Here is a 60,948-nt window from a genome sequence, read left to right on the forward strand (position 1 = left end):
GATCCCTCAGTTCTAGGGAGAAACACTAAACACTTGAAGTTGTTGCAAGTCAGCCAACAAGTCAAATACAAGTAGGGCATCTTGGAATAATAGATTTTGCTCTCTTGCCACATCCCACTCAAATGAGTTTCATCTGGGCTCTTTTTGACGCCTTCCCACAGTACTACTCAGGTGATATGCAATGCCTGTTAGGCAGTTGTAGAAATGTCAGATATTTGTCCTTATATTTTTCAAACATGAAATCCAAATGAATGCATGGAAAAATAGCATCTGTGGAGGGGATGAGACTGATACAAAATTAAGCTCTTCTCTTGCCTGCAGTCCCCCTCTCATTTGCTAGGGAGCATGGAATGAGAACAAAATGAGTCAGAAACTTCTGATTTTTAATCTGTTTGCTTTGGGCAAAGCAAAGTCACTTAACCTGTCTTCTACATAGCTTATCTCACTTTGGCAGATATCTCGCTTCCGCATAGTTATGAGGCATAGTCACTGTAAAGCTTTCAAGATGGTGAGTGTTATACAGTTGGGTTAGGAACTTTCTCCTTTACAGATATTCTGATTAAGGGAAGGCGCAAACTCCATACCTGCCTTGGGCTGAAGGGGGAGCTTTTATCTCTTTGATTCCAGTGGTGGTTTCTGAATGGTCTTACTTTCCCCATGACCCCTGCCATGGAGTTGGAGCTTAATTTGTTACAAAGCTGCTCTTTACCATCAAAAAGCACTTAAAGTTTCATGTGTGGGGGTGGAGCTGCACTTTTCAAACAGCAGCATCGCACTGTGGGAGCTGGGGTTTGGTCTCCTTGCTAGGATTCTGAGACTGCGTATGTGTGTGGCCATGATCCAACTACCTTGCATAATATTTTAAATGTGGATTTGTAAGGGCATAATTACAGCCCACAATGAAAAACATTTCAGGATGTTTATGCTAGAAGAGGGGTTATAAAGCATTGAAGAGAAACCAGTTAAACGTGCATGTCCATTTACTGACGGAGGAGGCAGAGAAGCTGAACATCTTTTCCATCCTACCTACTAAAAGTATCTTTTTTACATTCCTTCTATGAAGTGCTATATTGCATCCCTTCACTGAGTCCCCATCTCTTACTCCATCTAATTCAAACTCATTGTTTTACTAATCTTGCACCTCATATCATTTGTGCTCTCATGTCCCCTTTCTCACTAGGTTTGTTTTTCCCCATCTTCTTATTGTACTGCTCCTTTTGCTTCCAGTTTTTGGCTTCATGTCTCTGTCATGCTACTTGCCTAGGCCTGGATCAGTCACCAAGCTCCCTCTCTCTCTCTTTCCCTTTCAGTCTAATTCTCCAGCAATTTCTTCTCAGATGTCCCTAAGATCCCTGCAATGTCTTGTCTTGTTGTAGAGGGTGAAGTCCACTGGCGAAGGGCATGTGCCGTAAAGCATCATGTGAATTTGGGATTCTAGATGATTTATATTTTCCAACCTTTGCAAGCAGCCATCTGTTTAATCATACTAAATCCTCACCTGTAACTAGAAGCTGCTTTCCACTCATGCCATGGTATCACTGGGGGTTGGAATTGGTGTTACTCTTGTTCCTGCCCAATTTACCATGGCTTTGCACTGCTCAGTGGGTCAGCTACCCCTAGCATTGCTACCATGAAGCACTCAAAAAGCTTGCAATGTGATTTTTAAACCAAAGACTTTAAAAACACATTTAAAAAAAAAACAACCTTCTGCTTTTTAAGCCTTTAGAGCATGCTCTGGATTCCGCTTTCAACTTTGTCCATAACCAGGATGGTTAGAAACTTTTAAAACTACGTGATTGAGTCTCACACATTTACCTGGACTTCAGCTGGAGCTGTAAGAAAAACACTGTCAGGTGAATGGTGATAAAGCTAGCCCTGCTGGCAGGCTCCATCTTAATGTAGAATCCTAGAATGTCAGGGTCGGAAGGGACGTCATCTAGTCTAACCTCCTGCTCAAAGGGGGACTAATCCCCAGAACAGATTTTTACCCCCGTTCCCTAAATGGCCCCCTCAAGGATTGAACTCTCAAGCTTAGGTTTAGTAGGCCAATGCTTAAACTACTGAACCTGCATGGAGCTCTGGGAGGGAGCCTGTAACCCAGGACGCCTGGGTTCTGGTCTCAGCTATGGGGCCCGGCTCGAGTAGGGTGTGAGGGGTTGTACCCGTGGGGTAGTGGTGGGAGCGCGGAGCGACCAGGCTTCCTAAGGGCGCTGCGCCTTTAAATGCTCTGGGGAGCGGGACTTGCAGACACAACATTTCCAGGTTGCAAAATGGTCTGTTAAATTCAACCAATTAAAAAAACAACAACCTGCTCTGCGCATCCACTAGCCAATCAGAGAACGGTCGCGGGGTAGATTAGGATTGAGGGGAAATAAGATTAACGGTGTGTCTAGCCAATCACTTTATGCGAGGTCAGCCAATGAGCGAGGCGTTTCTGGAAGGAGGTGGTACTTGGGACGCATGATTGACAAGGAGGGAACCTAATCAGAAGGTAAAGGGTCTGGTCAGGTTTGGCCCATGTTACTTTGCTAGGGGACGGTGCGAGTGTTTGCTAGGTAGAGACGGACAGCTCATGAAGCCAATCAGAATTGTGAGGCTCGCGCGGCCACACGAACGGGGAAAGAGCTCTCAGGGAGGGCGGGACTGGTTTCCTGGAACGGAGATTGGCGTTTCCTTTAACCAATGAGAATGGCAGATGGGTGCGTGCTGCCCAATGGGGTGGCTATAGGCGGGGCGCGGCGAAGCCGGGGTCCGGGCGCTGGCAGGGGCCAGGCTGGTTAGTGGCGATGGGGCTGCGGGAGGTTGCGCTGTGGGGGACCCTCCTGCTGCTGCTGCCGCCGGGACCCGACCGGCTGGAGGGGGCCCGTGGCGGGCCGCTGCGGAGGCGGCGGGCGGCGGAGCTGGGCTGCGGGGAGCTGCGCGGGTTCGAGCCCATCCTGGGCAACAACACCTACCAGGTGCGGGGCCGGGACCCGGGGCGGACAGACAGACCCCGGCTGCGGGGGTGGGACAGACCGACCGACAGATCCCCTTCCCCCTTGCCGCCGATGATGGTCTTGCCGTGCCCAGAATAGGGGGTATTGCCCTATGCCAGCCATGCCTGCCTGGTCTTGGGGGGGCTCCCAAGCTGCCTTAGTCTTTGCCTCCTAGCAGAGCCCCAAGGACAGCAATTCACCTTCCCCCTCTTGCAGGGAGGGACCCCTTGTCTTGGGCCCCGGGAGTGCTAAAGCTGGCCCTCCCACCTTGTTTTCTAGCACTAATTGCCAGTGTCTTCAAGAAATCTCTGCATACAATAGGTATTGGGGCGGGGGGCGGCTGGTCTTTGCCTGCAGTGCACAGCCAGGAGCCGAGGGGGTTAAGTCTGTATAGAGCAGGTTCCTGCCACGTGAGTGTCTATTATGGCAAATGTCAATGTGACCTTTGGTAAGTCACTTCCTAGGTTGGTGCCTCCGTTTCCCCATCTACTGAATGGGGATAATGGAACCCATTTTGCCTGGAGTTATTTAGAGAGGTATCTTTAATGTCCGAGCACTCGGTTTACCTGCATGTGTCAGCGAAGGGCAGAATCTTAATGGCTAGTCTGTGCGCTATTGCAGGCCCACAGAGAACCCTTTAACGTTGTGTTAAACACCTCGGTGTGCCTTCACCTGAACAGTATTGTAACTTCTCCCTGACTTTCAAAGTGAGATTGAAAACTGGTCACTCTGCTGATGCTCCCGTGAGATTGTCAAGCGTCCGAGGCTCTGAGTCTTGTTGCACTTTGGTGCATCTTTGGAACTCTGCAGCAGGTGTTGAATGATGTGTCTCTAAAAAAACCCTCCCCAGTCATCTGTTAGCCACAGTTCACTGACTTGGTAGCGTGCAGTGGCTCCAAAGATTGCACCTGTATGTGTACTGCAGGAACCTGTGCTCCACTGACAATGAGCATAGGGGCATATAATCAAAACTGTAACAGGCCTTTAACTATAGCAGGGCAATTCAGTGCTGCTGTTGCATTAATAATCTGCTGTAGAAAATCCTATTATTTGGTTCCTTCTGTATCTCTCCTGTCTCTCCCTATTCCCTTTATGGCTTTAGCAGATGTTTGTTTCACTCTTGTTGTTTTTCTTTGTGGTTTAATTCTGTACCTAAGATGTATGTACCGTTTTGGGGATCCCCTGAGAGGCAGAACTGTGTCTGGCAGGCTTATCCCCCTTTCCTCTGGGGAGGGGTCTCTTAGCTGGGTAGAGTCTGAGTTAACATTTGTGGCAGTGGCTTCTCTTTCTGCATTTTTATATTTTAAACTTTTAAGTAATAGCTGAGATGCTATTCCCACAGAAGATGTGGTGTGCCAGCACTTCACCTGAACGCAGTAGCTTCTTACTACAGTGATTGAAAGAATGAGGTGGAAGATTAAGGAGATGCTGCCAGGTTTGGTAGACCTAAAATCTAATGTCCTGGTTATTTCCCATTTGCAAGGACAGCTTAAACTTCAGTCACCTACCCCCACAAAAGCTAAATGGGTTAGTCCTCTCTCTCCTAGTACAGGCCTCCCCAAAACACCGCCCCCCCCCAGCCACCTTACCAGTTGCTTACTAGCCAGGGGCTGGTAGAAAAAAGGAGATCTTAACCCCAGAAAGATCTAGGGGTACTGCACTGGAAGCCCCAGCTGCCTTCTGCTTTTGTGTAAATACTCTGTTTTATTGTTACCGCATGCTCCCAACTCACCCCCATCCTGCTTGCTTGTGGCATCCTGCCTGACACCTAGATTGTAACTCTGTGGGGGAGGGAGTGTCGTCGTAGTTACATGTCTGTCCAGCACTTAGCACAATGGAATCCTGGTCTTTGATGGGGGTTCCTGGTTGCTACTATAATATAGCAACTGGGAAGGGTCCTGGGATTCTTATTATTGTACTATCACCCCCCCCCACACACACACACACACACACCTGTCTCAAATAGGTGAGCTTCCTGGCTGCTTGGAAGGGCAGAGGTTTCCTCTACTCATCCCACAGAGCCTCTGGGCTGCAGCAAGCCGGGGAGGGAGTGTGACTATTATTCCCCTTCTCCCCCAGGAGCAGCTCTAGTGTCTGCCTCTGCTTTTAGCTTTCCAAATTAGCAGGTGCTGGGAGAAAGAGACAGATTCTAAGGCTAGAATTGATGATCCTGGTCAGTTTTGCCTACTGGCCACAGCATTCTCAGTGCTATTGTTAATCTCAACTGCTCTTGTTAATTTCATGCTGTTGCTTGGCAAAGCTATGAGCAGAAGCAGAGGCACTGTCTGCAGACTTGGGAACATAGGCACTGCATTGATTTACATGGAATTCATATTTGGGAAGGTTTTCTTTGCAATCATAAGGACCAAAACCTTAGATTCTGTAGCGAAGCCTATCACTCACTAGTAAACTGACTTGCCTTGGGTAATTGGGTTTTAAGCCCATTTCATAGAGTCATAGAATATATGGGTTGGAAGGGACCTCAGGAGGTCATCTAGTCCAACCCCCTGCTCAAAGCAGGACCAATCCCCAGACAGATTTTTGCCCCAGATCCCTAAGTGGCCCCCTCAAGGATTGAACTCTCAACCCCGGGTTTAGCAGGCTAAATGCTCAAACCACTGAGTTATCCCTCCCCCCCCATGTCTATCAGCCTCTTCTGTACCTGATGTAGGATCAAAAGTTGGGATTCATTTGCTTACTCTTCCTGACATGTTGGAGGTATTTAGTCCCAGTGTAATGTTACATCGTTTGTGGGTGCTTTATCCTGCCTTTGTGGTGGATGGGCCCTATGGTATAATAGTATTCTGCAGTGTATCTGCTGTCATCCTATTGTGTATGGAGCTGAGACTTAAAAACCTTCTCTGGCTTCCTTCCAGGGATCGCAAAGCCCTTTACTAACACTGAGTTTAGCATCCCAACCTCCCTGTAACACAGGCAGTTTTGTCCCATTTTATAGTTGAGAAACTGAGGCTTAGAGAGGGCTAGTGTCTTGCCCAAAGCCAGTATATGACAGAGCTGAGAACAGAGCCCATATATCCTGATTCCTGTTTCTTTGCCTTAACCCACAATCCCATCCCCTCTCTCCTTCAGCGCATAGCTTCTGTGGGCATGTAAAAAGCACTTAATGTCTAAAAGAAACAGGCTGTGTCAGAAATCAGCATTGGGGAATAACATGGTGTCTCAGCACAGAGAAGAATATGAGCATTTGTTTGCTAGGACTGGCAGTGTTTTGTCCTAGACATCTGCGATAGAACAGATCGTGTCTGCTGGAGACAAGAGAGCAAGCCATAGCTCTTACATTTTTATTATGGGCCTCTGGACTCCTGAAGAGGGAGTGAAATCTGGTATCATCTTACACAGCTCTCAGCCTCTGTTTTTGTTTAAAGAACAGGAGTACTTGTGGCACCTTAGAGACTAACAAATTTATTAGAGCATAAGCTTTCGTGGGCTACAACCCACTTCTTCGGCATTGGGGGTAGGTAGGATGGGGGCTGGAGACTGGGGGAGGGGGCGTTGGGGGTAGGTAGGACGGGGGCTGGAGACTGGGGGAGGGGGCATTGGGGGTAGGTAGGACGGGGGCTGGAGACTGGGGGAGGGGGCGTTGGGGGTAGGTAGGACGGGGGCTGGAGACTGGGAGCGAGGGAAAGGATGGGGGGGCTTTGGGAGGGAGCTGTGTAGGTAGGGGATCTGAAGGAGCTAGGGCGGGAGGGTCTGAGTGTATGGGGGTATTGGGAGAAGGTGTGGGGTGAGGAAGACCCCACTGGCTCTCAGCAGGCAATGCAGAGCCAGGCAGGATTTTGCTCTGGCGGTTCTCAAAGTGGGCCAGGACCCCATTTTAATGGGGTCGCCAGGGCTGGCTTAGACTTGCTGTGGCCTGGGGCCAAAGCTGAATGCATCCGAAGAAGTGGGTTGTAGCCCACGAAAGCTTATGCTCTAATAAATTTGTTAGTCTCTAAGGTGCCACAAGTACTCCTGTTCTTTTTGCGGATACAGACTAACACGGCTGCTACTCTGAAACCTGTTTTTGTTTAGTTTGCTCTCCCCCAGCCCTTGAAGGTCCTCTCCTCCCAGTGTCTCTGCTTTATGCTTGAGAGGCCCAACATCTCAGCTATGACTGTGTGTGTGTCTGTGGGGAATATAGTCTGTTCCCCATTCCCCATGGAGGGGAAAGGATCTGTCAATCTTCAGTCCAGGGAGGCCTGGCTGGAGCAACTGAAGTGCTGCTCCCTAGTTGGCCAAGTCAGATGACACGAGACACTCCTTCCATCCCCTCCTTGCGCAGGCCAGCTAAGGTAACTTCCCAAACCCTCTGCAGATTGCTGCCTGGCTGCTCTGTCTCACAGCAACGCTTCTTCCTGGGATTCTCGCTATACTGGGATGTCAGTTCCAAAGCTTCCAAGCAGCCGTAGGGGTGAGGAGAGGGCCAGTGGGTTTAATTCTGTTGGTTGCTGGGGTTTCCTTCTCTGATCAGATGCTGAAACATGTGCCCACACGTGGCTGCCTCCTGAAGGGTTTGAAAACTTCCTAGCTCAGGAGTACACCTGCAAATCCAGGGTGGGGGTGAGGCTAGCATCAGCCAGTGTGCTGTCCTGCCTTAGCTGCCAAGTTAATGCATAGCACCTGCCAGCTGGCTTGTGGAATAATAGCAACTCCTCCCCCCTTTGCAGGCGTTTCCTCTGGGTTAAACATGCCATATGGGCAGACCTGTTTGGGTCTGAAGTGTTTTGTTGCCTTCTATGTAAGAGGCAGTGTGGCCTAGGGGGCTACGCATGGGACTGCGAGGCAGCAGCTCTGGGGTTTCCATCCTAGCTCGGACACTACACTGGTTTATGCCTTGTGTAAGCCAACTGAAAGTGTTGCAAAAAAACCCCACTGCTTGCAATGCTTCTACCTTACAACACTTCCATGTCTAAACACAACAGTATTTGGGGGCAGTAAGGGAGTGACGCTTGAGCTTCTCTGAAAGCTGTGGCCCGGACATCATAGAAGGGAGCTGTGCCGCATGCTGATGCATCGCAATGGTTTTGTCAGAAACCATGTGGCTGTGGGGACAAGTGAGATGGCCAGTCGCTTCATGCCATCGCTGTCCCTGGAGCAACACTGGGTAAAGCTGCTTAGCCTCTGCGCCTCAGTTTCTCTACTGTAAAATGGGAGGCTACCTCTACCATTAGGGAGGGATATGGAAAAATCATTGATGCTTGACGAGCAATTTGAAAATAGAAAGTGTTAAACAGCTGGGGAATGTTAAACTAGAGGGGAAGTTCTCAAAGCGATTTGCCCTGGATTTGGGAAGCTTTCTGCCTGCAATCTCTTACCTACTCGGTGGCATTTTGGGTTGCTCGTTGGCAGCCTGGCAAACAGCTTTTCTCTGAAATAAAACGATTCTTCCCCTCTAAACAGGGTGAGGTCCCAGTTCAATGTGAAGAAAAGGGACTTGCTGGCAGCAGAAGTGGGCCCTGCTCCAGCTCTGCTCATGCTTGAGGACATTTCATTTATTCTGTGTTCAGAGCAGCAATCGCCCAAGCGTTTCCCAGCAGAGCCTGCATTTCCGGTTTATAGAGACCGTGTTGACCAGCGGCACGAATACTGCTCTGACGGTGGGAAAGTGGGAGAACTCTCTGCTGTCCTGCTTGGTCCCTGCTGCACTGTCAGCCTTTTGCACTCTTGTCCGAGCTTGAGCCATGCAGGGCTGGGTGGCGTTTTCTGCCCCACTGCCTCTAGGTTTGGGAAGACACGATCTGTGATGAGAGGCTGGGAAAGTCAAGTTCTGAACTCCTCTGGTTTCCAGTGAGGGATGTTGTTTTGCATGATCAAGGGCTGCAGATGCAACCAGCCACGCTTGCTGTGTAATTAAGCTGAAGAGGTGGCTTTGCTGAGTGCCGGACCTCTCCAATGGCAAGGGACAGGGCACCTGGATAAGGAAAGGCTTAAAATAAAATTCCTAGCATTCCGCCTTCTCCTTATCGACCTGCCAAATGGAATTTAAACAGGCGGTAATGAATACCCAGCAGGGATGTAGTGCTCCCATTCTGACGCTTCCAGAGTGCTTTGTAGAAATTGCGTTGGCTGCTTCTGGGGTGAAGCCCAGCAGCTGCCAAACAGCCACGCTGCTCCACAGTTTGGGAAAGCAATGGAGAACCTTGTATCTAACAATGTAGTGGGTGCTGGGATTGGATGAGAACACTGAGGTTAAAGATTCTACTCTTGAGGAAAAGAACTTGGAGGTCTCTCGTGACCATAGGTAGTCTGGCCCTTGCATTTAGATCTTTCCAGAGAGGAAGGATGGTCCAGTGGTTAGGGCTCTGGCCTAGGACTTGAGAGACCTGGGTCCGATTCCCAGCTCTGCCACAGACTCCCTGTGTGAGCTGGGGCAAGTCACTTAGCCTCACTTTGTGCTCAGTTCCTCATCTGTGCAATGGGGATGATAATCACTGAGGAAGATTGGAAGGTGCCCAGATAATGGCAGTGGTGCCATCTAGGTACCTTGGATATCATATCAGAAAAATGGCTCCTATAGCATCTGGATTTTCATCAAGGATGTTTCTTATCCAACTACAGCACAATCTGAGCCTGTGGGGTAGATGTGGGCTGTGGTTAGACGGACAGGGTCCTCTAGATTCAGACTGATCCAGTAGGTCAGCCTGGTGAGTTTCGTTGGCTGTTGGCAGGTCTTGGGCATTACTATCCCCTGTATTACTGTACTGGATATACTCTACTGCCCCCCGTCCTGTATTTTGCATTTCAGGAGCTGGGTGGCTTGTTTATGTGTAGGGAAACATCATGTCTCCCAGGTGACTGGGTGGAAAGCTGCTTCTCGCTCTAGATGTATTGCACAGTCTCCTGTTAGCACATGTGGCGTGGGCGTGCTGGGGTATATGTCAGAACGTGGCTGTGCAGCTTTCAAAAAACCCTTAAACCTTGGCAGAGCGCTGAGTAATGGTGATGCCAGACTGCAGAAGCTGGGAACAGATGCTAATCTCAGTGTCTCAGAATCCCGGTGTGCTGACAGCTGCATTTCAAAGCATGATCCCTGTCAGGATAAGATACCGGGTCAGGAAGGACAGAAGAGGGGCTCTTCCCTTCCAAAAAGCAAATCTTAGCTCAGTCATTGGAGATTTGAGACCCCTGTGCTCTCTGCCAGATCTACCTTCCTGCTGCGCTGATGGAAGGGGCCTGATGTGTCAAAGGCTCTTAATAAAAAGCCGCGGTGACATAAGTGACCCATACTTCGCACGGTTTGGTTCACCATAGGGGTGACTTTTTTTCCTCTGCCCTTCCCAGGGAAGGGGTCAAGGTCCCTCCTGTTCAGCCACTGCTCCAGGATTTGATGGCATTGGTACATGCTGAACCTGAACCCAGCCTAGCTCTCCACATGGTGTGATTTGTTGCCTCCTGTCCGGTGCCTCCTGCGCTAATACGCACTGTCTGCTCGTGCTCAGGTGTATTGCAAAGGCCTCCGATGCCTGCTGGGCTTTTCTCTCCTACCACAAATGAGGATTTAAAGTCTTTGCACCGCTGATCGTTTACTGGAGGAAGTGAGCACTGTCAAGGCACAGAGCGGAGAGAACCTGACAGGTCTCGTCCCTGCCTAGCGTTTAGTGCTAGATGGATGCTCTCTAGTTGATCCCCAAGTTCCTATCCGCCTTGGAATCTGTGACAGAGTGAGCCACGTGAGGGCTTGTCTACACTGGCACTTTACAGCGCTGCAACTTTCTCGCTCGGGTGTGTGAAAAAACACCCCCCTGAGCGCATCAAGTTTCAGCACTGTAAAGCGCCCGTGTAAACAGTGCCCCAGCGCTGGGAGCTGCGTCCCTTGTGGAGGTGGGTTTTTAGAGCGCTGGGAGAGCTCTCTCCCAGCACTGTGCCGTTAAAGTGCTGCCAATGTAGACTAGCCCTGAGTTCCCCTGTTCCCTCAGCTGTGATCTGAGGGAAGGGATGCTTGGGCTGCATGTGTGCGGCATACAATCCCCCTCCTCGGACGGGATGAGTACACATGGCTGCTCTATGCCAGCTGGCCCTGTGGGAGCAGCCGGGACCCGTGCTGGGTGCTTACCATTGTCCCAGCTTGTCTCCCGGGAAAGAAACAAGGGAAAGGTTGGCTGGTGGTGGGGGATGGGTGGGAAGGAGTGAAAACTGGGTTAATGCTTTCTTAATATGGATACTTGGCATTTCTGTAGTGCTGGTCACTGAAGGATCTCAAAGCAGCTTGAACGTCAGTGACTATCTCTCCTTTTGAGACCCTTTCTAGAGACTGGGGAGAGCTGGAAATAGGGCCCAGGAGTCCTTATTCCCAGTCCCATTCTCCAGCCTGCACAGGGATGTGGTAGGGGCACAGGAAGTGGTGCTGCGGTCCGAAGGGGCACTCTAATACTGGAGCTTTCCTGGACTGCTCCCTCGGCTGTTCCTGAGGATAGCTCCATTTTCACTGGCGGCTTTTCCCCTTGGCCCAGCCTCCTCGTCCAGTAGGGGAGCTGTCGGACACAAGTCGTTAACCTTTCCTGTGACAAGTGGAAGCAATGGGCATTCTCACGGCTTTGGAAAATGTCCCTATTTCACTAGATGTCGTATTTGACGTTGTGGGTTGTGAAGATGCACAGCACATCTGGGCCTTTATTTTTAGCTATGCTCTTATGAACATAACAGGGTCAAGTCATCTCTAATAAGATGTGAAATATTAAACACAAGGGCATTTTTCATACTAGTTTTGCCAGAGATTCTCTTCAAGCTTCTACACACGAAATTGTTCCCCGCACACGTGGCATGCTTAGCCAGAGCATGCTGCTGATGCCTCCTAAGCAGCAAGGCTCAGGCTCCTGTCATCACTGTAATCTCCTTCTCTAAGCACTGTTGATAATAGAAGAGCTGATCAAATGGACACTTCTGCTTTTTTTAAAAAAGCACAACAAAGCCTGTCTGTCTGTCTGTAACCCCTGTGTGTCCTGGTCAGTTCCCAACTGATGTGGCTAGCTCCTAGCTCAGCGGTTTGCAAACGTTAGCAACCCGAAGACCCACATTTTGATTTCAAAATTTTCATGGACTCCCAAGTCAGCTTCTGTTTTTCCCCAGGGGTGCTCAACCCCCACTCAGCCCCAGGCCCCACCCCTTCCCCCAAGGCCCCACCTCTTCCCACTCCTGCTCCACCCCTGCCACTCCTCTTCCCTGCCTCTGCCCTCCCCTGAGCACGCCCTGTCCCTACTCCACCTGTTCCCTCCCAGTGCGTCCTGCACACTGCGGAACAGCTGTCCAGCAGCGTGCAGGAGGCGCTGGGAGGGAAGGGAAGGAGTTGATCAGTAGGGCTGGCGGCCCCGGACATGACTCGCAGACCCCCAGAGGTCCACGGACCCTAGTTTGAGAACTGCTGTCCTAGCTCCCTAAAGCCTTCCTCTAATTGCAGTTGGATTGCACTACCTTTTATGCCTTGACCTCTGCCGTTTCTCTGGTGCTGTTGTGTGAGCTCTGCATGGCTGGGGCTGTTTGTGTGGTGCTTAGCAAAATGAGATGCTGATGTTGGTTGAGTTCTCCAGATGCTACCGTAATGCAAATAATAAAAAAACAGCTGCCATGTTCCATCCCAAAGGTGGCTGCATTTCAGTGCCCTGGGAAGAGATCTCTTCATGCCCCTTACCTGTACACTGTCATGTTGAGGCTTAGCTGTTAAACACTCTGTGATCACTTATAAAGTGCAAAGTAGCTTTCCTTCTGCCTCCCTGAGGGATAGTCAGTGCTGAGGGGAAATGCATTTGAGTTGCCAGCATCTGTGCTAAGGAGCTATGTGAGTAAGCAAGTTTTGACTGCTTAAGAGGAGTGTCTATTCTGCTTCTAGTCAAGCAAGCCCTGAATCCGCCCACTAGCCTTCTAGCATGGTGATGTTCCTGGGTATGCCAGCCTCTCTCATGCAGACAGCTCCTCCTGCATTTAGACAGCAAACTCTGTTGCCACCTTTGTGCTGCTGCAGATGCCACTCCTAGAGTTCCTAGTTCAGCACCTGCACCCCTGCTGTGGGCCCAAACGTCATCTCATAGGAGGTGGGAGGGCTGCTATCCACAGAGCCCCTTCTAGCTGTAAGAACTTATTGCAATGTACCTGTGATTAAATGCTAAGCCCATCTTTTCCATTTCTGCATGAAGAGGAGCTGTTAAAATCATCCTTTATCAACAGAGACTGAGCAGCGGGGGCTACACTACCATGAAGCTTGGCTACTTATGGACTGGTAGGCCAAAAGCACGAGGTCTTTTACACTGCTGTATAGCAGCGTGGCCTCCTGTCTGTCACGTGGCTGATTTGATGGCCTCATAGCATGAGGCCTGGCGAGATTAAAGCACAACTTAGTTCCTAGAGAAGCAGAATCTTCCCGATCTCGCTTGGCTGAAGTGGAGGTGGGTTTAGAAAACCTGTTGGGATTGTTGGGTGAGTGTGCCATGGGAGTGACTCAGTGCTCTCAGCAGAATTGTTCCCCATCTTGCGTCAAAGCAGAATCTTTATGTAACTGTTCCTTCCTGGGAGGAGGGGAGCGAGGAGGTGGATTTGCCTGGGGTTGGGGATGGCTAGGACAGTAATGCAAAGTCAGCCTCCGTGTTTGGAGGTGGCTGGTAGCGGGCAGTTTTTTGCCAACCATTTGTAAATTTCCCCCGTGGGTTTCCTCACACTCGAAGCCCCTGTGTTGTCTGGATTACATTCACTTTGGCATGTCTGTAACCTCCGCTGGTATCCCCCATCCCATCTGTCATGCAAGCAGCTAATTTACATTTTTTCCATTTTTCAAATGAGATGCTAATAGGTGTCTCTCAGATGAATCTGATAATGCTGCACTGACTCCCGGGGGGAGGGGCACAGCTGCCCTGACTTCTCTTCCCCTTTCTGCAGCTCACAGGTTCTGCTCTTTGTCTGCACTGTACCATACCCACCACTCTGACACCGATGTGTCGCTGTATGCCATGTATGTCATTTCCTCTTTCCTTCCTTTGCTTGGAAAGTCCCTCTGCCTCCCCCTCTCATCCAGAACTTTCCTCCTTCACCTGCCTCGTGCGGCTGGTGTAGGCTGCTGCCAATCCCTGGCTGTGGCAAGTCCCACCTGTGTCTCCATGCCTCTCTCCTTGTCTGCTGAAAATCCCTCCCCTGTCTCCCAAAGTTCCAGATCCCTGCACTCAAGCACATCATCAGCCACTTCCTGCACACTCCAAACAGTGAGACTGCATCAAACTCCACACTTGTTTTTGGGTCCACTTCAGAGTCACCCAGGCTAGTGACTCTCCAAGGGCTCGCTCCAGCCCACTTCTTGGATTTTCTGTCTACTCCTCTCCTTGTTTGTATAGCATCAGCTCTCTCTGGTCCTTCATGCCATCCTCATTGTTGGTGCAAGAGCCTTCTCCACGGCCTCCCTGTCTTCTTTCGTCTTCCTTCTGATCTCCCCAGGAGCCTGCCTTTTGCACAGGTCTGGCATAGCTCAGTAACCGTGTTGGCACTGCCCCGCCCCTGCACTACTGAGGCCGCAAGGTGCCCATGGCTGTGAAGAAACAGCATTCTGCACTCTCCCCCAGGTATTCCCTGGGTCTCTGCTCCCCTCCAGTGAAGGTAACTGGACACTTGAGGTTGAAACTGGTAGTGCTTCTCCTGACGCAGTCAAGGTATTCAGGGCCTCTCACAACAGAGCATTACAAGGTCCCAGGTGTATTTCCATGGTGACTGTCTGGCCATCTCCCAGGTCTTGCCTGTAGAATGCTGGGATTCCTGTTCTCAGATGCACAGGTATATCGGAGTCACCGCTCTGGGAGGGGGAAAGGTTTCTCTGCCTGCAACCCAGATCTCGGTTTATGTCCTATCCAGCTCAGCCATTGATCTAGGTTTTTATGGCGTAAGTGCTGGCTGAGCTGTAACATGAAGAGCCTCAAAATGTAGTGAGATTGTGAACAGATTATGAGGCAACCTTTGAGACTGCAGGGCAGGGCACTGATGGCGTTCATTGTTCTGCTCAGGGGACTATTTGCATTGCCAGGTTCCTCCTTGGCACTAACATGGTGCTAGCTAGCCAAATCCCAGCATCGCTGCTCTGCTGGCTTCGTCTCTCTGGTGTCCCTCTGGGCTCTTCAGGCCAGGTCCAGTTTGTCTCCTTGCTTAATGGGAGCGTTCTGTGCACCTTTTGCTGTGGTCCTGCCTGGCACGCAGCAGGAGCTGTGGAAAGTATCATCTGGAGACAGATGCCTTTGCAGGGTGGCAGGGCTGCGCTGTTTACTCTAGTGCTCGTGATAAAGTGCACAGCCCAGTTTTACTGCTCTGCAAGGCCAAACGAACGCACCAGAGTGTTTGTCGGCATGGTGCTGCTCTTACGGGTGACTAGTTATGTCCAACAGGAGAAGAGTCCAGCTCTGCTTAACTTTCACCCATTACTGGCCCTCTGGGTGGGGATCCTTCTCGATGCCAACTGGCTGCTGGGGAGCTCCCTGATACGAGAGGCGTTGTTAACTCATGAGGGTGTGAGATCTGGGAGCAGTCTGTGCTGCTCACTCTTGTGTTCTCCCAGGACTGGATTAGAAACCGTCGCAGGCCTCGTGATGATGCTTGTGGGGCTCTGGCTCCAGGTTTAGCAATGAAGCCCCATTAGGTGAAGGTGACCACACCGGGCAAGCATCTGCACTTCAGCAGAACCAAAAGTGAAATCAGCTTCCCCTAGCAGAGCTGCTGTCATGCACGTGTGTTCAAGGGCAGACACAAGGGGAACCTGACTACGCTTTTTCCGTATTACAATAACTGGCTGATGAGTATCAAGTGCTAAGGGGAAAGGCCCCAGGCCCCCGCAAAGCTTTGGGGTAGAGACAAGATGGCTCTGTAGTTCAAACGTGAGCATGTCAGCCCCTTGGAGAGGTGGTCAGTGGGGGTTGAACTTAGCACCTTTGACCCACAAAGCTTGAGTTCTGCTTTGCTCTGCCTGCCCAGCACAAGCTGCCCAGCGTTCCCTGAACTACCAAAGGGGCAAGGTGGTATTGAGAGAGAGGACTCGGGACACCTGCCCATGAGATCTGCCAAGGAGACAAACTCTGTGTTGTCACACGTAGGGTGTGTGGCAAGAATCCATTGGGCATTTCAGCAACATCCCACGTAAGGGGATGTGTGGGGGTCAGTGAAGGAAGCCACCTGAGGGAGCATGAAGCTGGGGACACAGGGGTGTCTCCTGGCTTTACTGATTCAGCAATAGACTGCACAGGAAATCCCTAGCGACCTATGGTGAGAGTGGGGGAAATGCCAGTGGGCCAGACAAATCTTGGCAGGCAGCTGGGTGGTTATTACTGCCTTGGGATGGTGTGTGTAACCGGGAGGTACTCCATCATGCAGATCAAATTCCTCCTGATCCTCTCCCCTCTGGTGACAGAAGGTAGAGGGGCTTGTTGCCTGATCTGGAGTGTGGGGCGCAGAAGTTTGGATGTGACTCCAATCTTTTTCCTTGCAGTATGTCTTTGATGACTTCAGCGGCACTGTATCACTCTCCTGGGTTGGAGACAGCACTGGAGTAAGTAGTGCATTTGATCTGAACTGGCTTTAAAAGGTAACCCTTCTAAATGACGGGGCAGCGATGGGGGTGGGCAAGCCGGAGAGGCAGCTGGGAAGCACAACTTCGCTTCCTGGAAGCAGTGTTCACCTTGAGCACAAGCATTCCTGAGTATTGGACACTCCCAGTGTTCTGCGCGCCCAGACATTTAATCCTGCCTGAGAAGGTCCCCAGTGGGGGCTGGTCTAACACTCCAGCTAGATCACTGTAGAAGCCACTATAGTTAAAATGGCACGAATCTACATAACCTACAGCAGGGGTGCAGTTATGCTGGTAGAACAGTGCTTAAACTGGTATCGCTTATTTAGGTCCAGTTCCCGGAATGAGCTACGCCGATAGAACACCTTTATCCTGATGTGTCTGTGCCACCCCGGAGGGTTGCATTGCTTTTAACGATCTGTTTCCAAGCGAATTTGTTAAATCAGTACAAACCTGCATGTAGACCAGCCCGAGATCCCTTCTGCAGAGGCTGCTGGAGGCCACGGCTGCCATCATGCCAGCAGGGTCCGCTGCCCATTGGCTGCTGTATCTAGCTCTGTCTTGCTCCGGGGGGCCCAGCATTTAAATACATAGAAATAAAAATAAACATTTTAAAATTAACAACCCCCCCATCTAAACTCTACCACACACACACCCCTACCCTCTGGGGAGAGGAGAAACCGCAGGCAGCAGACATTGGTGGAAGATACCCAGGGGTGATGGCAGCACAAGGGTTGATACAGATTAGAATGGGAGCATTGCATTGTATGACCCTGACGGGCTGGGGGAGCTGCACCCTTTTGCTCTGGTAAGAAATGACCAGCAGGCCAATGGGGCTCATTCCTTTTGAACTAGGGATGGAGGGTTTACGCTGCCCCATTGTTAGCCTTGGGGGTGGGGCAGGGATAGGTGCTGCCTCTTCCTTCATCTGCTGCACTGAGAGACGGCCCGTGGCCCATTGGTGCTAAATCCATCTTGAAGTCCCAGCATCTCCGAGAGCCCAGCTTCCAAAATAGATGCCTTATTTGCAGTGTGAATTGGAAGTTGAAGCTAGACAAATTCAGACTGGAAATAAGGTGTAAATTTGTAATGGTGAGAGAACAACTGACCGAGGGGCATGGTGGATTCTCCGTCACTGCCCATCTTTAAATCCAGATGGGAAGTTTGTCTAAAAGATGGGCTCTAGGAATGATTGTGGGGCAGGTCTCTGGCCTGGGCTATGCAGGAGGTCAGACTGGATGATCACAGTGGTCCTAAGTTCCCCAGGGCTGTGCAGGTGCGCAGCCACAGGGGCCTATACTGGAGAGGAGAGAGGTAGGGGGCGTGCAGGGCTGCGGCGGGGAGAGGCGCCTCTCCCCCAGCCATGTTCTGCTGCGGCAAGAGAGGGCTGGGGGGAGTCCTCTCTTCCCCAGGGCAGCCTGCACCCCAAACCCCTCATCATAGAATCATAGAATATCAGGGTTGGAAGGGACCTCAGGAGGTCATCTAGTCCAACCCCCTGCTCAAAGCAGGACCAATTCCCAACTAAATCATCCCAGCCAGGGCTTTGTCAAGCCGGGCCTTAAAAACCTCCAAGGAAGGAGACTCCACCACCTCCCTAGGTAACGCATTCCAGTGCTTCACCACCCTCCTAGTGAAATAGTGTTTCCTAATATCCAACCTAGATCTCCCCCACTGCAACTTGAGACCATTGCTCCTTGTTCTGTCATCTGCCACCATTGAGAACAGCCGAGTTCCATCCTCTTTGGAACCCGCCTTCAGGTAGTTGTAGGCTGCTATCAAATCCCCCCTCATTCTTCTCTTCTGGAGACTAAACAATCCCAGTTCCCTCAGCCTCTCCTCACAAGTCATGCGCTCCAGACCCCTAATCATTTTTGTTGCCCTCCGCTGGACTCTTTCCAATTTTTCCACATCCTTCTTGTAGTGTGGGGCCCAAAACTGGACACAGTACTCCAGATGAGGCCTCACCAATGTCAAATAAAGGGGAACGATCACGTCCCTCGATCTGCTGGCAATGCCCCTACTTATACAGCCCAAAATGCCGTTAGCCTTCTTGGCAACAAGAGCACACTGTTGACTCATATCCAGCTTCTCATCCACTGTGACCCCTAGGTCCTTTTCTCCAGAACTGCTACCTAGCCATTCGGTCCCTAGTCTGTAGCTGTGCATGGGATTCTTCCGTCCTAAGTGCAGGACTCTGCACTTGTCCTTGTTGAACCTCATCAGGTTTCTTTTGGCCCAATCCTCTAATTTGTCTAGGTCCCTCTGTATCCGATCCCTACCCTCTAGTGTATCTACCACGCCTCCTAGTTTAGTGTCATCGGCAAACTTGCTGAGAGTGCAGTCCACACCATTCTCCAGATCATTAATAAAGATATTAAACAAAACCGGCCCCAGGACCGACCCTTGGGGCACTCCGCTTGAAACTGGCTGCCAACTAGACATGGAGCCATTGATCACTACCCGTTGAGCCCGACGATCTAGCCAGCTTTCTATCCACCTTACAGTCCATTCATCCAGCCCATACTTCTTTAACTTGGCAGCAAGAATACTGTGGGAGACCGTATCAAAAGCTTTGCTAAAGTCAAGGAATAACACATCCACTGCTTTCCCCTCATCCACAGAGCCAGTTATCTCCTCATAGAAGGCAATTAGGTTAGTCAGGCACGACTTCCCCTTGGTGAATCCATGCTGACTGTTCCTGATCACTTTCCTCTCCTCTAAGTGTTTCATAATTGATTCCTTGAGGACCTGCTCCATGATTTTTCCAGGGACTGAGGTGAGGCTGACTGGCCTGTAGTTCCCCGGATCCTCCTTCTTCCCTTTTTTAAAGATGGGCACTACATTAGCCTTTTTCCAGTCATCCGGGACCTCCCCTGATCGCCATGAGTTTTCAAAAATAATGGCTAATGGCTCTGCAATCTCATCCGCCAACTCCTTTAGCACCCTCGGATGCAGCGCATCCGGCCCCATGGACTTGTGCACGTCCAGTTTTTCTAAATAGTCCCGAACCACTTCTTTCTTCACAGAGGGCTGGTCACAGTCTCCCCATATTGTGCTGCCCAGTGCAGCAGTCTGGGAGCTGACCTTGTTTGTGAAGACAGAGGCAAAAAAATCATTGAGTACATTAGCTTTTTCCACATCCTCTGTCACTAGGTTGCCTCCCTCATTCAGTAAGGGGCCCACACTTTCCTTGACTTTCTTCTTGTTGCTAACATACCTGAAGAAACCCTTCTTGTTACTCTTAACATCTCTAGCTAGCTGCAACTCCAAGTGTGATTTGGCCTTCCTGATTTCACTCCTGCATGCCTGAGCAATATTTTTATACTCCTCCCTGGTCATTTGTCCAATCTTCCACTTCTTGTAAGCTTCTTTTTTGTGTTTAAGATCAGCAAGGATTTCACTGTTTAGCCAAGCTGGTCGCCTGCCATATTTACTATTCTTTCTACACATTGGGGTGGTTTGTTCCTGCAACCGCAATAAGGATTCTTTAAAATACAGCCAGCTCTCCTGGACCCCTTTGCCCTTCATGTTATTCTCCCAGGGGATCCTGCCCATCTGTTCCCTGAGGGAGTCAAAGTCTGCTTTTCTGAAGTCCAGGGTACGTATTCTGCTGCTCTCCTTTCTTCCTTGTGTCAGGATCCTGAACTCGACCATCTCATGGTCACTGCCTCCCAGGTTCCCATCCACTTTTGCTTCCCCTACTAATTCTTCCCTGTTTGTGAGCAGCAGGTCAAGAAAAGCTCTGCCCCTAGTTGGTTCCTCCAGCACTTGCACCAGGAAATTGTCCCCTACACTTTCCAAAAACTTCCTGGATTGTCTATGCACCGCTATATTGCTCTCCCAGCAGATATCAGGGTGATTAAAGTCTTCCATGAGAACCAGGGCCTGCGATCTAGCAACTTCTGCTAGTTGCCAGAAGAAAGCCTAGTCCACCTCATCCCCCTGGTCTGGTGGTCTATAGCAGACTCCGACCACGACATCACCCTTGTTGCTCACACTTCTCAACTTTATCCAGAGACACTCAGGTTTTTCTGCAGTTTCATACCGGAGCTCTGAGCAGTCATACTCCTCTCTTACATACAACGCAACTCCCCCACCTTTTCTGCCCTGCCTGTCCTTCCTGAACAGTTTATATCCATCCATGATAGTACTCCAGTCATGTGAGTTATCCCACCAAGTCTCTGTTATTCCAATCGCATCATAGTTCCCTGACTGTGCCAGGACTTCCAGTTCTCCCTGCTTGTTTCCCAGGCTTCTTGCATTTGTGTATAGGCACTTAAGATAACTCATAGATTGTCCCTCTTTCTCAGTATGAGACAGGAGTCCTCCCCTCTTGTGCTCTCCTGCTCGTGCTTCCTCCCAGGATCCCATTTCCCCACTTACCTCAGGGCTTTGGTCTCCTTCCCCCGGTGAACCTAGTTTAAAGCCCACCTCACTAGGTTAGCCAGCTGCTGGCGAAGATGCTCTTCCCTCTCTTCGTTAGGTGGAGCCCGTCCCTGCCCAGCACTCCTCCTTCTTGGAACACCATCCCATGGTCGAAGAATCCAAAGCCTTCTCTCCGACACCACCTGCACAGGGGAGGATGGACGAGAACACCACTTGCGCCTCAAACTCCTTTATCCTTCTTCCCAGAGCCACGTAGTCTGCAGTGATCCGCTCAAGGTCATTCTTGGCAGTATCATTGGTGCCCACGTGGAGAAGCAGGAAGGGGTAGCGATCTGAGGGCTTGATGAGTCTCGGCAGTCTCTCCGTCACATCGTGTATCCTAGCTCCTGGCAAGCAGCAGACCTCTCGGTTTTCCCGGTCGGGGCGGCAGATAGATGACTCAGTCCCCCTGAGGAGGGAGTCCCCGACCACCACCACCCTCCTCCTCCTCTTGGGAGTGGTGGTCGTGGAACCCCCATCCCTAGGACAGTGCATCTTTTGCCTTCCAATCGGTGGAGTCTCCTTCTGCTCCCTTCCCTCAGATGGGTCATCTAGTCCACTCTCCGCATTAGTACCTGTAGAGAGAACATGGAAACGATTGCTCACCTGTATCTCCATTGCTGGTACATGGACGCTCCTCTTTCTTCTTCTGGAGGTCACATGCTGCCAAACTTCTTCACCATCCTTCTGTTCCTGCTGCGCCTGCTCTGAATCTTCAGAACATTGTGGCCGTAGAAGCATCTCCTGACGTCTGTCCAGGAAATCTTCATTTTCCCTTATGCAACGCAGAGTCGATACTCGTTTCTCCAGACCTCGAACCTTCTCTTCCAATATGGAGACCAGCTTGCACTTGGTACAGACAAAGTTGCTTCTGTCCTGTTGCATCCCTGGCCCCAGCCCAGAGCCTGCACACCCCAACCCTCTGCCCCAGCCCTGAGCCCCAGAGCCCACACCCCCAGCCAGAGCCCTCACTTCCCCACACCCCAACTCTCTGCCCTAGCCCTGAGCCCCCTCCCGTACCCCAAACCCCTCATCCCTGGCCCCAGCCCAGAGCCTGCACACCCCAACCCTCTGCTTCAGCCCTGAGCCCCAGAGCCTGCACCCCCAGCCAGAGCCCTCACTTCCCCACACCCCAATTTTCTGCCCTATCCCCGGCCCCACCCCAGAGCCTGCATCCCCAGCTGGAGCCCTCACCCATTCCCGCACCCCAACCCTCTGAGCCCCAGAGCCTGCACTTCCAGCCAGAGCCCTCACCCCTTCCCGCATCCCAACCCTCTGCCCCAGCCCTGAGCCCCGGAGCCCATACCCCCAGCCAGAGCCCTCACCTCCTGCACCCCAACCCTCTGCCCCAGAGCCCGCACCCCCAGCAGGAGCCCTCACTCCCCCACATCCCAGCCCTTTGCCCCAGCCTTGAGCCCCCTCCCATACCCCAAACCCCTCGGCCCCACCTCCGCCACTCATCACCTCCATATTGGTGCACAGAACAAAATTCATTCTGCACATGGATGTAAAAAATTAGCGGGAACATTGCAGTGGTCCCTTCAGGCTTTGGGATCTATGGATGCTCCTGGCATTTGAGGAATGGGATGGTGCTGAGCCGTGCTCTTGTGTGACTGATGCCCATTAGAAGTGTCTGAACATGGAGCAAGTGAGCTGCTGCTAGGAAACCTTCACAGCCAGGACTGCTCGCTGAGCAACTGCCGTCGGAGGGTTTGTCTGTAGAGCTATCGCAAGGCGGCTGCTCCTCCAACCCCTGGAATTGACCCTCTAAATTACAGCTCCAGGCAGGGCAGGGCTCTGCTGTCTTTATCAGGCAGGGCAACCTACACTCCCGTGGGCTCCTGCAGGAAAGAACTGCTGAGGCAGCCAACCTCCCTCACCCTCATCAGACGGCCACTGCGTCCCGGACAAGGCTGGTTCTCGCAGAGCAGCTTGGAGGCTCAAGCCCCTATCTGAAGTTCTTGGCTCAAGCCCTGGCAGAGTTGGCTCAGCTCCTCAGCCACCCCTACGTGTGGGCCTGCTGGGCGAGACCTTACATCCCAAGGTCTTGTCTGGGCTGTGAACATCAAAGATCCCTTGGCTCTTCTCATGGGAGGAATGGTTTGTCCTCTTCTCATGGGAGGAATGTGCTGTCCATAGCTTGGTGCCTTCCACCCTAGAAGTGGCTGCATGTTGGGAGGTGAAGGTGCCGTGTAACCCTATAAGACCATCCTGAGATACTAGCTCATGGCATTTGCTGCCTTAAAGACATTGGCATTGGCTGTTTCTTGAGGAAAGGTGGGTTGAGCCAATAACCTGCCCCTGGATTTGGCTGGAGGCCAGATGACTGTCTGATAGCCTGTGATTTGGGGGTACCTCCCCAGCAGACTCGTTTCCTGCCCTGGCAAATACAAACCTTTTTGGCCAGCGAGTCCCTGTCTTGTTAAAGCCGTTCTCCCTGGGAGAAGCCACATGAGAGGGGTAAGAGTGGGGTGGAGGGTTGGTCAAAGCACTAACTGACTGTCCTGAGGTGGGTATTTAAGGGGTTGTCAAACCCCTTCTCAGGGTCAGTAAATCCAGTGGAGGGGGTGAGCTGAGGGCTGCACTCGCAGGCTGCCTGGGGGAGGAGCTGCTAGTGAGCGCTCCCCAAGATTGACGCTCTGGTCTTCTCTTTGGCCAGGTTATTCTCGTCCTGACCACATTCAAGTTACCGCTGCTGTTCGTGAGTTTCAAGCAGTCCAAACTCTACAGGAGGTGAGGCCCCCAGTGCCTGATGCATGCAGCTGATTTGATTAACTCAGTGAATTGGTGAGCTGCATTGTCTGGCTATCTGACCTGATGCCGCAGCTCGCTCTCTCGCTCGCGGGAGGCCAGCCGTAAGCGTGGCGTACCCACTGGGGGAGGAGTTGGAGGGAGGCTGAGCTGCCAGGAGGCTCAGGCAGCCTCCTGGGGTGTGGTAGGGGAGGCAGGGCTTCTAAACTGGTCACCCCAGCTGACGAGTGCTGGGCTGCCGTACAGGAATGGGAGATGCCTCGAGTGGGGATAATTGCCAAGGGCTTGGGCGTATCTTGCCTCTTCCTCTGATGTGCCTGGGAGAGTGTGAGGAATGCAAAGAAACTCTGCCCAGCCCAGTGGGGTGGGCGTGCTGCAGGGGGACAAGAACAGCTCTGGGCTGCTCTGGGAATCTGGGTGTTCAGTTGCTGAGACCGTTTTCATGCCAGTGAGGAGCAAGCACTCGGTGAACCTGGCGCATGGTGCCTGGTCACTCATTTCCCTCTACCAAATCATGCCCTGGTTCCGCATGGGCACGCGTGACCAGTACCCACAGCTTCCCAGACTCCTCTGCACTGATGCAAAGGATTGTGGGGCTCATTGGAGACTGGAATATCCTCAGTCCTGGGTAAACACCTTTTTTGGGGGGGAGGAGCCTTGTAGGCCGGAGTTGAGCAATACGGGACTGGCTTGGTGGTCTTGTGACTCCCTTTTGGGCCAGTCCTGGGTGATTGGAACTCTTGCAGGTTGGCTCCTCCCTAGCGTGAGTGTTGGAAAAGCAGCCACTTGCCATGGAATACTTCCGTTCTTTGTCTGCCATCTGCACTGAGCAGCTGCTCTGAGGTGCCCAGCGCATTCCTTCTTTGAGGCTCTCTAATCCCAGCAGTTGTCCCTGAAGCATCCGTGACACCTTGTCCCCTGTGCTGCATCCCATCTCCTAGACCAGGGACTCTCAACCTTTCTCTGTCTGAGGCTTCCCTGACGTGCTATAAAAACTCCACGGCCCACCTGTGCCTCAACAACTGGTTTTCTGCATATAAAAGCAAGGCCAGCATTAGAGGGTAACAAGCAGGGCAATTGCCCAGGGCCCCATGCCACAGGAGCCCCCGCGAAGCTATGTTGCTCAGACTTCTGCTTCCGCCCTGGGTGGTGGGGCTCAGGGCCCCAGGCTTCAGGCCCATGTGGTGGGACTTCGGCTTTCTGCCCTGGGCCCCAGTGAGTCTAACACTGGTGCCACTTGGCAGACCCCCTGAAACCTGCTCACAGCCCCCCAGGAGGCCCCAGACCCCTGCTTGAGAACCACTGCTCTAGAAGAGTCATTATCTACTTTCTTCCCTCTCAGCGAGGACTATGGAAAAACTTTCATAGACATCACAAAGCTCATTAACCACACCTTCATCCGGACGGAGCTTGGGATGGCCATCGGCCCAGAGAACTCGGGGAAGGTAGGAGACAGCTGCTGATGTGCTCTTGGACAGCATGCACTCCCTGGAACTGCTCCTGAGTCAGGGATGGAGCTGGCCTTCATGAGGGCTGCATTCATGCTGCATAGCAATGCACTTCTGTTCATTGAAATGCACCTCTCCACATGGCAGTGCTGACTGGTGTTCAGAGGAGGGGTGGTGGTGTGCTCCTGGGTACTGCTCCCAACACTCCACTTACCTGCTGGGAGACTGAGGGGAAGTCACGTCACAGCTCTGTGCCTCGGTTTCCCTGTCTGTAGAACGGGGATAGTGCCTATCTCTCTGGGCTTAGCCAGAGCCTGTGAAGCCCTTGGAGCCCCACTGCCAGGAAGTGCAGGTTCTGATCCCATTGCCGGGAAATGGGGGCTGAGTGAGCCACACAAAGCCCATTTGTATTGGAGCAGGTCAGCACAGCCGGTGCAGGGGATGTGGCCAAGGCTGACTGTTGCGGTGAAGGCATGTGCACCCTCGCTGACCTGGTCTCCCTCTTGCTCCTTGTCTAGGTGATTCTGACGGGGGACATGCCTGTGCCTGGAGGGAGCCGTGGAGGAAAGATCTTCAGATCGTCTGATTATGCTAAGAACTTTGCTCAGACAGATCTCCCCTTTCAGCCCCAGAGTCAGGTCATATACCACCCGCAGAACTCCGACAACCTGCTGGTCCTCAGCACCGAAGTAAGAGACAGGACACATCCCACTCCCTCTCCTCTCTGCTTTCTTACATAGCTGCCAGTGTGCTCTGTGAGATGTCCTGGATTGAGTTCTGCAGCGACACCTGGTGGGGTCAGGTGGTAGCATCCCACAAGGGGAAGAATGACAAATCACAGCTGCTGTGTCCTTTAGCCCTTTAGGATTCTGGGGGATGAACTTCTATTCCTGAGTCTGAAACATACAGTGGGTACTTTCCAGGGAGTGTTATGTGGCCTTGTATTTAGAAGCCCTGATGTGTGTTCCATTTCAGAGGGTTGGCTCTGCCTTTTTTTAGGCCAGATGCTATTTGAAGCGTTAGAGGTAACACAGCCAGTAACCAGCAATCCTGTCTGACTACTGAACTTTTCAGAACAGCCTCTGGGTGTCCAGGAACTTTGGGGAGAAGTGGGAAGAAATCCACAAAGCTGTTTGTCTGGCAAAATGGTGAGTAGCCAAATGGTAACTCAGTGTCCGCTGCTCTAAGCTCTCCCGCCAAAGGAAAGCAGGAGCTGCTCAACACTGCTTGTGGCACTTCCATCAACTCTCCTGCACTCTTTTTCTGTCTCCTCTCTCTCCCCATAGAGGAAGCCCAACAGCATGAGGGGCTCATGCCTCTCATGTTTAATACATTTTGATTTCGAAATAAGTGTCCCATCCCTCTGGGGGCTGGGGAGCCTTCCCTACCATAATGCAGTGTCCTGGACTCAGATTCTTCCATCAGGAGCAGCAAACTGCTCTCTGAGGGTTGGGAAAGCATGGACTGAGTGTTCCCTCAATGGAAGGCTCCACTCTTTTCACATGGAGTGCCTAGAACTCTGCACACAGCCACGGGCCTCTGGCTGGGCTCATCTGGTAACCTGCCTGACTGGCTTCACCTAACTGTCTGCTTTGGAGCCTCCCTATACCCTGGCCAGCCACCCTTCCTTACTGGGGTTATCTGAGTGTCTTTGTTCATCACACACTTCATTTAGACCTTTGGCCGTCTGATAAATACTCTGGTTCCTGCTTGGCTGCTTCACTTCTCTAATGTGTGTATAAACTACTGTGCCTGTGCTGCACCCGCTCATGTCAGATTCTGCCTATGGATGCCCACAATCCTCCTTCCTGGCTGCTACAGAAGGAGGGAGGGCACTTAGAAGGTGAGAGGACCTTGGATTTTTTGGAGTTGATTCCCAGTTTGCTTAGTCTCTCTGGATTTTGAACCCCTTGGAGTCAGCAATGCCACTCAGCATTCTGGTCCTGGATACCAAGGTGACACGTGCATCCGATAGCTTTCAGTTCAGACTGGAACAGTTTAGGAACCATGGGCTTGGGTGCCATGAGTTTGCTGGGTCTCAGCCCTGCTTCTGGTAGGTAGAAGCTTCATCACAAACTTACTTGTATCTAGTCAAACTAGTCCTTCAGTGACTACCTGGACAGGGCCAGTGTGTGCGGTATGGATGCTATCTGGTTGCAGTTCACAAACCCCTTGGATGTTCCCCAGACTTTTGAGTAAAAGGACCCACGGTTCTCTGAAAGGCCCTGTAGCAGTCCTCACAGGTGCATGTGTTGTAGAATCCCAGTATACCACTGGGATAGAAGCTGTCCCTGCTCAGGGAGTCTGGCTTCACCTGTGTCCCCATGTTGTGTAAAATTATGGGTATGTCTACACTGCAATCGGGGGTGTGACTGCTGCCTAGGTGGGCATGCCTGCGCTAGTTTTAGTATAACTAGTGCAGCTAAAAGGAGCAGAGAAGACATGCTGGCAGGGACTCTGGCAACGTGTTCTGGGTGTGCTTGTATAGCCTGCGCCGGTGTATGTGCTGCTGCGTCTTCATGGCTATTTGAACAATGCTAGTTAAAAGAAAGCTAGCACAGATCTGCCTACCCAAGCTGCAGTTACACCTCTAACTGCAGTGTAGACAGCCTGACACAGCTGTTGATCCGCTTTTCGTATATCCGCTTTCTAAGCACTCTTTTTTTCCCTCCTGTCTGTTTCTAGGGGCCCCGACACCACCATCTTCTTCACCACCTACCTGAATGACTCCTGCAGTAAGTACTCCCTGGTTCCAACTAACAGTTGTGCAGTATCAGAGAATCAAAGCCACTTTGTGTGTGTGTGAGGCCAGAGATTTCACAAGCCTTTTCCCTTCAGCTCCATGTTCTGAAAACACCTTAATAAATCATCAGCTGTTAGCAATTGACTCATTTGCCCAAGGAGCTAGGGACAGGCCAGTGAATGGTCCTGAGCTCAAATGCTCTGGAGATTGTATAAAGCTAATCGGTAGCTATTTTAACATGCAATTCTGAAACCTGTTAACTGTGTGTGTCCCCCTCCTGCCAGGCACCATACAAGGTGACTTAGATGCCTGGATTTACAGGTTAAACAATTTATGTAAATTACATCTCCAGTCTGTTTAAATGTAGCAGTCCCACAGGTCAGAATTCTCCAAGTGCTCACCAGCGATCACGAAAGCATGATGCCATAATACCCTCACAAAACTCTAAGCAAACCGATGGGTTTGATGCTGGGGAGTGGGTGAGGGAGAACGGAGGCTGACAGTGCTCATGCTACAGCTCCTTAGTGTGTTGTGGGAGAGTTTGGGTGTCGAGAAGTGAGGCAAGATGGATGTCTGGGGGGAGATCTTGCTCTCCTTAGGGCTTCCCAGAGACTTAATCACTGCCAGCTTGAGATGTGATGGTGGGATCCCGAAAGGTGGGTGATGTCGGAGCGCAGATGAATCCGCCCTGTTCCAGGGCTGCGAGCACAGAAGGTGGAAAGGAAGCTGAACAGGCCTGTGTTGTGAAGTAGAGCCAGGGTTGTCTGAGGTTTCAGGGGCAGCCTGGTGTGGAATCCTGCACTGGGCAGGCTGAGGCTAAGCTGCTGATGGCAGGATGTGGGCACTGGCAGGGTGGCAGTCTGTGACAGACAATCTAGTAGCCTTTAGAGCTGACATGCTTCAGGATGAGGTTCTGCCTGGAGTGCGGGAGGGGCTGGGTGAGAAATTGCTGTGGTGAGGCAGGAACGGACTTTAAGGGGGATCAGCACTTCCCAACCTCGGGGTTTGTCTATACTTAAAACACTGCAGCGGTTCAGTGAAGACGCTACCGATGCCGACGGGAGAGCTTCTCCTGCCAGCGTGGGTACTTCAGCTCCTCGAGAGGCGATAGCTAGGTCGCCAGAGAATTCTCCCATTGACCTAGCTCTGTCTATACTGGGGGCTTTGGTTTAACTACTTTGTTCAGGGTGTGTGGATTTTTCACACCCTTGAGTGACGTAGTTATACCAACCTCACCTCAGTGTCCCCTCCTCTACTGCAGCAACATTCATTCTCATTTCCTTCTCTTAAGAAACTGATCTTGGGTTTTTGGAGCTAAAGAAAACCAATGACTTTGGCAAAAGCTTCAAGACCATAGGAAACAAAATCTACTCGTTTGGCCTAGGAGGTCGCTTCCTGTTTACTTCTGTGGTGACGGAGAAGGTAGGAGATTTGCTTTACTCTTTTCCGTCTGGCTTCCATATGGCTCTGTGAGTCCACGGAGTCGCCGCCTTTCTTTGTTTCCATGTGGGAGGCCATGGCCCAGGTTTGGATAGATGTCCTGGTTTGGGTTTGTGGGTGCAGGGTCTGTGTGAATGTGATTGTGCCTTAAGGGGCTGGGAAGAGGCAGGGGCATAAATGAGCATGTGGCTGTCCAGAGTTGTTCATCCCATTCCTGTGTCCTGATCTAGTACCGGGACTGTTCTCGCTCCTGCTTCTCTTCCCTGTCACCCTCTCTGATCCGTCTAGGCCCCCGGAGCGTAGGCACTGACGAACACTTGAGTACTATGGCCATTGGTGGTGCAGCATAAAGGTTGTGCTTGCCTTCCAGGGCAATACGAGGAGGATCCATGTCTCGACTGACCAAGGGGAGACCTGGAATATGGCCCAGCTTCCATCTGTGGGTCAGGAGCAGTTCTTCTCCATCCTGGCAGCTAACGAGGACATGGTGTTCATGCATGTGGATGACCCTGGAGGTGAGTGATAGAGGGCAGGTGGGCGATGCATGCCTGAATAGATCCAAATGTCAGTTCCAATGCTTCATCCAACTGGAGCTGATTGTAAATCTCTGCTCAAGAGAACACTGTAGTCTTCTGATAGCAAACCCTAGGAAATGCAAAGCCAAGCTGACAATTCACGTAACTCCCCTGCCCGTATGTTCTAAGTATAGAAACAACCGTAACTTTGTCCCGTTCTGCACTGACCTGCCTTGTGTACCCACTGCACCTTCCATGTAGGAGGCAGCATTCTGAAGGAGAGTCCAGCAAGGGCTCTAATTCCTGGTAGCTCATGGCTGTGGGAATACCATAGCCACATACATACACTATGGTTTTGTACATTGTGTGTCTGAGATGCATGTGGTTTCCACGCTACCCTGCACCCCATCATTTAAGTTGCCTAAGTTTTGGTCCACAACTTAAGTTTGTTCCCTTAGAAGCATTAGCCCAGGGGTAGGCAACCTATGGCACGCGTACCGAAGGCGGCACGCAAGCTGATTTTCAAGTATCAGAGGGGTAGCCGCGTTAGTCTGAATCTGTAAAAAGCAACAGAGGGTCCTGTGGCACCTTTAAGACTAACAGAAGTATTGGGAGCATAAGCTTTCGTGGGTAAGAACCTCACTTCTTCAGATGACTTGCATCTGAAGAAGTGAGGTTCTTACCCACGAAAGCTTATGCTCCCAATACTTCTGTTAGTCTTAAAGGTGCCACAGGACCCTCTGTTGCTTTAAGCTGATTTTCAGTGGCACTCGCACTGCCTGGGTTCTGGCCACTGGTCCGGGGGGCTCTGCATTTTAATTTAATTTTTAAATGAAGCTTCTTAAACATTTTAAAAACCTTATTTACTTTACATACAACAATAGTTTATTTATATATTATAGACTTATAGAAAGAGACCTTCTAAAAACGTTAAAATGTATTACTGGCACACAAAACCTTAAATCAGAGTGAATAAATGAAGACTCGGCACACCACTTCTGAAAGGTTGCCGACCCCTGTAATTAGCCCTTTATCTGTGCCAAATCTTTCACTGTGGTACTTACGGCATTTGAAAAATCTGTCCTTTGACTCTTATGGTCCTGAATCCAGCCTGCTTTGATGAAGAGAAGTGCATCAGTCTCCTTTATTTCCTCTGCAGTTGTTCATGGTCTTGGAGGGTAAGAGCAGCTTGTAGTGATGGAAAGACAAGTGCCCTTCAATTTAAATTCCCCAGTGCAAACTAGGAGCAAGACCAAAGCACACCAGTTAGATCACAAGTCAGTTTTCAGAGTCACTGATGCAGTCAACAAGTTTGTTGCTGGAAAGTAGGACTGCCTTGTGAGTAGTGATACAAGGGCAGAGTTAAGGTTACCTGGCTAGCCTTAACTCTGACTTTCTAATGCTTGTGGAGTGTTCCAAACAGTGTGGCATTCTTTCAGAGGCTTTTCCTGGGAGTAACTGATCTTTACAGTCTTAACCCTGACTGAAATATTTTGCTAGGGAATATTCTTTAAGACTTCAGCAGATGGCCCTGCTCCTTCTCAGACCAGTCCCTTTGTGGAGTCTTCCTTTCAAAGACTGGACACCCCATGTAGCTCCCTGCCCTCCCGTTCTCCAGTCATGGAGAGAGCTTCATCAGGCTGGTGGCCACATGAGATGGGGATTGAGGGGGTCCCCTCTGTGCTCCTTGCCGCTCTCCCCATGCCATAGCTGTGTGTCACCTGAAGTTGCCTGTCCGATACGTGTAAACACTTAAATTATCCCCCCAAATCCCTCCCCAGCAAACTCCTCCATGGCACCAGGCTTCCAGAGCAGCAGATTAACCCAAACTTCTTACTTTCTAGGCTGCATGCTTTGAGAGTTAATGACCGCCCAGAGTTACGCTGAGTGTAATCCTCACTTCTGCACCACTGTCTGGCTTCAGACTTGCCAGGAAAGCTGTCCCCGGCACATGATCATGCCTGTGACATTTCAGTTGCACTGGTTTTGGTTTGGTAAAGCTAAGGGGTTCGGGATCAATACTGGGCTTTGGACAGAGGGAGATGTTTGCTCAGATGGGCCTGTTACCAGAGTACTGTCATTGGTTTATCCTCTCACACCCCTGTGGGGCAGGGCTGTTATCCCTGTTGTACAAATGAGGAACTGAAGCCAGAGAGACTGAGTGACTTGCCCGGGGTGCCACATACACATGGTCTGTGATCAAGCCCAGAGTCCCTGTCTGGCACCCTAACTGCTGAGCCATCGTTCCTGGCAAAGCAGAGGGTGAAAGTGCTGTCTCCAAGGCCAGCTGTAAGTAGAAGCAAAGAATTTGGCATCTGGCAGCATCACACCACGTGAGCGCTGGAGTTCATGGGCCATCTTTGCTTCTCCTCTGGGACTTGCTGATTCTCTCTGCCCCCGCCATGTGAACTAGGGATAAATTGCTGATGCGATGCTGTGTCAGCACTGGCAGCATAAGGTGTGACTCTGGCATGTGGAGGCTTGAGTCCGGGTGTGACCAGGAAACTTCCCTGGCCTGGTAACCTCTTTCACAATTACACTGTGGGTGCTATCTGATTGCCCAGCTGTGTCTGATTGCTCCTCTTCCAGAGCTGTATCATCTGTCTGTCTTGCAGATACTGGGTGTGGCACAATCTACACCTCAGACGATCGAGGCCTCATCTACTCCAAGTCCCTCGAACGGCATCTTTACACAGGCATTGGGAGTGAAACTGACTTTACCAATGTGACCTCGCTGCGGGGCGTCTATATCACCAGCGTGCTCTCTGAAGGCAAGCGCTCGCTCTTGGGGGATGGGCTGCACCCAGCAGGAGGCTGCGGTAGAGCAAACTCCTCAGCCCGGCACCGGGGAAGGGCCCGGGCTAAAGCTTCAGTCGAGGCAGAACCTTTCTCTTGAATGCCCCTCCCTGTTCCTGGGGGGCGCGATTCTCCCGGGGTCTGCACCAGGCCTCAGGAATGCCTTGGGGCCCACCGAGGCCCAAGAAGGATGGGGTGTATCTCTGCTGTCCTTTGCCTACTCCTGTTTGAGTCCAACCCTTACGCTGTCTGTGGGGCTCACTCGGGCCTGGCTTACAGGACTGGATAGCGTGCAGTCCTTGCTCATGTGAGTAGCCCCATTGAAGTCAGTGGGCCCAGTTGATGCTGGTGGGCCTGCTCACAGGAGTAAAGTAGCGGCTGGCCCCTGGGTGCAAAACAACTTTCAGTCCAACACCCTTTCTCTGCTCACGCGTGAGTCTCCTGCAGGGCTGGAAATGGCCACGTTTGGGTTCAGGCCGGAGGTCTTCAGGGAAGAGCCTGGGTTGGCTTCCAAAAGCCTGGACAGATTTATTCTGGCTGGGGGAGGGGGCGAGACCTAGACCTTTCTATACGCAGGACTCTACTCATTGAGCTTGAAAGCATCAGGTTGTTGGCAGAGCCCTGCTGGGGTTCTGTGCTGCTCAGCAGGCTATGGCACTAGGCAGGCACACCTGGGGGCGTCACTGGGAGGAAACACAGCGCTCTCACTGGCGTGTCTGGATTTGCAGTTGAACCGGGGCAGTGATATACAAAGGGAGGCGAGTAGTCCATGGCAGTATGAGCCAATATGGTGAACGGCACTAACTGTGCCATGAAGGTCCATTCTGCCTTCTAAGGCACAGCAGGGAGGGAGCTTAATAACGATTAAAAAAATCCTTGAAACTTGCATGTTCCTCCTTTGTCTGCAAGGATGGTTCTTCGCCTCTGCTGTCTCCTGGACAGCTTGCTGGTGTAACTGGGGAGCTTTCTAATTGCCCATTACTGAACTACTAGGCTGAACCAATCCTTGGGGTCCTACTAGTCTTGAAGTCCTGAACTGGAACAGTCTCAGTGCAGTGATTGCAGCTGGAGAGAAACTGCCTCGGTGCAGTCTAGCAGGAGCTCTCTACACTGGGAAAACGGTGCAGCAGAAATATACATGGGTCAGCTGCCAGGGAGAAATCGACTCGTCACCTTCTGCTGCAGCCAGGCTGCCTGTTTCACGGGGGTGGGATGTCTGCTAGATGGACCGAGACAGACTGTATTGCTGTCTTCAACGGGAGGGCTGAGTTGGAGTGAGCTGAGTGGAATACGAAACACGGAGGGTTTCACACCAAGTGTTTCCTCCTCCTCCCAGACCGTTCCATCCAGTCGGTGATAACGTTCGACCAAGGTGGCGAGTGGCTGCTGCTGAGGACGCCTGTCAACGCTAAATGTAACTCCACAGCAAAGAACAAGGAGGAGGTTTGTCTGTCTGGGATCCCAGGGCAGCCAGGCTCGGGTGTGGGGCACTGCCATGTGTTGGGACGCAGGCACGGCAGACTTGGCCCCATAGTTCATTTTTTTGTAAGCAATCTTTTATTTAAGACTACTGCATCTTCCCATGCGCGAGTCCAAGGGGACCTATGCCCGTTGCAGGGCTAGCGGCCAGACACTGCAGCATCAGGCCTGCATGCGGCGACTGTCTGCTCAGTTTATTTGCATCCTGCAGCGTGAGTGAGATGCGTAATAAAATAAACTTCAATAGCGACACCAGCCAAGACTTCACAATGTGTTAAACCAGGCTATTATGGGGTATCTTTGGGGGCAGACGGCTGCCTTTCCTGTGTGGTTGGTCTGTGCCTCGCACAATATGGAAATGGCAGAAGCAGGTAAAGGTAAAGAAGCAGGTAAAGGTCCCTGGCTCTACATTAATTGAGTGGCCCAGGGTGGCCACAAACCTGAGCTGGGCTTTGCTGAGATGCTGGTGGGAACGTGCCAGGAAGACCCCCCCCCTCCCCACAATGTGTCGTCTTGTCTCCTAACCTGGATTCTCTGGTGTTGTTCACAGTGTAGCCTTTACATCTATGCATTGTACGGCATCTCCCTGAATCACAACGTGCCCATGCTGCCTCTGTCCGAGCCCAATGTGGTGGGAATAGTCATCGCCCACGGTAATGAACCTGACTGCTACCAACACAGGGAGAGGGCAAGTGGAGGGGTTATGTGGGCGGGGCAGAGGGGACTCTCAGGATCCATCCTCTGGGCCTTGGGCTGGCAAGTGACAGGTTTAATCCATTTGGGGTGAGTTGCTTGTTCCTACAGACCAAGGCTGGGGGGCAGGGGAAGGTCAGAGGAAATAAGTCTGTCTGCCCCCGAGGAAGGGACACTTCCTGGACTTGCTCTAACCCCCGTGGTGTTGGGGCCTGTGTTGCAGGCAGCGTGGGGGATGCCATCTCCGTGGTGAGCCCAGACGTTTACATATCTGATGATGGGGGCTATACCTGGGCACGGGTGCTGGAAGGGCCCCATCACTACGCCATCCTGGACTCCGGGGGCATCATCGTAGCCATTGAGCACAGCCTCGAGCCGATCAATGTGATTAAGTAAGCCTGAGCTCCACTTGCTAAAGAGGATGGGGGGTGGGGGTCTGTTCTCTGGTTCCGGGAGGCTCTGGCGAGCTGTAAGCAGAGCTCTGTCCATATAGATTGGTGCTGAGGGAGAAACTAGGCTGCTGTCAGTGTTGGGATTTCCCCTCCCTCCCTTGTTCTGCAGCTGCTCAAAGGATGTTTTATGGGAGTGGGGCTGTTCAGAGGGGAAGGAGCCCTCTCCTTTGGGCAGATAGTGCTTTGTGCCTAGCGCTCTGTTGGTAAGCTCCCCCTTCTGGGCCTTCACTCCTGTGCACAAACCAAGCTGCGCGGCCTGTGCTGTCTTTCCACACCTCCTCGCCTTTGAATGTAACGGGGTCACAGAAGGTTCCACCTGGTCTCTCCTTGATTGTGACCCCAGTTCCTCACTGTAAGCCTTTTCTGTCTAGGTTCTCGACGGATGAAGGCCAGTGCTGGCACAAGTATACTTTCTCCAGGGAGCCCATTTACTTCACTGGTCTGGCGTCGGAGCCAGGAGCCAGATCTATGAACGTCAGCCTCTGGGGCTACAGAGACTCTGTCTTGCCCCGCAAATGGGTCTCCTACACCATTGACTTCAGTCATCTCCTCAGCAGGAACTGTGAGCTTCTCTTGCTTCCTTCCTTTCCATACAGAGATGGGGGTGCGGAAGGGCTGAGGGGCAAAGAGGGGGAGCAATCTGAATAGATGAGTATGGACGCGTTAGGACTGAGGGTTACAGACTGGATACAGAATGCTCCCATAACAGTGGAACATCATCTTCTCCAGAGAGGCTGCTGTAGAGTGACTGTGCCTCTCTGCTATAGACCGCACACATCACACTGCTGCTCCCTTTCACACCTGGGCATGCTTGTGGGATTTCATGCAGGAATCCAAATTAAGCTGCAGCAATTGGAATCCCCCGACTCCAGATTTCCTACAGTTTGGTCCCATCTAGAATCATAGGGTTAGAAGAGACCTCAAAGGTCAGCTAATCCAACCCCCTGCCAAGATGCAGGACTTGTGTCTAACTCAGGGGTGGGCAAACTGTGGCCTGGGGGCCGCATCCAGCCCTTCAGATGCTTTAATCTGGCCCTTGAGCTCCTGCCGGGGAGCAGGGTCTGGGGCTTGCCCTGCTCCATACGTGCCGTGGCTCTGCACGGCTCCCGGAAGCAGTGGCATGTGTGTCCCTCTCTCCCCCCCCCTCCCCCCGACTCCTACGCGTAGGGGCTGCCAGGGGGCTCCACATGCTGCCCCTACCCCAAGCGCCGCCCCCACATCTCCCATTGGCCAATAACCTGTGGACGGGGCAGCGTGCAGAGCTGCCTGGCCAAGCCGCCGCGTAGGAGCTGGAGGGGGGGACATGCCGCTGCTTCCAGGAGGAGCTTGAGGTAAGTGCCACCTGGAGCCTGCACCCCGATTCCCCCCCAGCGCCCCAACCCCCTTCCCCAGCCCTGATCCCCCCCCCCCCCCCCCCGCACCCTGAACTCCTCATTTCTGGCCCCACCCCAGAGCCCGCACCCCTAGCCAGAGCCCTCACCCCCTCCCGCACCCCAACCCCCAATTTCGTGAACATTCCTGGCCCACCATACAATTTCCATACCCAGATGTGGCCCTTGGTCCAAAAAGTTTGCCCACCCCTGGTCTAACCCATCCCAGACAGACAGCTCCAGCCTCCTTTTGAAAACCTCCAGTGAAGGAGCTTCCACAAGCTCCCTAGGCATCTGTCCCATTACCCTGTTGTTTTTACGGTTAGGGAGCTTTTCCTGAGGTTTAATCTAAATCTGCTGTGCTATAGTTTGACTCCATCGCCTCTTGTCCTGCCCTCTGTGGCCAGAAAGAACAACTTTTCTCCATCTTTTTATGGCAGCCTTTCAAGTATCTGAAGACCGTTATCATGTCCCCGCTTAATCTCCTCTTTTCCAAACTAAACATAGCCAGTTCCGTCAGCCTTTACTCATATGGCTTGTGTTCCATCCCTCTGATCATCTTTGTCACTCGCCTCTGGATCCTTTCCAGTTTCTCTACATCCTTTCTAGACATTGGTGACCAAAACTGGACACCGTACTCCAGCTGAGGCCTAAGCAGCGCCGAGTAGAGCGGTACTATCATAGAATCATAGACTATCAGGGTTGGAAGGGACCTCAGGAGGTCATCTAGTCCAACCCCCTGCTCAAAGCAGGACCAATCCCCAACTAAATCATCCCAGTCAGGGCTTTGTCAAGCCTGACCTTAAAAACCTCTAAGGATGGAGATTCCACCACCTCCCTAGGTAACCCATTCCAGTGCTTCACCACCCTCCTAGTGAAAAAGTTTTTCCTAATATCCAACCTAAACCTCCCCCACTGCAACTTGAGACCATTACTCCTTGTTCTGTCATCTGGTGCCACTGAGAACAGTCTAGATCCATCCTATTTGGAACCCCCTTTCAGGTAGTTGAAAGCAGCTATCAAATCCCCCCTCATTCTTCTCTTCTGCAGACTAAACAATCCCAGTTCCCTCAGCCTCTCCTCATAAGTCATGTGTTCCAGCCCCCTAATCATTTTTTGCCCTCCGCTGGACTCTTTCCAATTTTTCCACATCCTTCTTGTAGTGTGCAGCCCAAAACTGGACACAGTACTCAAGATGAGGCCTCACCAATGCCGAATAGAGGAGAATGATCACGTCCCTTGATCTGCTGGCAATGCCCCTACTTATACAGCCCAAAATGCCGTTAGCCTTCTTGGCAACAAGGGCACACTGCTGACTCATATCCAGCTTCTCGTCCACTGTAACCCCTAGGTCCTTTTCTGCAGAACTGCTGCCAAGCCATTCGGTCCCTAGTCTGTAGCAGTGCATGGGATTCTTCCGTCCTAAGTGTACGTCTCTGCACTTGTCCTTGTTGAACCTCATCAGATTTCTTTTGGCCCAATCCTCTAATTTGTCTAGGTCCTTCTGTATCATATACCTACCCTCCAGCGTATCTACCACTCCTCCCAGTTTAGTGTCATCTGCAAACTTGCTGAGGGTGCAATCCACGCCATCCTCCAGATCATTAATGAAGATTTTGAACAAAACCAGCCCCAGGACTGACCCTTGGGGCACTCCGCTTGATACCAGCTACCAACTAGACATGGAGCCATTGATCACTACCCGTTGAGCCCAACGATCTAGCCAGCTTTCTATCCACCTTATAGTCCATTCATCCAGCCCATACTTCTTTAACTTGTTGGCAAGAATACTGTGGGAGACTGTATCAAAAGCTTTGCTAACGTCAAGGAATAATACGTCCACTGCTTTCCGCTCATCCACAGAGCCAGTTATCTCGTCATAGAAGGCAATTAGGTTAGTCAGGCATGACTTGCCCTTGGTGAATCCGTGCTGACTGTTCCTGATCACTTTCCTCTCCTCTAAGTGCTTCAGAATTGATTCCTTGAGGACCTGCTCCATGATTTTTCCAGGGACTGAGGTGAGGCTGTCTGGCCTGTAGTTCCCCAGATCCTCCTCCTTCCCTTTTTTAAAGATGGGCACTACATTAGCCTTTTTCCAGTCATCCGGGACCTCCCCCAATCGCCATGAGTTTTCAAAGCTAATGGCCAATGGCTCTGCAATCACATCCGCCAACTCCTTTAGCACCCTCGGATGCAGTGCATGGGGACTATCGCCTCCCATGACTTGCATGCTATATCTCTGTTAATGCAACCTAAAATTGCATTTGCTTTTTTTGCAACAGCATCACATTGCTGACTCGTGTTGAGGTTGTGATTCACCACAGCTCCCACATCTTTCTAAGCAGTGCTGCTGCCAAGCCGGTTATCCCCCATTCTGTATCCGTGCATTTGGTTTTTCTTCCCTAAGTGTAACACCTCACATTTGTCTTTGGTGAATTTCATTTTGTTGTCTATAACCTTGTTCTCCAATTTATCACATTCCCTCTGAATTTTAGTTCTATCCTCCAAAGTGTTTGCAAACCCCCTTGTCTCCCCCCCACCCCCCACCAGTTTTGTGTTATCTGCAAACTTGATCTATTCCTACATCTAGGTCGTTAATAAAAAAAGATGTTTAAACAACACCGGACCCAAAACAGATCCCTGTGGAACCCCACTTGAGACCTCCCTCCAATCTGACGACATTCCATTAATAGTTACTCTTTGTTTGCCGTTCTTTTAACCAATTATGTATCCACTTAATGGTAATTCCATCAAGCCCACATTTCTCCAGCTTACCTCTCAGAATGTCATGTGGGACTTGTCAAAATCCTTGGTGAAGTCCAGGTATATTATGTCCACCGCACTACCCCTATCCACCAAACCAGTTATCCTGTCAAAGAAGGAAATCAAGCTGGTTTGGCATGATTTGTTCTTGGTAAACCCAGGCTGGCTGCTAGTGATCACCTCTTCATCCTCCAGGTATTTGGAAATGGAATGTTTTATACGTTGCTCTAGTAGCTTCCCAGGTATCGAAGTCAGGCTGACTGATCTATAGTTCCCCAGTTCCTTCTTTTCCCCCTTTTAAAAGATGGGCACAATGTTCGCCCTTCTCCAGTCTTCTGGGACCTCTCCTGTCATCCATGAGTTTACAAATACTATTGCCATTGGCTCTGCGATTTCTTCAGCTAATTCCTTCACCACCGTGGGGATGAATAGCATCCGGCCCTGCTGACTTGAATTCATTCAAATTGGTCAGAAGATCTCGGACGTGTTCTTTACTTATCCTGATCTGCAGCCCTTCCCCTTTGTGGTCTGTGATAACTTTGTTAGTCGTCCGGTCACATGTTGTTTTTTTGTGAGAAGACTGAAGCAAAATAGGCATTGAGCAGCTCTGCCTTCTTATCATCCGTTACCAGCTCCATTGAGCAGCGGGACCACACTATCCCCGATCTGTCTTTTTAGTCTGACATATTTGTAGAACCTTCCTTGTTGTCGCTAATGTTTCTTGCCAGTTTTAACTTCTTCCTTGCCTGGGTTTTCCTGATTTTTGTCCCTACACACTCGTGCTATTCCCATGTCTACTCTTTAGTGACATGCCCCTCCCTCCATTTCCTGGATGTCCTTTTTGGTTTGTAGATAGCTAAAAAGCTCCTTGTGCAGCCCCAACATAGGCTGCTGCTACAGATGGGGTAGTGCCTATGCTGTGACTCCCTTGCTGTAGAATTGTGCTCCAGCACAGAGCGGTCATTTAGAGCTTTTTGTTTCTGTGGCGAAACCCGTGAACAGAGTGTGGAATTCTGCAGTGTCTGCTTGAGACTGCAAACAGCCATGAGACTAGCTCTGGGTGTGAATACTGGAACCTACAGCTGACTGCTGGAAGTGTCGTCATTAGAATCATAGAATATCAGGGTTGGAAGGGACATCAGGAGGCCATCTAGTCCAACCGCCTGCTCAAAGCAGGACCAATCCCCAGACAGATTTTTTGCCCCAGATCCCTAAATGGCCCCCTCAAGGATTGAACTCTCAACTCTGGGTTTAGCAGGCCAATGCTCAAACCACTGAGCTATCCCTCCCCCTGCATTAACCACTGCACTGCTAGTCACTGCAGGAACATTGAGGCAGTGTGCTTAATCTGCCCTCCCAAACTGCTCCCACACCTCCCCCGGGATCAAAAGCCCCAATTACCAGTGGCTAGCACCTCCAGCTTCACCCTGACCATTTCCGTGATGCAGTTAGTGGCTGAAAATGCAGGGGCGGCATACAACGGAACTTGCTCTTCACCCACTTCTGCGCTGCCCTCCTTCAGTAAAAGCCTTCACTCCCAAAGCGTGACCAAAGCTGTGCTGAGCCCCAGGGGCCTGGGCACAGCCTTGGGTGTCAGCTTAGTGTGGAGAACATGTAGGGGGCTTTGTTCTAATGGGCCTGCCTCTTGCTAGTGGTTAGAGCAGGAGGCTGGGCAAGTTGTGGTGTGACCTCGGGCAAGGCCCAGACCCCTGGTTCCCAAGCTGCAGGGATGCTGCACAGCCCCACTGAGAGCCTCTGCTGGACGCTGCCATGGTAACATCTTGGGGACTTAGTTGTCCTGAGGGTTGCGTAAATGAGAGGAGCCTCCTGCAGAGCTCTGAATCTTCCCAACGTGCTAGATCTCACGGCTCCTCTGAGACGGGGCGATAGGGAGTGACACACTCACGGCCAACAGAGCCAGGATAGAAATCGGGGGTTCCTGGAGTTAATCTCATGCACGGTCCTGTAATTTCCCAGTGAGATGAGGGGGTAGCCCCCGTAGGCTACTTGGGAACAGGGGTTCCCTACCAGTGTCCCGAGGCCCACTAGCAGCAAATGACTCCACCGGGCAGTCAAAGCCCTGCGGATGTTGCTAGAGTTTTTCAGGGCAGAGTTTAGCATTGATGGAAAGGAATGTGGTTGATGCTGGCTAGAGCAGGTGCTGTAAAATCCCTCCCCCTTCTCCCAGTGCCCCCAGGTATTACCCATTACTGCCTCTCCTGCGGGCGGGCAGACTGTCCTGCTTCATTGTGCCCGATTCTGTAGGCGATGGGGCTGCAATGGCCACACTCCTTTTCTTGCTTTCAGCCCCATGACCTGTAGCTCTGGGGTTGGCAGCTGTTGCCTAGGGTCAGTTCCTGTCTTCTCAATTACATCGTCTTGTGCCTGGAGTCTGATCACCTTTCTCCTCTCGTAGGTGAGGACAACGACTATACTATCTGGCTGGCTCACTCCAGCGAGCCCGGCAGCCGCACTGATGGCTGCGTTCTGGGCTATAAGGAGCAGTACCTGCGTCTCCGCAAGTCATCTGTCTGTCAGAATGGCCGGGATTACGTGACGATGAAGCAGCCATCTGTCTGCCCGTGCACGCTGGAGGACTACCTCTGGTATGGCGAGCAAAGGCTTGCTCCCCTTGCATGGCGAGGGGTCTGGCATAGTTGGGCAAGGGGTGATGTCTATCTGCTAAGGTTACTAGAGTGGCACTGCATCAGGTGGCACTCTCGTCTGGGGCTCAGGTGGTGGCATAGGAGCTGCCTTTGCGTAGGATCCGCTCGCGTGGATCATCTAGCCCGGTCGGCGTGTAGGGTTTGTCATACCGTCTCAGAGCATCGCCCAGCGAGTCAGGGATCCCACTCCTAGTGCCTGGTGAAGGCAAACCTGCTCAGAGTGCACCACACATGGTGCCATGCTGTAACTAGGGGGTGGGGGGACCCCTAACCAGACACTGACTTCCCTACGGTGCATGTGGGCGTGCCAAGATCTGACCTACAGCCTAGCACAGCATGTATCCGCTTGGCTAGAAGAGTCCACTTCAGGTGGTCCAGGACTGTCTGTGTGATAGCGCTCTAGCCGGCTAGGTGAAGTTCACACCTGAGCCATCACTCAGTGTGTCGCTCACGCCCGTCTCTGCTTTTTATCCTTGCACTGCAGCGATTTTGGCTATTTCCGCCCTGAAAACCAGTCTGTCTGCGTGGAGCAGCCGGAGCTGAAGGGCCATGACCTAGAGTTCTGTCTCTATGGCAGGCAGGAGCTACTGACGACTGGAGGGTAAAGTGGCTTTTTAACAGGGATTTGCTCAGCAAAAACTGGCCCCAGATAGGGGCAGGAGCAGCATGGCAGGGACTCCTGGGAGCAGGGGGATAGATCTTGCTGCTACCAGTGGGTAGGGCTACAGGGTGGGAATTAGGAGGACCTGGGTTCTGTGCCAGGCTGTCACCAATTTCCCCTCTGGGCAGTGATAGTACTTCTCAGCTTTGCCCCAGGACTTTGGGACAAGTGCTGCTGTAGCATACTCAAGTGGGAAACTGCCCTTCTGGTCCTTGGAGGCCAGTGCTGGGCACACAGAATGGATGTGGATACCCCTGCTGCTGGCCCTGTGCTGTTTGTGGGGGCAGTTGATCGTGGAGCCAGACCTCAGGGGAGCTTGCCCAGCTTTAGGAGGCCGTTCCTCTGGCCCCCTGGCAGGATACAGCTGGAGATCTCCCAGCAGGTCTGGGCGTAGCTTTTGGATCCTGGCTAGGAAACCACATTGCTCTGCACACTTTCTGCCCCTCCCAGGGTGGGGGGGTTAATATCTCCAGGAATGGCCAGGCAATCTCTGAGCTGGCCTGGGAAGCTCCCTCCTGATCATCAGGCCCTGCAGGCGCTTTCTTCCCTGACGTTCCAGGTATCGTAAGATCCCGGGAGACAAATGTAGCGGTGGGAAGAGTCCGAGCCGTGAGGTGACGGACCTGAAGAGGAAATGCACAAGCAACTTGTTGACCCCCAGCCAGCTGGTAGGTGATAGCAAACGTGTGGGGAGCCAGCCAATACCAGGGCGTGAAGTGCTTGGGATCCTTGGGGCTGCGAGGTTCTTGTACAACCGCCAGGAACTGGAGCAGTCTTGGTTTAAATTTCATGTTTTGTGAATGTAGCAAAGCTTCCTCTCTCTCTCTCTCTCTCTCTCTGCAGTCCGCTGCCTCCAGCTCTGCTCCCATAATCCTGGCTGTCGTGGGCGTGATGCTCCTCACCATCATAGCTGGAGTCCTGATCATTAAGAAATACGTCTGTGGGGGCAGGTGAGGTTTGGGAGGGGTTTCACATGCAGTCACTCTGGCTGAAGTATTACACATCTCATAGATTTTAAGGCCAAAAGGGGCCATCATGATCATCTAGTCTGACCTCCTGCACGTCACAGGCCACAAAACCTCACCCAGCCACTCCTGTAACAGACCCCTAACCTCTGGCTGAGTTACTGACGTGTTCAAATCATGCTTTAAAGCCATCAAGTTACAGAGAATCCACCATTGACACTAGTTTAAACCTGCAAGTGACCCATGCCCCATGTTGCAGAGGAAGGTGAAAAAACCCCAGGGTCTCTGCCAATCTGAGCTGGGAGAAAATTCCCTCCCAACCTAAAATCTGGTGATTAGCTAGACCCTGAGCATGTGGGCAAGACCCAGCAGCCAGACACCTGGGAAGGAATTCTCTGTAGTAACTTGGAGCCCTTCCCATCTAGTGTCCCATCACCGGTCACTGGGATTTTTGCTACTGGCCGTCGCTGCTTGGCCACATGCCATCGTGGGCTGTCTCATTGCACCATCCCCTCTATAAACTTATCAAGCTCAGGCTTGAAGCCAGTTAGGTTTTCTGCCCCCTCAGCAGATACGTCCATGCTGCAGTCCAAGGTGTACGTGCAGCACCCTGGCCAAAAGTAGCAGTGTAGCCCAGTGGCACAGCTCCAGCACAGGCTGTCCGAGATCCCGGGCACCTGCTTGTGTTGCTCAGACTGCGGTGTAGGCATATCCTGACATGGCTCTGAAATCTCCCAGCTTCAGTTAAGTGAAGGTCATTGATGGTTAGCAGCTCCTGTATCCTCCCCACAGTCACTAACCATTCCACTGCATAGTATGGTGTTGTACTTAAAGTACTGCACAGGATCTTTTCAGGGGGAATAAGGCAAAACGCCACATTTATTAGTAATACATGTATTCATGAACACTGTATCATATGCATATGATATATATTACACTCATGCATTCACTATACACACACACACACACACACACACACACACACACACACACAAGCACACTCCGTCTTGTTGTTGTTACCAATTAGTTGCTCCCCTTAACTGCAGTGGCCAGGTGAGTTAGATGGGGGAGGGGGTGGAGCTGGGCTTCTGCCGATTGCTCCCATGTTGACAAGACGAGACCCGGGGTCCTCTGCAAGACACCTCACTTTTATAGCAGCTTCCCTCTCATGCAAATCTGTACCAGATTCAAAATCTGTGTCTCTGTCCATTGGTCCTTTGTGCTGCTTCCTTCTGGGGGTTGTCCCAATGCTGCAAAGAGGGTGTTTCCAAAAGAAGGTGCTTGCTTCTAACACCCACCCCCCACCCCCGAGGCGGTCAGTATGTCTGCTTGTCTTTAATGAGCCCACTTGACACGTTTTATTGTCCTTGGGTCTGGCTCCCAGCCCCTCTCCAACGATTGAGGCTGTCTGGAGGTGCTGCCTTCCATGCCTTGCTCATCCACACTTCATTTATTCAACAGGGCAATTGATTAAGAGTCGGGGTGGGGGTGGGGTGGGGGGGAGAGATCTTGTTCTACTGCTAGCAAAAAGACATTTTTCTTCTATCTTATTCTATCCTTAGGGGCTATAATATTATACCAGGGGCAATGCAAAGTTTCTACATGAGGCTTTGATACAAAGTCTCCATATACCAAGGCTCATCAGTACAAGGTTTCTATATGAGGCTTTGATACAAAGTTTCATGAAAACAGAGGTCACACGTGGGTAGACCCACCACAAGGTTATATGAAGAGGCACAATGTAAATTCCACTGCATAGTACGGGGCATCTTAAAGGCCTGGAAGTCTTCCCCCAGCGCTGGCTGCCGTCCTTCCCAAGCTCCTAGGGCATTAGAAGGTCTTGCTGTTTGACATGCCAGAGGTGCAATAGACAGCGTGGCATGTCCCTGACTCCCGTGTCTGCTCCACCCCCAGGTTCCTGGTCCATCGCTATTCCGTCCTGCAGCAGCACGCAGAGGCGAATGGGGTGGAAGGGGTCGAAGCTCTGGATGCAGCCAGCCCTGCTAATAAAGGGGGCTACCACGACGATTCTGACGAGGTAGGTGATTGGAGGGTGATGCAGATGCAGCAGAGAGCAGCACCTGAGCATGGCATGTCCTCCTCGGTGTCCTGGGGAACCAGGGCTTGAGTTGGACGCTGGAAGGACGGGGTTAAGAACGGCTGCTGCTCCTGTGCAGGGAGGGGACTGAATGTCAGGGCCATCTGAAACTGCCCCTTTGTTTGAGCAGCCCTGGTGGAGTGCAGACCACAGCCACCAGCAAAGGGAGAATAGGGCTGGCGCTGGAGAACCTGCCTCCCACTCAGTGTCATCCCCAAGCTGCAGAAGGCCAGGCTGGTCGGGGCTGAACTGCCGGGGTTGGCCTGCTTGCAGAAGGAAGGCCCTGAGCCGGGCGGGGGAGCAGCTCCATCCGAAGGAGCCTTTGGGGGGCTGGGTGGGCAGGCCAGTGGGTTCTGAATGGGGCAGCTGGTGGGCTGCAAATGTATTCGGGCCTGGAATGTCTTCAGCGGCTTGGAGAACACTTGATCTTGGGTCTCCCACTCAGCCTTGGCGGGGCGGGCTAGTTCCCAAGCGTCTCTGAAAGTCACTCCCACGTGGGCTGAATGGCCTGCGTGAAATAAGTCAGTCCCAGTCCCGTTCCTAGGTGGTCTGTCTGAGAGAATAGTGCAGTGGGCCCCCTGTGCCGGCTGGCTGAGCCCCGGACACTGCCCCCACCCCCATGTACTTAGCCTTCTGGGCCAGGAACCGCATGGTGCATATGAGAAGCTTGCACTGCGGTGGTGCCTGTCCTGTCGATAACAGGACTTCAGTCCTGGGGCTGTTAGGCAGAGGAGTGGGCTTGTGCTGTCCTGGTGGCACCACCATCCTAGCTATCACACAGGCTGAGACCTTCACGTAGTGCTGAGTTCCCAGTGGCCCTGTGGCTTCCTGAGCATGGGGGGACGGCAGCAGGTGTGGTGTCCCGTTCTCTCCCATTCCCGGGGCAGGAGGGGAGTGATCCTGGGCTGGGATATGACCGAGATGGGGGAGGCTCTGGCGCTGTCTGCCTTGAGGGGTGAGCACTTGTGTTCTCTCCTCAGGACCTCCTGGAGTAGGGGCACGTCACTGCTCGCTGGCACTGGACAAGTGGGTTTGGACGCTGCCACAGATCTGCAGAACAGCAAACGCCTCCTCCAGCCCACGTTTCTCCGCAGTGGCTGCCTGACCCCTTTCCGAGGGACTCCACGCTCCTGTCGCTTCCCTTGAGACTGTCCAGAGCCAGCAGCGCTGCTGACCCGGGGAGGATTCAGGGAGCTGCTGCAGCGACCTGGCGGCCCAGAGGCCGGGGAGTGGGGGACGTGGGCGTAATTTAACTTTATTTTAATGAGATTTCTTTCCAGCTGTTTGTTTTTTAAGGAAGACTAAATAGGAAGGTGAAACCAGCATTTCACTGAGCACTAACCATTATGAAGGTGCAATTCACCCTGCTGCAGAGAGAAGGCTCTTAACTCCAGTGTCGCCCCTCTGGGGCTCATCTCTGCCTCAGCATGGCCTCGGCTGGGCGAAGCTGCTGGTGGCGCTGGCCTATCCCCACCACTTCACCTAGCATGGGCAGGCCTCTGGGCTCCCGCCAGGACGGCATGTCGCTTAGCCAGCACCCCGCAGGGCCACAGGCTAAAACGGGGGGGTGGGGGGTGCCTTTGATTTCATCGTAGGAGAAGTGATTGGATGAAACCAGCGCAGCGCGTCAAGTGGAGTTCATCTCTGCGCCAGAAGTAACTGCTGGGACTGGCCCTTGTGGAACCAAAGCACTGAACTGGGAAAGCACCATGTCTGCAAACACCGGCAGCAGTAGCAGGGGAGGGAAAGGGGTTATTTTTAGTTCTAGGAATAAGTGCAACAGAAAACTCGGTAGGAATAAATCTCCCGCTTCTTGGTGTGTTCTTCGGGGTGGTGAGAAGCATGTTCCAGGTGGAAATGTCAGTGCTCTGGCGAAGAGCCCCATGGCTTCGCTTAAGGGGGGCAGAAGAGAGAGGCTCCTAGTTTTCGAACATCCACCTGTTTTCCCCCCCTAAAGCGATAGGAGACCAGCTGCTTGGTAGCTCCTAGAGCTGCTGTTGATGTGGCCAGGATCCTTAGTGCCCCACCCTTCCCAGTGGTAACACCTTTGGGTGTGATGTCGCCTGACAAACTGTAAGCTGCTGCTCTAGGCGCATTTCCACTCCGCTGAGTACACTGCAATGTGTCCATGTCCCTTTTTAAACGTCCAGTTGTCCTCTGCAATAGATGCTGCCCTGCTGATTGCGGAGGGGGTGTCTAGGCCAATGCCTGGCTGGCCTTTGCACTTGGAGGACTGGGTGATAAAAAGTGAATGTACAGAACAGTCTCACAGATATAACTGGCGTTCTTTCTCCAGGGCTGGGTCCCAGCGGGCTGCCATTCGGCCGGTGCGTTGTTAGGCACCAGCGTAGGCCAAGATGCAAGGAACACAGTTCAACCCCAGGCACGCGGGAGACAGGAGTCTCAAGAACTGGTATTTTTCAAACTTGGCTTATTTGATCTGAGCCGGCTTGCCTGGAATTGTACATCTCACTGTCCCATTAGCAGCTTCCCCTTGACTTAACTCTTCTTTGACACTTTAAACCCATTTATTGCGACTCTTAACGTTGCTAAGTCCCAGCCTTGTCAGGGCTCAGCGTTGCAGCACCAGCTGACTTAGGAGCATAATGTCATTTTCAAGAGTGCTTGGGCTCTGTCTACACTGCCGGGGTTAGCGGAACTCGAGCCTGCAGACGTAGGGCTTGAGCGACTATGCTCATCTGTAACCCTAGGTTCGGAAGTCTTGAACCCTGAACTTTGGCCCATAGGATTGTGGGTGCTTTCTGCAGACTCCCAGAGTGCGAGCCCAGTGGGGCTGCGTCTACACTGCAAAGCAATAGGGCTTGAACCCTGGGTCCCGTCTTGACTCAGGCTCATATGCTCCACCCCGTGGGATCCTGGATCGCTGGGTCCAAACCCTGCGTTAGTATGATTTGTGTGTAGACGAAGGGGGGGGTTAGGCTTGAGCCTGAGTTTGAACCCTGGGCTTACATTGCAGTGTAGATATACCCTTAGGCTCCTGAGTCTCACTGAAAGACACTAGGACTTAGGCTCCTAAGTCAGTTAAGTGTTGCAACAAGGAGTGGAGCAGCCCTTAAATACCTTCACAAAAATCTGGCTCTAGCTTTCCTTTAAAAATGTACAGGAAGAGCCATGCTGTTCCTGTGGCCACTAGAAGGCGCAGTTTCCCCAGATACAGCTGGAAGGCTGCTTTCCGAAGCTGCGCTGTTTTGGAGTAGCCTATTGCAAGGGAGCGAATGTGATCTGGCTAAGATAGAGGCTGCTCGGTGGTGAAGGCAGATCTGGGTGCCTTTTCCTGGGCAACACACTGCCAAACTCTACCCTTGTCCCCCCAGTATCCAGCAGGTGTTTACGCAGCTGGTCGTGTAGAATAGGAATGAAGTAGCTTAGCCTGTTTGCCTGGAGAGTTTCTGGCTCCCAGACTTGGTTTAGCAACATTTCTTTTTAAAGAATGAGCTTTTGAGGAGCTTTCCTTTAGAATTTGACTAGCAACCAAATAGCCGCAGCTGGCCAAAGCGCCAGGAGAAGCTCCGGGTCCACGTTCCTCACCAGCTGGGACCAGAGGCTGAAGAATAAATGAAAGGCGGCTGCTCTGTCTCTGGGAGTCTCCTGCAGACTGTCTCAAGCACTGCACAGCACAGCCATCTGGGGCAGAATCAGACGTCCACGGCTCTTAATCCTAGAGCGGTCGCTGGAGCTCCAGGCACCAGCCTGCGATGGGAAACAGCAGCAGAGCATTTGGGGGATGGGACGGTCAGATGCATGAATGTAAAACTGGCTACGCATTCTTATGCTCTTGAGACCAGCCTGTTCTGAAGGCGCATCCTCGTTTACAGGCTGTCGAGGAAGCTGGTAAACACTGTGGGTCTCTTTTGCACACCCCCTGCCCCATTTCCTGCCCCCAAACCCAGCAGCCTTGATGTTCGCTATGCACGCGGTAGAGCATCTGCCCCCCAGGAAGCTCGCACGCCAAGGGGGTCAACGGATCCCTGGGGAGAGACAAATGTCATTGTTCTGGTGGGCGACGGTGCATTTCCCCATGGGCCTGGGCCATGCAACGGCAGCCCTCCTCTCCGTGAGCAAAGCACGCTGATGCTGCTGCATCCCGGTCCCTGCTGAATGGTGGCTGCCTGAGCACTGGGCTGGGGCGGCTGTCGCGTGGCATTGAGCACCAATGCTGCCCCAATACCCTTGGCTTACCAGCGTGGCTGCAGGGCAGATCAACAGAGGGATGCTGTGCCAGGTGCCCTGCCTGGGATATGTCACCACGTAACTAAAGCCAGAGCCCCTGCCCTGCCATGTAGAGTATCTGCGGGGTCCAAGCCAAGGGCAGGTCCAGGGGACGGGATGAAGGGGTGTGGCTGGGGTATAACTGTACTAGAGAGACAAGGGGGGGAGGGGATCTTTTATTGGACCAGCGTCTGTTGGTGAGAGAAGTCAGGACTAGGGAATGACTTTGTACTGGGATTTTTCTGTATATTTGCAATATTTGGGTTAGAAATAAAAACCAAATGGACTTTGTGTTACCTGCTCTGTGGGCTGCCTCACTGTGCGAGCGGGAGGGGTTGGCTCCTGCTAGACTCCTCTAAAGCGCCCTCTCCCACCTGGCCCAGTGACAGGCCTTAGCAGACCCCTGGGCACTGTAACAAACACGAGGTGCTTTCTCCCGGGCCCAGCTCCCCCACCAGTTTCTGAACGTGCCTAGCCACCATAACCAGGGGCGGCTCTAGCTTTTTTGCCGCCCCAAGCACGGCAGGCAGGCTGCCTTTGGCGGCATGTCTGCGGGAAGTCCCCAGTCCCGCGGATTCAGCGGCATGCCTGCAGGAGGTCCGCCGGTCCCGCGGCTTCGGCGTACCCACCGCCGAATTGCTGCCGAATCCACGGGACCGGTGTGACGACACACACCGGCGGACCTCCCACAGGCATGGTGCCGAAGGCTGCCTGACTGCTGCCCTCGCAGGGACCAGCAGGGCGCCCCCCACGGCTTGCCACCCCAGGCACGCGCTTGGAGCGCTGGTGCCTGGAGCCGCCACTGACCGTAACACACTGTAGGGGCGGGGTCAAGGGATAGCAGCACAATCAATCTGTTTAGCCATGTGCCCCTCTTAATGGCTCCAGTAAGTCTGTTATTCGGGTGGCCACTTCCCCTGCTTAATGCACTTGTCTGGGAACGCACTGATGTCAGTAAAATGTACAGTCGATTAGTCCCATTGAATCTCCATCTTACCAGTGGCAGGAAAACTCCCCTCCCTTTGCTCACATGATCCTTCTGCCCTGCAGAGAGAGGCAGGCTTCCATGTCTGGCATCCGTAAGGGGAGCTGCATGAAAGCAGTGTGGGCTTGCCCTTGGGGCGGGCAGCCTGGGAGCAGCAGGACATTTGGGGTGCTGTGCCGTGGGCCAAGGCCACTAGTGCTGGAGGCCTTGGGGGATTGTTGGGAGTCTGATCAGGGCTCAGACCAAAGCAGGTGGCTATTGGGTGAGTGTAGAGGCCAGAACTGATCCATCCCACCCCTCCCCTTCCAGGGTCTAACTCAGGAGCCCACAGCACGACTCCCCAGGGCGGTTTGTCCCTAGGCACCTCCCCAGGGCTTTTGAAAGGAAAAGCTACTTTAGTGCTTTGAAAACCTATTGACAGAACGGTTCAGTGTGTAGCCACTGTACAAACCACGGCCCCCGTGTGCTGTAGAAAGCCAGTTCCATAACAGGCGTGGTCAGCATGCAAACCGGCGTGCTCTGCCGCTGAGCTGCCGTTTGTTATTGTCACGCCTAGGAGACCTGCTCCTGGGTGGGATCCCCCCGTGGTAGGTGAACAAAAAGACTGTCCCTGCCCTAAGGCACTGATGATCCTGTACTGTGTGCACTAGATACCTACGGGCTCTTTTAGAACCTGTTTGTATTGTGGTAGCTGCCTGGGATATGTCCACACTGTGGCTGGGCACAAGCCTCCCAGCCCGGGTAGGCAGACTAGTGCTAGCAGGCAGTGGCGGAGGCCAGCCCCCTGGATCTGAGCTCCGGGAGAGATGGAGCAGGACCCCATTGTGCTAGGTGCTGTACAAATGTTACCAATCTGGTTCTTGTTTTCTCAGCGTTCATTGAGCTGCTCTGGCACCCAGCGAGGCTGGGGATGTAGGCTCCCAGCACGCGCTTTAGGAAGAACAGCCTTGCGAGGCTTGGGAACTCAGTGACTCTTCTGGCCAGTGCTATCTAGGGAAACGATCCCTGTAATTCAGGGTCTCTAACTGAGCACCCCAGAGCCTAGCAGGATCGAGGGGTTCCCAGCTGAAGTTAACATCAAATGGGAAAGAAGACGTAACTTCTTGAGGGTGATTAACTGCAGGAGCAGCGTAGGCAGGGATGGGGTCACTGGGAGCATTGCTGGAGTCTGTAAACGGGGGGGAGAAACTAGTTCAACAAGTCACTAGGCTGCTCAAGGATCCTGTCTGTAGGGAAGAACAATTGCCTCCAGTGCAGGAGCGGCTGGGTGACTGGCTCTGGCTCTGGCTCTGGCTCTGGCCTGGGCCATGCAGGAGGTCAGACCGGCCCATCAGCATAGTCCCTGCTGGCCTTAATTCAGTGAGAATTAGGCCTTGCATTGGACAGAGAGACTTCAAAGCCAGGTGCTTAGCTCCTGCTGATGTAACCACAGCGCTTGCTTATCAGACCTTGCCATCTACATTACTTTGACACAGACTTCGCACCGGCAGTGGGATCGGGCGTGTTCTGCTCTGTGCATCCCCATCCCAGCCGGTCTCTCTGCTGCCTCGTGCCCTGTTGGGCGGTACTATGATTGGGAACAGCCGGGGCAGCACTCTAGGCTGGTGTTTGTTCCATTCTCGGCTGCAAGTTGTGCCGTCCTACTGGCAATTGGCGTGGGGTGGGCAGCAAGATCCTTGCAATCAATTCCCCGCCCTCCTCACAGCTGCTCCCGGGCTCTGCACACCCAGAAATCAATCTGAGCAGCCTGGACTTGTGAAAACGCTTCCCCTGAGCCAGGCAGTAGAGTAACACCTTTCCCAACATGAGGCTGCTCGGCTTTCCCTGGCTGTGGAGGTGAGAGCTTTTAATAAGCACTGTGGGGCCTCTTGCTGATCCATGCTAACAATGGACGGTGTTTGGAGGCTTTAATGATGTCTTTAGGGCCTTGGTGAACGCAAACACCAGCTTAATGAACCAGACGGTCTGCCAGTAAATCTTTCTGGCTGGAATTAGCAGATTGAACCAGTGACACCTGCTCTCAGGAGGGAAGGGGGAGGAGTGTGGGGTGGAAAGCAGCCCGGAAGAAAGGTGGTGTTTGAGGATTCAGGGATGTGATTGTTTGGTGGTGGGGGACCCTGCCACGTTTCTGAGTGTCTTTCTCCGCCACACGCCGTTTGAACCAACAGAGCCTCAGACTGGGGCTTTGGCAGGTAAAGGCAAAAATTAGCTCCTGCGGGCAAAACCTATGTGCACTTCCAGCCCTGCTGTTGGTGCAGTTCAATGAGCAAGTGCCAGGCGCTCTGTTACTGGAACAGAGATGTGACCACACGCCCTGGTCCGCAGGAGCCTGCGCTGCGCGGCTGCTCTTTGTGATGGAGGGAGGCAGCCTCCAAGCTCTCCCTGCTCAGGCTGTGGTTATTTTAAACTTAGAAATATCAAATCTTGTCCCTGCTCCTGCGGGAGATCTGCTTGGAGGAGGAGAAAACTGGAGCTCAGCATCTTCAGGTCTCCACTGAAGGGGGATGCTGAATCCTTTATAAAGCGCTTTCTTCCCAGGTGGCCGGAGTTTGGATTGAACACTGTTAATACTGGAGTGTTAAACAGCCTGATTAAAAATCCCGTCTCTCCACTGCTCTGGCTCTAGCCCCATGCAATGTCCTAATCTTGCTAGTTCTCCCGTTCTCTGAGGGGTCCTCCAGCAAAACAATAGGGGAGAAAGTGATCAGATTGATTGATTTGTTCTGTTTTTAGTGTGTTAAAAAAGCAGGAATAACCTTTCCCTTCACGTAATAAAGTTGCTCTTTATACATAAGAAAGAAGTGCAAAAAAAAAAATAATGCTGCCATTTAACACAAAAGAACTTCTCACCGTTGTGGTAGCAGCAGGGGTGAATCCGGAGTCAGCAGTCCTGGCTCCCATTCCTGGCACTGGGAGAGGAGTATGGTCTAGTGGTTGGATCAGGGAAAATGGGAGTTTAGACTGCTGGGTTCTGCCCTGACTCATTGTGTGAACTTGGGGAAATTAACTTCCCCTTTGTCTCCATTTCCCCATCTTTAAGAGGGGAATGTTGAGGTGGTTTGTATTTATAAAATACTTTGAGAGTGAGACCTGCAGGTGGAGAGCTCTACAGAAGGGCAAAGTATGTGAAATAACTTCCAAAAGTACACATAATGGACCTGTAAAAGCCAGTGTTGTGACGACAGGACAAACACCCACCAGCCATGGACTTACCAGGACTTCAGTATGCCAACATGGACCATTATTAGTTAGTCACCTGACTGAGCCCAGTTCTTGCATCAGATTTTTGAGTTGCACGTCCCTGCGTGAAAGCGAAGCCATTAGAAATCCCTGCTCTTCCTTTAAATAGGCTAAGCTCTGTCCTGATCCCGTATGGAAATAGTTGGGCCTAGTTCCCATCTGGGCCAAGCAGGTGGAGCTGGTGTGAAGTCAATGGAATTGTAGCTGCTTAGGCCAGGTTTCTCTCAAATTCCCTCGTGTTAGAGTTTGGATTCAGCGCCTGCTGGGTCCCGTTGAAGGGCAGTGATCTGCTAGAGCAAACATTTATAAATCTGCACCTGCAGTAAAGGCTTTGGTTTCTTTGGCTCCCGGCACATTATGGCTTCACATTTGGAAAGGAGCGGGTCTGTTCAGTCTGAACGAGCTTCCTTCTACAGCAGGGAAAATAACAGAGCAAGAAAGAACCAAGGGAAAGTCACAGAATACCAGCGTTGGAAGGGACCTCAGGAGGTCATCTAGTCCAACCCCCTGCTCAAAGCAGGACCAAGCCCCAGACAGATTTTTGCCACAGATCCCTAAATGGCCCTCTTAAGGATTGAGCTCACAACCCTGGGTTTAGCAGGCCAATGCTCAAACCACTGAGCTATCCCTCCCCCTGTAAGTCTTTGGGGTGAGCGCAGTGTGTGAGACTCGTTCTGTAAGACAGCTGCCTCACAGCACTGCTCCAGGCAAGCTCGCTGTATCAAAGCCCAGGATGCAGACCACAGTTGTGGTAGTCAGAGCACTGAGTAAATAACTGACGTTTTGGTTCAGTGGCCAAAATTATAATAATAATAATAATAATAATAATTAATAATTAATAATAAATAAATAAATTGGGGGGTGTGAAACTATTCCCCAGATTTGCCCTGGATTTATGAAAAATACATTTTTAGCAATATTTCTGTTCACTGAAAATTTGATACCCAGCTTCACTGTGTACCTCATGTAGTTCCTTCCCCGTCAGCCCCCATGGTGCCCCTGTGTCCTCTGGAACAGCGAGTGCTGTGAGTCGGGCTGGACTGGGGGTTCCAATCTCGATCCAAACTGCCCAGAAGCTCAGCGGTGGCTGGATCCAGGGGGTCGATTTCAGCTGCTTCTTGGTTATTTGGAACAAGTGGCAGAAGTAGGCAGAGTCCCCTTGCTCACCCCAGTTCGCAGGTGGTTTCTCCGCCAGGCTGACTGACGGCCGTCTGTGCCTTGTGGCTGATCTCTGCACTGGAGCAGGTTGCCTGTTTGCTCAGCCAGAGGGACTGTGATGGGCAGCCCTGGGCAGAGCAGGGGTGTTGCTGCCTCCTGAGATTTTTCTGGCTGGAGTTTATAAATTGTCTCTCATTAGTCAGCAGGGGTTTGCTTGGGAAAGTGACAAGGTCAAGACAAGAGCAGCTGCCTGGGACTGCAGCTTCATCCAGCTGTTCCCTGCAAGGGGCACCCACACCCACTGGAGAGGTGAGTCCTTTTGGCTTGGACACGCCACGGGCTCCCAGCTTACAGGCCAGGGAGCCGGGAACCTCTCTGCACTGCAGAAGGAGACGCACCCAGAGGAGCGGGTTCGTAGAGCTGCGTTTTGAATACAGGAAGGACGGGATGTGTTGGGAACTCAGACATCGGGCCTGCTCCTGTGCCCCGGAAGTTCAGTTCCTGACTTCGGTGGGAGCAGGATCGGGCCCATCGGGCGAGTCCAATGTGTAGTGGAGGATAATGGGTGCCCGGATTCGTGTAAAGCGTGATTCCAGTGAAACTTGGGGGAATCTTCCCAGTGACCAAACGAGAAGCTACCATCTAACTAGAGCGTTTCCTGTGCTGCAGCGTCAGTTCCTAACTCACTGGCCGAACCAACCCCCCGTCCTGAGGGAAGTTTCCTGCTCCCCCCTCTGTCGCTCTCTCTGGGTGAGCAAACAGCCTGCCCGTGAGAGGGTGCTGGAGTTCGGGGAGCCTGTCTGCCCTTCAGAAACAGCCACGCCCAAGGCAGTCACGCGTGGAGGTTAGCTGGGAGAAATAACCACTAACCCCAACAACAGGGTTGGTGTTGGACAAGGCCCCAGGCAAACTGGCCCTGCTCCAAATTGCTTGCTAGGTGCTTTACCGAGCGCAGCAGGACCTGAGGCGCTCTGGCCTCCTGGACACCCAGCTAGAGCCTGTGTCCCTCAGCCGTGGACACTGGGCTCCTCCACATTCTCCCACCTTCCTGCCATGCTTTGAGTATTTTATTCTCCAGCAGTGCCTGGCTCTCCTGAGGCCACTCCCCGACCCCCCAGTACGTTTCTCTAGTGGTGCGGTCAGACTCACTCTAATTAAATCTGCCTCTTTGAAATGATCCGGCTGCCCCTGCCTTTACTGGGCTCTTAGTGCTACGAATCCACCACTGGCCTTGAACTACAGCTCCCGGCGTGTCAGCTGAGGCTGTCTTGCTCACTAGCTAAGCAGGAGGCTGGGACGCCTGGGTTCTGTTCCCTGAGCAGTCACAGATCCCTGCTAGAGAAACCTCTGGGGGGTTAGTATTTGCTCTAGCATCCTATAGGGCTTTCCCGTCAGGGAGCTCTGTGCCTGGATTTCTAGTGGTTTTGTCCCCAGGAAGCTGGAAGTTTTGTTTCTGGGGGTCAGAATTTCTCAGGCTGCCCCGTGAATTTGTTACTCATCCCGCTTCCACGCACCAAACCTCCGTATTTTCCTCTTGGGGAGCCGTGCTTCTGACCGTTCTCCGAGGGCTGTACCCTTAGCACTGATGCTTTCTCTGAGGCCTGGTCTACACTACAGACATATAGCGGTATAACCACATTGCTCAGGGGTGTGAAAAATCCCCCCCCCCGAGCGATAGTTATACTGACCTCACCCCGGTGTAGACAGCTCCCTGTCAACGGGAGAGTAGCAGCGTCTTCACGAACGTGCTACAGCAGCGCAGCTGCACCAGTGCCGCCGCTGCGCTGTCCGTGAAGACAAGCCCGTAGGTGCTGAATGCCAAGCTAACTTTGCCCTTTGATTTCCAGAACAGAGCGACAGGGCCAGCTGCAGCCGAGCTCTGCTTGACAAGGCACGTCAGCGTTGCTATGACCTCCAACTCCAGTGCAGGGAACAGCTCCAGCTCTGTGCTGAGTGACCTCTTCCTCCTCCAATCCAGGAGGCTCTTTGCTTCCATCTACTTTCTCATTTTCCTGCTGGGTGTGCCTGGGAATGTCCTGCTGCTCCTGGTCCTGATCCCAGACCTTCTGAGGACTGGTGCCAGCCACGTCTCCCGCCTGACCGGGCCCCTGCTGGTCAATATTGCTCTCCTGGACCTCCTCTTCTTCCTCTACGTCGTCCCGGTGATGTTCGGCAACGTGCTCTTCAAGGGCTGGCCCTTGGGCTACGTGGTGTGCGTCACCTACAACAGCCTGTCCCTCTCCATCATCTTTGCCGATTTCTACAGCCTGCTGGCAGTCTCCCTGCTGCGCTACGTGGCGGTGACCCACCCTACGCACACCATGGCTGTGTCCCAGAGGCTCATCGCCTGGGCTTGCGTGTTTATATGGGCGCTTGGCTTCCTCTTCTCCATCCCCTTGTGGATTCACTACACAACGGTGGAGGTGGAGGGGGAGACGTACTGCGTGAACCAAATGCCCAAGCAGCAGTTGGCTCTTTACTTCAGGCTCCTGGGGGGCTTGGCGTTCCTCCCCCCCATGCTACTGATGATCCTCTGCTACTCCAGTATCATCTTCACCCTGTGGGTTAGGAGGGGGCTGGCCGTCCACACGGCCTCCAGTCTCCAGGTTAACAGGCGTGCCACGGTCATGGCTCTGGTCACCGTGGTGACCTTTGTGGTTATGTGGGTCCCCTACTGGCTGGTGGTTTTCCTCACGAAGGATGATGAGTTGCTCACCACAGGCCCCATGTACTTGGCGTCCAACCTGACCACCTTGCTGGCCTACGCCAACCGCTGCGTCAATCCCATCATCTGCTTCAGCCTCTCCAGCCAGTATCAGGCCGGGCTGAGGAAGCTCGTGAGGCGGACAGGGTGCTGCCTCGAGCCAAGGTGCTCCACGGACACGGTCAGGATGGAAGTTGCGGCTGGCGAGGGAGGAGCGCTGTAGGGGCTGATGGGGCTGGGCGGAGCTGGGATGAGGAAGGCATGGAGCAGGTCTGATGCTCTCCATCCTAGCTACGTGTGACCATGCCCATTCCGGGCTGCTCCTGGTCCCTTTCCCATGTGCCTGGGCCGCATGTAGAGGGGCTGAGCTGGGCCTCATCACTCAAGCATGAGCCTCTATTGCCTGTAGAGCAAGAGGCCCCAAGTTCAGTCCCCATGGCTGGTGGGTGTGTAATATTGCATATGCCAGATTAGCTCTTCAGCCCCTGTCCCGGGGCCGGGGCACCCCAGACTGGGCCATTCCCAAACGGCGCCGTAGACACCCAGCCTCCCAGACGTGGTGAAGAAGCCAGCAGGGCGGGCAGCCTGACTGGCTGAGAACCAAGCGCATCCTATTGCGTGGGGTAAGCTGCTGCTTCAACCTTGCTTGGCTGTCTTGGTTCTAGACAGGAAGCTCCATGGGGCCGCAGCTGTGATATTGTCACAGGTTTGTGCATCCCCAGGCATGCTGGGCCCAGCCCGGCTCGACCAGAGGAGAGGGGCTGGATGCAGCAATAGGCGATGGGCTCTCTGGGCTGCGCGCTGCATAGGGTGACCACACAACAAGTGTGAAAAATCAGGACCGTAGTGGGGGGTAATAGCTTATATAAGAAAAAAAACCCAAAATCGGGACTGTCGCTATAAAATCGGGACATCTGGTCACCCTAGCGCTGCAGGAGCTCAGCCGCTGATTGTCACAGTCCCGTCAGGCCTTAAAATCTGATTCTTTAGGTGTTGTTGCAACATGACGTTAGCAATAAATCAGGGGCCTGGCCCTACCCTCACAGGGAGGGGCTGTATCATCTGGTCCTTATCACGTGTTACGATACCGCCCAGGAGTCCCGTGTTCCAGGCACGGTACGAGTGCAGAACACACCGTCAGCTCTTTGGGGCAGGCGCTAGCGAGGTAAACTAGGAGCTCCCCCAGCCTGCCCCTCCCCTCACCCACTTCGCTCCGCCTTGACAAGAATTTTGGTCTCTGTTATGTGCCCCTAATACTTTAGCAGCTTCATTACAAAATGTGAATAAAAACGAGTGAGTGACAAGAACGTTCCCTTGTCCAGTTCGTTGGGCAGGTGGGGTGACGCTGGGTTGCTGGAGGCCAACGGGCAGAGCTCTGCGAGAAGTATCAGCCACAGGGGACCTGGCCTCTGTCTGTTTGATAACTCTTGGGTAGCGTCGGTGGATTGCTTTCAATATCAGTTACAGGGGTAGATTAGTGTTAATTTATTATAGTCGCACCCACCAGCCCCACTTGAGATCAAGACCCCAGTGTGCAAGGTGCTGTACGTATGTGCACACATAGCTTTGTCTACTCCAATGTTTGTGATTTAGGTCTACCAGTGTAGTTAGATCTACACCCCCAGCCGTGGATATAGTCAGAGCAGGAGAAAGGTGGCTATGCCAGTAGAACTATTTCTCTAAGGCAGCGGTTCTCAAACGGTGGGTTGGGACCCGGTTTTAATGGGGTCACCAGGGCTGGTTTAGATTTTCTGGGGCCCGGAGCCAAAGCTGAAGCTCAAGCCCCTTTGACCAAGGGCTTCAGGCCTGGGCGGTGGGACCATAGGCGCCGAGTCCTTGGGTGCTCCAGGGCTGGTGAGAAAAATTAGCGGGTGCTTAGCACCCACCGGCAGCCAAGCTCCCCCCTCCCCTGCCCCCCAGCACCTCTCACCTGTCAGCGGCCCTGCTGACCAACTCCTCCCCCTCCCTCCCAGTGCCTCCCACCCACCACGACCAGCTGTTTGGCGGCATGTACAACACTCCAGGAGGGAGGGGAAGGAGCGGGGACGGGGTGTGCTCGGGGGAGTAGGTGAGTAAGGGGCGGGGGCAGGGGTGTGGGGTGGGAGTGGGGCAGGGGCAGGGGTGGGAAGAGGCAGGGCGGGGTTTGGGGGCAGGGGTGGAGTGCGGGTGGTGTCTGGGAGTTGAGCACCCCCCAGCTAGAGGGAAAGTCGGCACCTATGGGTGGGGCTCAGGTTACAGGTCCCCTGCCTGGGGCTGAAGCCTGTGGGCTTTGGCGCTCCCCCCCCGGGGTGGCAGGGCTTGGGTGGGCTGAAGCTTCAGTCTCTCCTCCTGGGGCGATGTAGTAATTTTGGTTGTCAGAAGGGGGTTGGGGTGCACTGACGTTTGGGAATAAGCTGTATCAGCTCTCTCCTCTCGGCTGGGGTACAGCAACCCGCCACACCTGGGCAGGAAGCCTTTAGTGCTGATGAAACTCCAGTTAGTCCAGAACGGTGCAGCACGTCTCCTCAGCACCACGGGCTCCCGTGAGCACATCTCACCCATCCTACATTCTCTACCCCGGCGTCCCAGAGAACAGGCCTCTGCATGGGGCTCCGTGGCCTGGGCCCAGGTAGCTGTAAGAACCTGAACTCTGTCGATTAGAAGATCACAATGGTCCTGTCTGGCTCTGCTGCTCCGGCCCAGTGCAATGCTCCGCAGTCCGGCAAAGGGGTTTGTGGGGCTGGTGCCCTGTGATATGTGGGACAGAATGGACCATCTGGTGGTTCTCTCTGGCCTTAAACTTGAATCTGTCTCTCTGCAGGAGACACAATTTCCTCAGAGGCCGGTCCCAGGCTGTGGAACGAACCCCCAGGAGCGAAGGGCCATCCCA

At 52.7% G+C, this 60,948-nt stretch overlaps 1 protein-coding gene across 1 annotated transcript; it reads left to right on the forward strand.

Annotated features, from left to right (window-relative positions):
• Positions 1-2,786: 2,786 nt before the first annotated feature.
• On the forward strand, positions 2,787-58,302 carry SORT1 (sortilin 1). Its single transcript, XM_065403388.1, has 20 exons — positions 2,787-2,957; positions 16,417-16,476; positions 23,582-23,655; positions 25,016-25,118; positions 25,640-25,810; positions 26,196-26,269; positions 27,807-27,856; positions 29,156-29,286; positions 29,675-29,819; positions 32,435-32,590; positions 33,952-34,058; positions 34,645-34,747; positions 35,011-35,179; positions 35,611-35,801; positions 41,789-41,978; positions 42,523-42,639; positions 43,259-43,367; positions 43,543-43,649; positions 45,579-45,702; positions 57,223-58,302. The coding sequence occupies exons 1-20, from the start codon at positions 2,787-2,789 to the stop codon at positions 58,300-58,302; spliced, it is 3,432 nt and encodes a 1,143-aa protein (XP_065259460.1).
• The last annotated feature ends 2,646 nt before the right edge of the window (positions 58,303-60,948 follow it).

This window comes from Emys orbicularis, chromosome 4 (assembly GCF_028017835.1).
Source record: "Emys orbicularis isolate rEmyOrb1 chromosome 4, rEmyOrb1.hap1, whole genome shotgun sequence".
Lineage (NCBI taxonomy): Eukaryota > Metazoa > Chordata > Testudines > Emydidae > Emys > Emys orbicularis.

Excerpts from the sequence above, each read along its gene's own strand:
- SORT1 (XM_065403388.1), top strand. The coding sequence starts at position 2,787 with ATGGGGCTGCGGGAGGTTGCGCTGTGGGGGACCCTCCTGCTGCTGCTG. Across the intron at positions 27,857-29,155 it reads CTACCTGAATGACTCCTGCA|AAACTGATCTTGGGTTTTTG; the intron begins GTAAGTACTCCC and ends CCTTCTCTTAAG. Across the intron at positions 34,059-34,644 it reads CAGCAAAGAACAAGGAGGAG|TGTAGCCTTTACATCTATGC; the intron begins GTTTGTCTGTCT and ends TGTTGTTCACAG.